Here is a 59145-nt window from a genome sequence, read left to right on the forward strand (position 1 = left end):
ATATACACATACATACACACAGGTGATACATGACATATATACACATACAGGTGATACATGACATATATACACATACATACACACACAGGTGATACATGACATATATACACATACAGGTGATACATGACATATATACACATACATACACACACAGGTGATACATGATATATATACACATACACACACAGGTGATACATGACATATATACACATACATACACACACAGGTGATACATGACATATATACACATACAGGTGATACATGACATATATACACATACATACACACACAGGTGATACATGATATATATACACATACACACACAGGTGATACATGATATATATACACATACACACACAGGTGATACATGACATATATACACATACACACACACAGGTGATACATGACATATATACAGATAATACATGACATATATACACATACATACACACACACAGGTGATACATGACATATATACACATACAGGGGATACATGACATATATACACATACATACACACACAGGTGATACATGATATATATACACATACACACAGGTGATACATGACATATATACACATACATACACACACACACAGGTGATACATGACATATATACACATACATACACACACACACACAGGTGATACATGACATATATACACATACACACACAGGTGATGCATGACATATACACACATACATACACACACACACACAGGTGATATATGACATATACACACATACACACACAGGTGATGCATGACATATACACACATACATACACACACAGGTGATATATGACATATACACACACACAGGTGATACATGACATATATACACATACACACACACACGTGATACATGACATATATACACATACACACACACACGTGATACTTGACATATATACACATACAGGTGATACATGACATATATACACATACATACACACAGGTGATACATGACATATATACACATACATACACACACACAGGTGATACATAACATATATACACATACATACACACACAGGTGATACATAACATATACACACACACAGGTGATACATGACATATATACAGATACATACACACACACACAGGTGATACATGACATATATACACAGACACAGGTGATACATGATATATACACACACACACACAGGTGATACATGACATATACACACACACACAGGTGATACATGACATATATACACATACATATGCACACACACACAGGTGATACATGACATACATATACACACACAGGTGATACAAGACATATATATATACACACACACACACACACACAGGTGATACATGACATATATACACATACATATACACACACAGGTGATACATGACATATATACACATACATACACACACACAGGTGATACATGACATATATACACATACATACACACACACAGGTGATACATGACATATATATACATACATACACACACACAGGTGATACATGACATATATACACACACACAGGTGATACATGACATATATACACATACATATACACACACAGGTGATACATGACATATATACACATACATATACACACACAGGTGATACATGACATATATACACACACACACACACACACAGGTGATACATGACATATGTAAACATACATACACACACACACAGGTGATACATGACATATATACACATACACACACACACATGTGATACATGACATATATACACATACACACACACACACATGTGATACATGACATATATACACATACATACACACACACACGTGATACATGACATATATATACATACATACACACACACACACACACAGGTGATACATGACATATATACACACACGTGATACATGACATATATATACACACACACACACACACACGTGATACATGACATATATACACACACATGTGATACATGACATATATACACATACACACACACAGGTGATACATGACATATATACACACACACACAGGTGATACATGACATATACACACACACACACAGGTGATACATGACATATATACACATACACACACACACACAGGTGATACAAGACATATATACACACACACACACACACACACACACAGGTGATACATGACATGTATACACATACATATACACACACACAGGTGATACATGACATATATACACATACACACACAGGTGATACATGACATATATATACATACACACACACACACAGGTGATACATGACATATACACATACATACAAACAAACACATACACAGTTAGGTTATACATGACATATCTACACATACCCACACAGTTAGGAGATACATGACAAATACACACACACACACACACAGTTAGGTGATTCATGATAAATACACACTCACACACAGTTAGGTGATACATGACATATATACACACACTCCCACACAGTTAGGTGATACATGACATATATACACACACACACACTTACTTACTTTTAGGCAGGATTAGACAGCTCCAGGGGGTTCCACATCTGCAGACTCCTTACTTCACCTCTGCTCCTAGCTCCACTATGCAGCCTGCAGCCCTCCCCTCCTCCTATTCCCCGACTGCCGACCTGTATACAGCAGGAGGCCGGGGATCTTACTGAGGGATGGGGGAGGGGTCCGGGAGAGAGGAGAGGGCCCAGGAGAGAGGAGAAGGGCCCAGGAGAGAGGAGAGGGGCCCAGGAGAGAGGAGAAGGGCCCAGCAGAGAGGAGAGGGCCCAGCAGAGAGGAGAAGGGCCCAGGAGAGAGGAGAAGGGCCCAGGAGAGAGGAGAAGGGCCCAGGAGAGAGGAGAAGGGCCCAGGAGAGAGGAGAAGGGCCCAGGAGAGAGGAGAAGGGCCCAGGAGAGAGGAGAAGGGCCCAGCAGAGAGGAGAGGGCCCAGGAGAGAGGAGAAGGGCCCAGGAGAGAGGAGAAGGGCCCAGGAGAGAGGACAGGGGCACAGGTCTGCCTGTACGTCTGGGGAAGTGCTTAGCCCCAGTGCAGAGACCAGGCAGGGCAGAGGGAGGTTACAGGCCTCACGATCAGTGGAGCATAAGAGGAAAGTGACAGCTGGCAGCCAGTGCCCCTGTATATAGTGCACTTGGGCCCTTGACGGCAGTACTGCCTGAACTGCCCTGATGGCGGCCCCTACGCTACCCTGACGTCACGTGGGGCACGCAGGTCACGCAACCAAGTCACCACCAGGGCCGTAGGTAAGCCTGTGGGCCGGCCTGGGACATCGCAAGGCCAGCCCACTTTCACTGTTAATATTGTTGTTGCGGGCTGCCGGGCCTATTTTAACGTAGGGGCCTGGAGCTGCCGTTCCATCCGCCCCTATGTTAATCCGGTGCATTGCCGTGGAATGAGATTTGCCATAGAATGAGATGGTCCGCCTCCATCACATCCTATTGGCTCTCTCTTGTCACGTGACATATTTAAACGTCACGCATCGATGCGCACAGTAGTGTCAGTTTGGCTATCACAGGGAGAGGATCTCCTCACCCTGTGATAGCTGAAGCTGTACGGAGCTCACATGGGCTCTGTGGCCCGACAGAAGTTCACACATGTACGCAGCTCATACGGCTGCCTCATATACATTTACTGTTGATCCACAGTGCTATCGGGATCCCTATGCCCAATGGCGCTGTCATCAGGATCCCCACGCCCGCAGCTGTACTCCCCGTCCCCCGCATCTCTACTCCCCGTCCCCCGCATCTCTACTCCCCGTCCCCCGCATCTCTACTCCCCGTCCCCGCATCTCTACTCCCCGTCCCCGCATCTCTACTCCCCGTCCCCCGCAGCTCTACTCCCCGTCCCCCGCAGCTCTACTCCCCGTCCTCCGCCCCCCGCAGCTGTACTCCCCGTCCCGTTAACGCTCAGGGAGCGGGGAACAGAAAGTAGAGCATCGGGCGCAGGTAAAGTAGTACTGCGCATGCGCAGCACTACGCGAATAACTTAACCTGCGCCCGATGCTCTACTTTCTGTTCCCCGCTCCCTGAGCGTTAACGGGACGGGGAGTAGAGCTGCGGCCGTGGGGCGCTCGCGGGGACGCACACTGATGACAGCGCCATCGGGCATAGGGATCCCGATAGCGCTGTGGATCAACAGTACATGTAATAATAGAGTAAATGTCTATGAGGCAGCCGTATGAGCTGCGTACATGTGTGAACTTCTGTCGGGTCACAGAGGCCATGAGAGCTCCGTACAGCTTCAGCTATCACAGGGTGAGAAGATCCTCTCCCTGTGATAGCCAAACTGACACTGCTGTGCGCATTGATGCGTGACGTTTAAATATGTCACGTGACAAGAGAGAGCCAATAGGATGTGATGGAGGCGGACCATCTCATTCTATGGCAAATCTCATTCCACGGCAATGCACCGACCCTGCTGGCAAGGAGCGGAACGGCAGCAAAGCCGTGAGGGCTGCAGTGAGAGGCAGGGCTGCCTCAGGGACATTCAGTGTGCCTGCGCCCTCTGCTGGCCGGATGACGAATGACAGCAGGAATATGTTGGATGACGGGGGGACCTTAGCCCTGCCCCCTCTTCTGCTTCGGAGGACTCCGGATCTGATTCCCCATCGGCACAGGTGACAGCCGGTGCCTGACAACCTGCCTGCTTCTTCTGGTGACTCCTTCATTTCAGCGCAGAGGACTGGAGCTGGCAGTTCCGGTGGGCAGACGTCAGGACTCGCGGCTGCTGGGTCGGCAGGCTCAGGTCGGCCTGGTGAGTGCACTTTATCTGGGGTTATTGGCGGTGGGGATGCTCCAGTCAGGGATTTATTAGTTCAATTGTTGGGGGTTCTGACGCAGCGGGTAGGGGGGGCAGGTCCTTCGGGGTCCCCAGTGTTGGTATGGGGGCAGTGGGGTCAGGGCCCAGTCCGGGGGGTGCTGTGGGGGTTCTGGCTCCAGTGGGTGCTGTTGCGAGTGCTTTGGGCGGGCCTGTGTCGGTGGTGAATGCAGACGGTGGGTCTGTGGTGTCGCGGGTGTTGGGTTGATGAAGGCTAAAGGGGAGGTTTATTTGTGCTTTGAGGGCCCCTTGGGTGCGCATTTGAAGCCTGAAGTTAAACAAAAATTTGGAAAGACGAGTACGTCGAAATTTTTTCTTTGCTTCCGTTGGAGAAATTCAACCTAGATAGGAAAAAGCAGGATGAGAGTAAGAAGGAGGAGGAAAAGCGCCGGTATCGGTTGATCCCGCACACTTTTTCTAATTGGATGCAGGCCTTTTCCATTTTGGCCAGTGTGATAGGTGAAAAGGCGCCTGAACATTGTTCGGCTCTTTTTTGTTATTTTGACTCTGTTGGGAAAGCTTATAGGGTGTATGGGGGAGTTGCGTGGTTGAGGTATGACGAACAGTTTCGTCAACGCAAGGCTGGTCACTGCGCTGGGGCCACAAGGATATTAGCTTGTGGATGCGTTTGATGTCGGCGCCACGTGGTGGGTCACAGCCCTTTCATGGGGCGGCTCTTCAACAGCTGGGCAGTCGGCCGGTATGTGCCGGGGCTGTTGCTGGCAGTACAATGAGGGATACTACAAGTTTCTCTCAGACTGTAAATTTTAACACGAGTGCTCCGGGTGTGGGGGCGCCCATAGTCTCTCACATTGTTTTAAGCGGGGCAAGGGTAAGTTGGCCGATTCTTCGCAAGCGCGGAGTGACGCCGCTGTAAGTGGTCGAGATGCTCCCGCTTCTAAGGCTGCATCCAGATAGGGCAGCGGCAGGTTTGTTGGAGTTGGGTTTTCGGGAAGGGTTTCGTATGCCTAGTGCGGCTGTAGCTTCGGGGGTGGGGGTTATCCTCAGATTGTGACAGAGAAGTTGTCGGGTGAGGTCGCTTCGGGTTGCATGGCGGGCCCGTTTGAGAGCCCCCCTTTTGGTGATCTGGTGATTTCGCCTCTGGGGTTGGTTCCCAAAAAGGAGTTGGGTAAATTTAGGCTTATCCATCATTTGTCATACCCGGCTGGGTTGTCTGTTAACGATGGCATTGATGCGGATGTTTGTTCGGTTTCGTACACGTCCTTTGATGCGGCAGTGCGGTGGGTGCAGAAGTTTGGTCAAGGGGCTTTGTTGGCTAAGACGGATATTGAATCGACATTTCGTTTGTTGCCGGTTCATCCGGATAGTTTTCGTTTGTTGGGGATACATTGGGGTGGGCAGTATTATGTGGATTGTTGTTTGCCCATGGGTTGATCTATTTCATGTGCTTACTTTGAGACGTTTAGTTGTTTTTTGGAGTGGGTGGTGAAGTGTGAGGCCGGCTGGTCTTCTGTGCTTCACTATCTGGATGATTTTTTGTTTTTGGGTCCTGCGGGTTTGTTCCATTTTGTTACACACTATGGAGGCAGTGGCTCGCCGTTTTGGGGTGCCATTGGCGGCAGACAAGATGGAAGGTCTGGTGTCGATGGTTAAATTTTTGGGTATCATCATTGACTCTGATCTCATGGATAGTGTTGCTCGCGAATATTCGCAATTCGAATATTATTCACGAATATCGCATATTCGCGAATTTCGCGAATATAGCGCTATATATTCGTAATTACGAATATTCGTTTTTTTTTGTTTTTTTTTCTTCACAGTACACATCACAGTGATCACCCCTCTCTGCTTCCAGCTTGTGTGGTGTAAAGAAAGCTGTAATACTACTGTGTGAGACTGGCGTGCGAAAATTCGCATATGCGAAAATTAGCATATGCTAATTTTCGCATATGCGAATTTCCACATATACTAATTTTCGCATACGCGTATTTTCGCATACGCGAAAATAAAACGAGAATATGCGAATATTCGCGAATATATGACGAATATTCGTCCATATATTCGCGAATATTCGCGAATTCGAATATGGCCTATGCCGCTCAACACTACTCATGGAGTGCCGGCTTCCAGACGATAAGTTGGCGGATCTTCGCCAGTCCGTGGCTCAGTGTTGAGAGCGTAGGAAAGTGCAGCTGCCTGAGGTGCAATCTTTGCTGGGCAAGTTGAATTTTGCTTGACGGATCTTACCCATGGGGTGGGTTTTTTTCCGGCGCTTGGCAATGGCTACGGCTGGGGTTACAGTTCCGCACCATTTTGTGCTCTTATCGATGGAAGTGAGGGAGGATCTGTTGGTGTGGGAGTCCTTTTTGTGAGTTTATAATGGTAGGTTGATTTGGATGGCTGAGGTGGTGGCAACAGATGAGTTGGAGTTGTTCACTGATGCCTCGGGGTCGGTGGGCTTTGGGGCATTTTTTCAGGGGCAGTGGAGTGCGGGCGTCTGGCCTGCTTCCTGGAGGTCGGCGGGATTGTTGGCGAACTTGGTTTTGCTTGAATTATTTCCGATAGTTTTGGCGGCTGAGATTTGGGGTAACCATTTGAAGGATCGGCGGGTGCACTCCAGTGGATAACATGGGGGTCGTGCATGCTATTAATAATCAAACATCCAGCTCGCCTCCTGTGTTGCGCTTGCTACGGCATTTGGTGCTGCGTGGTCTGCTTTTGAATTCTCAGTTTGTGGTGGTGCATGTTCCCTGAGTGGTCAACTCGGTTGCTGATTCTCTTTCTCGTTCACAGTGGGACAGGTTTCGTGGACTGGCGCCGGATGCGGAGTGGTGCGGAATTCCTTGTCCCGAGTGGCTGTGGAGCGTGGTCTGGGATCAGTGGCGGAGTTGATGCGTATGGCTGGAGTGGGCGCAGGTGTGTCTGAAGATGATTGGGTTTCGATGGTGTATTTTGTTGGCAGGTCGTATGAGTTGGGGGTCTCTGTGTCTGGAATTACGGTGCGCATCTCTGCTTTGGCCTTCTGGTAGGCCTCTAGGGGGTTGGTGGATGTGACCAAGCATTTTTTAGTTAAGCGGGATCGGGCAGGGGGGTGAGGCCGGATACTCGGCATCCGGTGTCATTTGACCTCTTGGTTTTTTTTGTTAGCAGGGTGGATTTGGAATGTAGGGATGCTTACGAGGCTTCTTTATTCCGCTTGGCTTTTTCTTTGGCATTTTTTGGTGCATTTCGGGTGTCTGAATTGGTGGCACGCAGTCGGTCATCTGTGGGTGGTTTTTTGTTTGGGGATGTGGAGCTGGGGGTGGATGAAGTGCGGTGTCGGATCCGTCGGTCTAAAACGGATCAGTCTGGATGGGGTCATTGGGTGGTGTTGGGGGAGATATCGAAGGTTTGAGGGTTTGTCTTGTGGGGTGTTTGAGGGACTTTTTGGAGGTGCGTCTGGTGGGTCCAGTTGTGTTGTTGGTGCATAGGGATGGGTCCTTCCTGTCCCGGTATCAGTTTGTGGCTGTTTTTCGGCAGTGTCTGGGTGGAGCTTCCTCTTTCTCTTTGAGTCTTTGCTGAGTTGCAGTGAGGTCAGTCCTGAGAGTGTCTGGTGTCCTAAAGAGGCCTAAAGTCTACCACGCAGCCACAGATCCACAAGTCTACTGCCCCACGGGTGAAAGTCAAAACCTGGTAAGCTACAAATGGGGTAAAGTCTGTCATAGTCAGTCTCAGTCAAGTCAGTCCAAGTCAAGTCTGTCTCAAGTCAGCATGGCCCTACATCAAATTGTCCAAATCCACTATAAGTCCCAGCGAGCCCTGTGGTCTTTGAAGTCACTGGTCACCTCCGTGGGCCTAGCTAAGCTGTATAGACTGTTACATCTGTCTGACTCAATAAAGCTGCTGTTGTTCTGTAACTTGCCGTCGGAGTCATTATTTACCCCCGCGCCTAGCCCAGGATTCAGCGGTATACCTTCGAGTGGTGGAGAGGATAAACAACGCCCTGGCATCACAAACACAAGGGGTTAATGCCATCTGCCCCTAGGGTAATTCCATCTGCCCTCATCCCACTCTCACCACAACTTCTCAAATCTCAAGTCTACATAATTCAAGTGTGTGAAAAGCATCATAAGTCCCAGCAAGGCAACAGGGCTATACTGCAAAGGGTTATACTGCATCTATTCTACTCTGCTCCGTACTATGTGTTGTACCATCTGCACCTGCTCGGTAAAATACAGTTATCTGTAACCCAGGTGTCCCCGTGTCTGGCCCAGGAGGAGCTGTCTCCATCTCAGACTGTGTATAGGCTAACGGTGCCCTGGTGTCACAAATTGAGAAGAATTTCTTGCACCACCATGTCACCACATATCTTTCTCATATCTATTTATCTCATATCTATCTATCATATCTATCTATCTTTCTCATATCTATTTATTTCATATCTATCTATCTATCTCTCATATTTATCTATCTTTCTCATATCTATTTATCTATTTCGTATCTATCTATCTCTCACATCTATCAATCTATATCTCACTCATATCTATCTATCTCATATCTATCTCATGTCTATCTATCTATCTCTCTCATATTTATCTATCTATCTTTCTCATATCTATTTATCTATTTCATATCTTTCTCTCACATCTATCTATCTATCTCTCACTCATATCTATCTATCTCATATCTATCTCATATCTATCTATCTTATCTGTTTATATATATTTATCTATCGATCTATCTTTTCATTATCTATCTCATATCTATCTATCATCTGATTCTGGGCCTGCTTTCATATATGACATGACACTGTGGCCTCCTATAATCTTGCTTTAAGGAGATCAGGTGATGCTGTGTAATTCTTCATCCTTTGTAGCTTCTAGGGAAGGGCTGGTATACATACATTCAATTCTTGGTATTTTGGCTCAGTGCCTGAGATTGTTTAGAAGGAAATCACCTGATCTAAGTAACAGTCTTGGTCTAAGGAAAGTGTTACACATTAACCTTAGTGTAACATAGACTGTACAGAATGTTCACAGCATATATGCGCCTCAACTTCCTTATTACTTCAACAAATTCTTATTTCAGTTCTTATTTTTGTTTATTTTAGGTGTTTTCCAGGGAAGAAAACAGTTTACATGGTGCTTAGGAGTGTCCCTGTCATTAAAACAAGTCAAAATGTTCTCACTGGTTGTGGTGTCATTGCTGAGGTCCCCACTGATCATTAAATTGAGCAGGAAGAAGCATGCTGCTGTACGCTTCACCCCCCTGCTCCCAGCCATCTTATGTCATATAATAGAGCCCATCTAGGGAAACTACATTTAGATCGCAGTAAGCAGGGGAGTGAGGCCCATAATTGCAGTATACAGATTCTCAAGGAAAGTCAATTGACTTTGACTGTATAATCCATTCACCTCACCTGTAAGTGCAGAGACCAGTGGCAGCACACATAAGAACCTGCACAGTGCTTGGCTGAGTGCTGTTGCTGATTTGTAATAGGGATCATTGGGGTCTCAGCATTGTGGCCCCACTGATCAAAACTACTGACATATCACTAGAACATCTCAGAAGTATCTTACAGCGACAGAACCCCTATTTTTAAGCATCCTGGAATACCCCTTTAGACCATCTCCCTAAATGTTTTTTTTCTCATTCCTGACCCCTTTAAGGACCATTTTTGCAGTTTTGCTTTTTTTCTCCTATTCCTTTTAAAAGCCATAACACTTTTATTTTTTCACCCACAGACCCATTTCAGGGCTTGTTTTCTGCGGGACCAATTGTACAATATAATGACAACTTAAAAAGAAAACTGTCACTTTTGTTTTTTTTTGTTTTTTTTACGCAGTGCCCTTTATGGTAAAAATGATACATTATCTTTATTCTGTAGGTCAATGCAATTAAAATGATACCCAATTTATATATTTTTTTGTATTGTACTATTTTAAAAACATGTTAAATTTTTTTTAACAAAATTCATATGTATAAAATTGGCCTTTTCAGACCCCTATAACTTTTTTATTTTTCCATATACAGGGATGTATGAGGGCTCATTTTTTTGTACTGTGATCTGTCGTTTTTATCTATACAATTTTTGCTTTGATGGGACTTTTTCGTTGCTTTTTATAAAAAAAAAAATTCTGTTACATGATGTAATTAAAAATCAGTATTTTTTGTGTTTGATTTAAATTTTTTTTACATTTACGCCGTTTACCGTGCGAAATTATAAACATATTTTAATAGTTTGAACATTTACGCATGCGGCCATATCAAATATGTTCATTATCTTTCCTTTTTAATCTTTTTTTATTTTTTGTTAAATTGGAAAAGGGTAATAGTTTTTAATAGTTATATAGTTTTAGAAATTATTTTTATTTACACTTTTTAAGTCCCCCCCTATGGCATAGCATTATACAGTGTGATCGGCGATCCACTGATATAACCTGGCTAAGCCAAGATTCGGTGGCAGGAGACAGGTAAGGGGACCCTCCTCCGCCATTTTAGCTCACGGAACCCCCGCGCTCACATTGCGGGAGTTCCGTGAGCCCCTCTGAATTACCACCAAGGTTTCACTTTTACTTTAGACGCCATGATCGGCATTAATCACAGCATCTAAAGGGTTAATGACCATCAGTAGCGGAAATGCTGCTGCCTGCTAAGGAGCAGTGAGCGTCTGGCTACTGATAGTAGCCGACACTCACTGTTCTGAAGCGAGGGCAACTTCAAAGCCGCTACAGGTATTCTCTTGGTTCTTAAGAAGTTAAAGTGTTACTATCTTTAAAAACGTTTGATAGGTCGATCACTGATTAGACATGTCAAAAGTTGTTGATCGCATCGGGAGTCACTCTTGAGACAATCACTCCTGAGACCTGCTGTGCTGCGAGGCAAGAGATCCGTCCATTTCTCTGCATAGACTTCTATGAGAGATCCGACTTCTATGCAGAGAAATGTACAGATCTCTCTGCCGGCCAAGGAGTGGAGTACAATGCTGCCCGCTTTACCAGCTAATAACCCACCATCACAGTGGGTCTCAGGAGACCTGGTGCAATCAACAACTTCTGACACGTCCTTATCCGAGAGAAGGGAAGTAAACGCATTTACCCAAGAAAGATCTCTTGTAATTTCTTTATTCGTCTGACGTCTTGTATCTACATAGACAGCGTATATTCAAAAAGTAGCCGGAGTGCGGCATGCAGAGCAGGGTTAGAGAAGGGTTACTGTCATTTAAGTCGCACCGCCAAGTTTCTCAACTCCCTGACCTAGTGCATTATAAGTGAAGGTGAACGCCTAGGAGACGTGCGTAGTGCCGAGTGTACTATTGTTTTGATTCTGTAAACTTTTGACATGTCTATCAAAACATTTTTTAATGACAGTAACACTTTAACCCCTATAGGACACAGGGCGTACAGGTACCGCCTGGACACCTGGTACCTTGTACACTGGGACATACCTGTACATCCCGAGTCCCCCACGGCTATGAATTGAGCAGAGGTGCTGCGCTTGCATCATGGACCGCAGGTCCCGGCGGCTACTTTGACACTGCCATTGCACCCCTTCCAAAAAACGGCCATTATGGGGATGGGGCAAAGCGGGCAACAATGGATCAGGATGGATCCCATTAACTATAATGGGGATCCATCAGGCGCCAATGTATTTGTAGCGGGAGTGCAAGAACTCATTTTTCTCCCGCTATTCTCCCCTCCTTTTCTGACGTCCACAGCCTGCTGGGTCGCAACCGCAATGTGAAAGGGGCTTTACTTGGGGAACACACCTTATGAACAGTAACTTAAAAGTGATCTTCTGGGAAAAGGTGAAGAAACTGATCCTGGGACGATGCAGCTACTTGCTTTCCTATATGGTTACCAAGCATTACAAAAATTCTGGGTTATAGCTGTAATGTAAAGTCTATGACATATTACTGATAATTTTATGATGAGGTACAGACAGTAAAGGAGAACCCAAAATATCCATGTTAAGTCCTTCATGAGTCACTGACCACACCATGCTCCACCGTCATCTCAGCCATAAGGTCAGGCCGATTTATCCCATGAATTCCACCATGCTTGACAATGATAACCCTCAGTTCTAAATATGGGGCCCTACAGGCATTAATACCGCTAATATCTGACCATGTGCCCTTTCGAGACCTTCTCAGTCAATGTTTCCAGCTTCTTACATGAGATGCTCCTACTTTTCAGTACTAATCTATTCACACCAGAGAAAATTGAGCCAGAAAACACATGTTCAGAGGGCGTGGGCACAACCCTTATCTCAGAGCCCATTTGTGTAGCTTCAGCTGCTATCGAGTATTCGGGTGACAGCAGGACCTCTCTGCTATATACTGAGCTGATATTACTAGTACGTGGTCTGTGTTCGGGAATATCCAGCTATCCAGAAGTAGACATTACTGCTTCTCAGTACATTATAATGACTGCGGATTGGCACTAGAAGGATGTACGTACAGAATCCAGGTCTAACATGGGCTTTGGTCACTTTACCACAGGAGGTTTTTAGTCCATGGAACCCTTGGAAAAACCCTATAAAAGAATTCTAATTTATGTATATATGTGTGTCTATAAATCCGCTGTCAGACACACATCTTCCCATGCTATAGAGCAATGTTTTCCAAACAATGTGTCTCCAGCTGTTGCAAAACTAAAACTCCCAGCATGCTCGGACAACCAAAGGCTTGGAGTGTCTGACCAATATATGCTGTCAATAAGTAGATTACTATGTGGTGGCGGGGTGTGAGATGGAGGGCAGATGGAATTACCGTAGGGGCAGATGGCATTAACCCCTTGTATTCTTGACGGCAAGGCATGGTTTATCCTCAATACCACCCGAAGGTATACCGATGGATCCTGGGCTAGGCACGGGGGCAATAATGACTCTGACGCCAAGTTACGGACAACAGTAGCTTTACTGAGTGACAGATGGTAAAGTCTATACAGTTCAGGCAGGCCCACGGAGGTGACCAGTGACTTCAGAGACCTTAAGGGCTTGCTGGGACTTGCAGTGGTTTTGGACAATTTAGTGCAGGCCACGTTGACTTGACAATAGATGACTGTGACTTGACTGGAGACAGACTAAGCTGTGACTGTGGTTACTTGCAGGTTTGTATCTTGTGGCTGCAGACTGGACTTGAGGCCTCCTATGACTCTGGACACACACTTAGGCACGACTGCACTGGACCTCAGCAGGAAGCAAGAGAGAGCAGAGGCTCCACCCAGGACTTTTATGGGGGAGGCTCTGGGCGGTCCCATTGGTCACCCTTGAGTCACCTGGTCACTGATACCTCCTGGGTAACAATCACATGACAAATCACATGGTAAACAGTTTTAAAGTGACAACGCTTTCTTCACACCTTACACAGTATAATACATGGTAAACATATTTACATGGGGGACAGATGCAAGGGGGGCTCAGGGGGACACTGAAGGGAGGTTGTCTAACAGGGCAGCAAGGGTATGGGGTAACACCTCCTGTACTGTGCCACCACAACTAGTAATGTGATTACAATGCATTCAGAAAGTCTTCAGACCCCATACATTTTTTTTCACATTTTGTTATGCCGAGGCCTCGTGCAAAAATAAAAAAGATTACATTTTCCTCCAGCATTCTGCACTCCATACCCCATAATGACAAAGTGAACACAGAATGTTAGAAATCTTCACTAATTGACTGAAAAGGAAAAACTAAAATATTACATTGATGTAAGTATTCAGACCCTTTACTCAGGACTTAGTTGAAGCCTCCAGTCTTCTTGGTGATGAAGCCACCAGGTTTACACACATGGAGTTAGGGATTTTCTACCATTCTTCTTTGCAGATCCTCTTAAGCTCTGTCAGGTTGGATAGGGACCATTGGTGGAAGCCATTTTGAGGTTTTTCCAGAGATGTTCGACTGGGTTGAAGTCAGGGCTGTTGTAACACCAAGTGCTCAGGGCCCGCTTCATCTCCGGAGCGCTCGCGGCGTTACTCTCTTGCCTGCAGCGCACCGGTCAGACTCGCTGACCGGGAGAGCTGCTCTGTGTCCCTCGCTACTCATGACTGTTGGAGTTCACCATCATGAACATATTGAATTTTTTGTGCTACCCAACTGCACTTCTGAAATTCTTCTGGGCTTGCCCTGGCTCCAATGTCATTCGCCTAGCCTCGACTGGGTCACCGGGGACATTAAGAGCTGGGGATCTTCTTGCCACAAATGATGTCTTCACCAAGTTTCTTCCTGCCAAGTCTCCATGGCTACTCCTTTGCCAGGTCTTCCTAAGGCCTATCAGGACTTTTCGGACGTCTTTTGTAAAAAGCAGGCAGAGGTTCTACCACCACATAGACCCTATGACTGTCCTATCGACCTGCTCCCTGGTACCACACCGCCCCGTGGTAGGATCTACCCACTTTCTGCCCCGGAAACCCAAACTATGTCTGAGTACATACAAGAAAACCTCAAAAGAGGTTTTATCCGGAAATCCTCTTCCCCAGCTGGAGCTGGATTTTTCTTTGTCGCTAAAAAAGATGGGTCTCTCCACCCTTGTATTGATTACCGCGGCCTCAATAAAATTACCGTAAACAATCGTTATCCTCTGCCTCTCATCTCCGAACTCTTCGACCGACTGCGAGGTGCCAAGATTTTCCCCAAACTAGATCTAAGGGGCGCTTATAACCTCATCCGTATTCGAGCAGGTGATGAATGGAAGACCGCCTTCAATACCAGAGATGGTCACTTTGAATACATAGTTATGCCATTTGGTCTATGCAATGCCCCAGCAGTCTTTCAGGACTTTGTTAATGAAATTTTTCAGGATATGCTGTACTCTTGTGTAGTAGTCTATCTTGACGACATCCTCATTTTTTCCTCCAACCTAGAGGTACATCGCCTTCATGTTCCTCAAGTGCTCCAGCGACTACGTCAAAATCAACTTTACGCCAAAATCGAGAAGTGTCTATTCGAACGCAGCAGTCTTCCCTTCTTGGGTTACACTGTGTCCGGACAAGGTCTTCAAATGGACCCTGATAAACTTTCTGCGGTAATGGATTGGCCTCGTCCCACTGGCCTGCGAGCAATCTAAAGATTTCTCGGATTTGCAAATTACTACCGTCAATTCATTCCCCACTTCTCCACCATCGTTGCTCCTATTGTAGCACTGACTAAGAGATATGCTAATCCGAAATCCTGGCCGCCACAGGCGGAGGAAGCCTTTAACCACCTCAAAGCCGCCTTCTCCTCTGCTCCAGTCTTGTCCAGACCTGATCCTCAGAAGCCCTTCTTCCTCGAGGTTGACGCCTCCTCTGTTGGAGCCGGAGCTGTTCTCCTACAAAAATCCGCCAAAGGAAAAATGTCACTTGAGGATTTTTCTCCAAAACTTTTTCACCTCCAGAAAAAAATTATTCCATCGGAGACCGTGAACTGTTGGCGATTAAGTTGGCCCTTGAGGAATGGAGACATCTTTTGGAAGGATCCCTTCACCCCATCACCATTTATACAGATCACAAAAATTTGTCTTATCTACAATCCGCCCAGCGGCTAAATCCTCGCCAGTCTAGGTGGTCGTTGTTTTTTGCCCGTTTCAACTTTCAGATCCATTTTCGTCCCGCAGACAAGAATGTCAGAGCTGATGCTCTATCTCGTACCACCGATGCCTCTGAAGCCGAGACCCTTCCTCAGCACATCATTTCCCCTGAGTGCCTGATCTCTTCTGCTCCTGCTTCTCTGGTACCCGTCCCTCCAGGAAAGACTTATGTTCCTCCCCGTCTTCGCCTCCGGATCCTCAAATGGGGCCATTCCTTCCTTCTGGCTGGTCACGCTGGAATAAAAAAGACTTTACAGTTGATTGCCAGACACTATTGGTGGTCCTCCTTGGAAAAGGATGTGACCGATTTCGTACGAGCCTGTACAGTATGTGCACGTGACAAGACCCCTCATCAGAAACCTTCAGGTCTTCTCCATCCTCTGCCGGTGCCTGAACAGCCTTGGTCCCACATAGCCATGGATTTCATCACTGATCTTCCTGTATCCCATGGCAACACGGTCATCTGGGTGGTCGTTGATCGTTTTTCCAAAATGGCTCACTTTACTCCGCTTTCAGGCCTTCCTTCTGTGCCACAGTTGGCGACGCAATTTTTTCTGCAGATCTTTCGTCTTCACGGGCTTCCCATGCATATCGTCTCGGATAGAGGCGTTCAATTTGTGTCTACATTTTGGAGAGCTCTCTGCAATCAATTAAAGATCAAATTAAATTTCTCGTTCTCCTACCACCCGCAGTCCAATGGACAAGTGGAGAGAGTGAACCAGATCCTTGGTGACATCCTGCGACATTTTGTTTCCTCCAGTCAAGATGATTGGGTCGACCTGTTACACTGGGCTGAATTCTCGTACAATTTAAAAAACTCTGAGTCATCCGCCAAGTCTCCATTCTTTGTGGTGTACAGCCGTCACCCTCTTCCCCCCCTCCCCATCCCCACTTCATCTGGAGTTCCTGCCGTAAATGATTTGACCCTGGACTTCTCTTCTATCTGGAAGGAAACTCAAAAGTCGCTCTCACTGGCCTCTTCTCGCATGAAGAAACATGCGGATAAGAAGAGAAGAGCTCCTCCTGTCTTTGCCCCTGGTGACAAAGTGTGGCTCTCTGCCAAATATATTCGGTTTCGTGTCCCTAGCTACAAGTTGGGTCCTTGTTACCTCGGACCATAGATTCAAAAGTCAAATCAACTCTGTCTCCTACAAGCTCCATCTTCCTCCTTCTCTTCATATTCCTAACTCCTTTCACACTGCCAGACGAAGGGTCCAGTTCGGACCAGAAACACGTTGCTTTCTGTGCTAATAAATACCACGTTTAGACACTGAGAAGGGTCTACAGAGCTTTCTTTACATCAGCGCCATCAACGGCCCAACTTTGCTTTTTTCTTGTTACTCACACTGCTGGGGCATCACCTTTGCTCCAGAGGACCGTGGCTGCAGACCTGAGACATCACCTAAGGCTATCACAGATGTTGTGCTCTCAGCACAACGAAAATAGGTGAGTGTTACAACTTAACCTGTTTTCATCTCACCTATAAACATCCTTCACTAGGGGCGCATATCCCTGTTTTTTTTCTTCTATCTTTTCTATAACTCCTTTCATGTATCCCTTCTCAAACCTCTCATTCTTAACCGCTTTTCCCCCAAGGTCACCATTCCTGCTCCTGTCACTGGGTCCTCTGACGTCTTCTCGGTAAAAGAAATCCTCGCCTCCAAGGTCGTCAGAGGTAAAAAAAAAAAATTCTCGTTGATTGGGAGAATTGTGGCCCCGAAGAGAGGTCTTGGGAGCCCGAGGACAATATCCTCGACAAGGAGCTCATCCATAGGTTCCTGGGCTCCAAAAAGAGGGGGAGACCAAAGGGGGGGGGGTACTGTAATGCCGCGAGCGCTCCGGGCCCCGCTTCCCCTCCGGAGCGCTCGCGGCATTACTCTCTTGCCTGCAGCGCCCCGGTCAGACTCGCTGACCGGGAGCGCTGCTCTGTGTCCCTCGGCGGGGATGCGATCCACGTGGCGGGACGTGCCCGCCCGCGGATCGCATCCCGTATCACTCACTGGTCCCGTCCTTCTGCTCAGTCCCGGCACGCGCGGCCCCGATCTCTAGGGCGCGCGCGCGCTGGGTCTCTCAGATTTAAAGGGCCAGTGCACCATTAATTGATGCCTGGCCCAATTAGTTCCAAGCACTCCCTACACTATTTAAACCCACTTCCCCTTCCTGTCCTTGCCGGATCTTGTTACCTTGTGCCCTGAGAAAGCGTTTCTGTGTGTTCCATTGCCTGTGTACCCAGACCCTTGCCATTGCCCCTGACTACGAACCGTTGCTACCTGCCCAGACCTTCTGCTACGACCTTGCTCTTGCCTTATCCTTGTGTACCGCGCCAGTCTCAGCCGTCAGTGAGGTTGAGTCGCTATCGGGTGGAACGACCTGGGGGTTACCTGCCGCTGCAAGTCCATCCCGCTTTGCGGCAGGCTCTGGTGAAAACCAGTAACCCCTTAGATTCCGTTCCCCTGTTACGGCCCACGCCATCACCTCACTGACACAGAGGATCCACCCGTGTCCTCCCCGCATACCAATCTGGATCCTGATAGCTGTGGCTGAGCCACTAAAGGAAATTCACACTGTTGTCCTTAAAGAAGATATCCCATGCAGCAAAGAAAAAAAAAAAACCTAGCCATTCCATAGTATATTCACCTACCACCTCTCTGACATGTTTGTGATTTTTTTCCGGACCCCATTCACCGGCTATTCAGCTCATAAATTCCAGTTACTTCCTGGTTATGGTGGCTATGCCTGTGATCTCAAAGACTACATTTCCCTGCATGCACTGCTTACATTTCCTACTCTCAGCTGCCTGAGCAGAGAGCTTGTTACCACCCCTAACTTATGTTAGCCACTCCCACAGCTCTGCTAGTCCACTCCCACATAACACTGAGCTCCAATCATAGCCCTATACAGCAGGGTGGCCACATAACACTGAGCTCCAATCATAGCCCTATACAGCAGGGTGGCCACGAGGAAACAAAATGTAATCTCAGTGCTCAGAGAGAGGGACCCTGGAGATGAAGCTGCAGTTTTACACTGTAAAATCACTCCCTCCCCCTCCTCCTCTCAGTGAAACAGCTTTACAGTGGCCCAATCACCTCCCCTCTTCTCTGCCCTGCACTCCTCTATCCCCAGTGCTCAGTGTGACAGCTCTATGCTGGCAGCTCCCTCCCCTCCATTCTCAGTGTGACAGCTCTACTCTCCTGCTCTCCCTCCCCTCCATTCTCAGTGTGACAGCTCTACGCTGGCAACTCCCTCCCCTCCCCCCTCTCCTCCGTTATCAGTGTAAAAATATTAGCAAGGAGAGGGGAGAGAATCAGCCTGTTTTCTGGGGCTGCTATGATCTGAATCAGCCGGCATATAGGCAGTGCTGCTCAGCCAATCACTGCAGAACAGAGGGAGGAGCTAAGGCCGAGCACAGGGAGCTCTCTGCAGCACAGGGGTTTTCTGGGTAATTGTCATGTCACGGCCCCGGGATGCTGCTGATAACAGCTTGAATAGGGGGTCGCAAGTCATGAAAACCTGGAACAGCTGAATTTCCTGTCAGACAGAAGAATGCAGAAAAAGCTTGTTTCTAAGCAGCATTGGTAATGGAAGTGATTTACAAACCTATATAACTTTACCTTCTGCACTAACAGCTTGTCCTTTAACCTACTTCTGGGTCATCTTGACTGTATGCTTAGGCTCATTGCCTTGTTTGATGGTGAGCCTTTAGCCCAGCCTAAGGTCAAAAGCAATATAAAATATCCCTGCACTTTGTTTCCTTCACCTTTCTTTTAACCCTGACCAGTCTCCCTGGTCACCCCCACAACATAACAAAATGTGAAAGGGTCTGAAGACTTTGCATTGTATGTATATAATCTCCCATCATACACCAAAGATTCAATGCAGATACAGTACTTAAAGTATTAGAGGGGGGCAGTCTCATTCCCTGTCACTTGTGTTGACGATATATAGATGACGAAATCTTTATCTGGAAGACTCAAGATTAAATTGTTGTCATACGCGAAACATCTAAATAACAACAGCCCAAACATTAAACTTAGTGAATATCCCCTTTTTGGACATTAAATTTGGGATAAATACTAACATGTAAATTGTGGCAGTGTAATGTATTTATCTTTCCATGTTCCAGCAGTGATCTGCTTGTGGCATTTACTGTGGCACTAATGGCGCTGCTCTATAGTCATGGAAACCAGCACTGCCTCCCTTTGCTGGCGCTTTGCTGAGTACAGATGCCTGTGATTGGATTTTCCATTGGGTTTGGATTCCTAGATCTCTGACTTCCTGTCTCTTATTGATCTTTTTTCTGGCTGCTGATTTTGCCTTTGATGTTACTTCACAATTTCCTTTCTGCCCTGATGTTACCCTCTGGTTCTGACCCCAGAATGTATTCTAACTAGTTGTGTCCTGCCAAGTTTGTGTGGTTCTTACCCAGTCTGTCTGACTACCCCTTGTATCCTTAGGCCAGGCCCTGAACACTTATCTAGAGTAGAGACCATCACCTAGTTGGGGCCACTATCTAGGGTCGTCCAAGTAGGCAGGAACCGTAGCACTGTCCCCCCCAACTACATTACAGACAGACATTGATCATTAGGAAACCACTACTACCTGGCAAACATTGTGTTATTCTAAAGGCTGAATTGCTAAGAGGAGAAACGGCTCCACTTTTGAAAAGTTTAAATTGGGGTCAGAGGAACCTAAAAAGTAATTATTCTTGACAGCAAATACTAAATTGCTACAACTAGGGGAGAAACTATATATAACTGCCAGCAGTGGGAGCTCTTACGTTTTCTATGGTGTTCTTGTGGGCGTGGCTATGTCTATAAATAGGCCATACCCGGATACTTCAGAGGAGTATTTGTTCTGCTGGACTACGGAGCACTTGTCTATTGAACTACAGAGCACTATTCTGCTGAACTACTGAACACTTGTCTATTGATTTACAGAACATTGGTCTACTGGACTTCTACTAAGGGAATTGCTGGATAAAATCTTAAGATTAGTTGCCCATGGCCCCATATGGGGCGAAGACGGATACACTGTTACCGGTTATGACCCTGGCATTCCTCTTCTCCCTGCTGGTAAGTAAATACTAGCAGTTCACACCAATAGATTTTTTTGTGTATGTGAATGTAAATTTGACATTCATATATGTATATATATGTATATATGTATATATATATGTATGTATACTTTATTACTTTATGCTTTCTTTGTTTTTTTAAACCATTTTTTTTATCTCACACACAACATATATATATATATGTATGTATACACAAATAAGAGGCTGTATGGGGGAAAAATATACTGATGATGATACGTATAACAAAACAGATTAAAAACACACAGAGAGAATGTAAAATGAAATAAAACAGATAGAAACAATCAGTTTAGTGCAGATACAAACAATTGATACAGCAATTCAGTATATACGGTAGCTCACTGCAACCAGTGGCTACACAGTGGCTTCTACTTGGATCTCTAATAATAATAATGATAATAATATTGTTATAATATATAATATTGATCATTATTATTATTATTATTATTAATAATAACAACAGTTTTATTATGATTATATTATCATTATATTATACCATAATATATGATATGTATTATTTTATTATTAATATTATTATTAATAATAATAAGATTTTTTTTACTATTACTATTAAGATTTTTTAATAGTATTAATAATCATTGTGATGATTTTTTTGTTATAATTATTAGTATTATTATCTGAATAATTGTAATAAATGTATTTGTAGCAGAATTTTAGGCCTACTGCACTCCTCTGCATCAGCAAACCAAGGAATACACTCGGTTTATCTGATGCAGAATTTAACCCTGTATGCCTATGGCAGTCCGGGCATGCTGAAAGTTGTAGTTGTAGTTTTGCAACAGCTGGAGGCACACTGGTTGACCTAGCTCCTATCAAAAAACCTTTCCATCTCCCCCTTTCCGAAAGAAAAAGGCATCACACCAAAATACCAAAATGTGTAGGGGTCAGCCTTAGCATTTATTTAAAAACAACATAAACAAACAAGGTACATATTTACCAAATACTTCTTCATGTTAGGTTCTAGCTTTATGCTACCACTGACTTCCAGTGGGCAAGTACGACATCAAACCTCACAACATTCTTATCATTTTTAATTGACCGCCCACTGTGACTTTAGATGTAGATGGGGCTAAATTGAAAAAAAAATGGCATTTTGTAACTTTTGGGGGCTTCCGTTGCTACTTTTCGGTAAAAATGACACTTTATCTTTATTCTGTAGGTTCATACGATTAACCTCTTAAGGACCCATGACGTATGCATACGTCATGGGTCCCGGTCCTGCGATATAACGCGGGGTCACACGGTGACCCCGCATCATATCGCGGCGGGCCCGGCGTCATAGTGAAGCCGGGACCCGCCTCTAATAGCGCGCGGCACTGATCGCTGTGCCGCGCGCTATTAACCCTTTAGCCGCGCGCTCAAAGCTGAGCCGCGCGGCTAAAAACGAAAGTAAAAGTGCCCGGCTAGCTCAGGGAGCTGTTCGGGATCGCCGCGGTATAATCGCGGCATCCCGAACAGCTGTAGCACAGGAGGAGGTCTTCTTACCTTCTCCTGCGCTGTCCGATCGCCGAATGAATGCTTCAAGCCTGAGATCCAGGCTTGAGCATTCAATCGCCTAAAACACTGATTGATCCATTCCTATGGAGATGGATCAATCAGTGTAAAAGATCAGTAAATGCAATGTTATAGCCCCTTATGGGAGCTATAATGTTGCATAAGAAAAGTGTAAAAAAATCATTAACCCTTTCAATTATCCCTTCCCCTAATAAAAGTTTAAATCACCCGGCATTTCCAAAAATAAAAAAAACATTATGTAAATAATAATAAAAATAAACATATGTGGTATCGTCGCGTGCGGAAATGTCCGATTTATAAAAATATACCGCTTTTTAAACCGCTCGTTCAATGGCGTACGCGCAAAAAAATTCCAAAGTCCAAAATAGCGCATTTTTGATCACTTTTTATACCACAAAAAAGTGAATAAAAAGTGATCAAAAAGTCTGATCAGAACAAAAATGGTACCGCTAAAAACTTCAGATGACGGCGCAAAAAATGAGTCCTCAAAGCGCCCTGAACACAGAAAAATAAAAAAGTTATAGGGGTCAAAAGATGACCATTTTAAACGTATAAATTTTCCTGCATGTATTCATGATTTTTTTCGGAAGTGATACAAATTCAAACCTATACAAGTAGGGTATCATTTTAACCGTATGGACCTACAGAATAAAGATAAGGTATCATTTTTGACAAAAAATGTACAGCGTAAAAATAGAAGCCCCCAAAACTTACAAAATAGTGTTTTTTCATCAATTTTGTCGCACATTGATTTTTTTTCCCGTTTCACCGTAGATTTTTGGGTAAAATGACTAATGTCATTACAAAGTAGAATTAGTGACGCAAAAATTAAGCCATTATATATAATTTTAGGTGAAAATTTTTAAGAGTTATGATTTTTTAAAGTTAAGGAGGAAAAATTGAAAATGAAAAAACGGAAAAAGCCCGGGTCCTTAAGGGGTTAAAATGATACCCTACTTATATAGGTTTGATTTTGGGTTACTACTGTTATAAAATTATTCCTTTATGCACGGAAATTAGTAGGTTTAAAATTTACTCTTCTGACCCCTATACCTTTTTTTTTCCCCAATGAGGACTAATGCACCATGATCTGAAATTTTCATCGGTACCATTTTTGTTTTGATGGGACTTTTTGATCGTTTTTTATACATTTTTTTTTAAAGTATACAAAGTGACCAAAAATACGCAATTTCGGATTTTGGTATTTTTTTTACGTATACGCCATTGACTGTGCGATTTAAATAACATTGTATTTTTATAGTTCTGACATTTACAAATGCAGCAACACCACATATGGTTATTTTTATAATGTTTTTATTTTTTTATATGGAATTTGGGAAAAGGGGGGTTATTTAAACTTTTAATAAGGAAGGCGTTAATGTGTGTGTTTTTTTTTCTTTTATTAAACTTTTTTTTACACTTTATTAGTAGTGATGAGCAGCAGGGGCCATATTCGAATTCACAATATTTTGCGAATATATTGACGATTATTCGTCCTATGTTCGCGAAATTCGCATATTCCCTATGTTCATTCACTTTTTTTCCCATGCGAAAATGCACGTAATAATTTGCATAAAAATTTGCATGTGAAACGAAAAAAAAAAAAATGTGCATGGAAAATACGCATAAAATTCGCATGTGAAAAAAAGAAAAAAACTATATTCGTCATTACGAATATAGCGCACTATAGTCTAAATATTCCCGAAATCGCAAAATGCCGATATTTGCAAAAAAAATTTGCGCACGTGGAAGCCACACATACTACTGAGCCTCATTTTTAAGTGTTTTAAGGACATTACATAAAGTAGGATCAGCCTGTAGTGGGGTTTTCCACTGTGATTTTGAGTGTGACTCCATATCCAGACCTCCATGGGTTGATAAATTTGATTTCCATTGATCATTTTTGTGATTTTGTTGTCCGCACATTCAACTATGTAAAGATGAAAGTATTTCATACAATTAGTTCATTCATTGAGATCTAGGATGTGTTATCTTAGCGTTCCCTTTATTTTTCTGAGCAGTGTATATATCACCTGATTTAAAGGTGTACTCTGGGGAACTAAAGCCATAACCCATCCTTTTCCTCTCATCAACCTATTTAACTGTCTAAATATTATTTATTAGCTATATAGAGCAGTTCCCCCTCTTTCAGTTGTCACTTCCATGCAGGGAGTGAGAAAAATACGTCATCCTGCCATCCTTTGTGTCTCTGTCCAAGCCCCTCTCTGAAAGCAGCCCCATCCCCCTAAGAGACACAGACCATGTGGTTTCTGCCATGCACTGATGAGTCATTCTCCCTTTAGTGCTGAAGGTGAGGTGTGTGCAGTTTCAGCCAATAAGACACTGAACCTCTCTCTGCTGCTCAGAGCAGAAGGGTGGGGGCTGCTCTCAGAGAGTGAGCTGAACTGCAGAGCAGAGCTGCAATGGTTCCTGGGAAATGTAGTATCTATGAGGCAAGGGGAGGGAAGGAGGGTAAAGAACATCAAGCAACCAAAGACAACAGGGGCCACATGAGCCGCCATGCATCTCAGGCAGGATGGTTTACAGGGAACATATCCAGGTAGTGTGGTGGCTTTAGAGCTTTTTTTTATATGCATACCTTCCTGGAGTACCTCTTTAATGGTTTTAAGTAAGTGCTGGCTGTTGGAATCTATGAGCAGTGCTGGGTATATGTGTATAAATAAAGATATATATATATATACATACGTAGAGAGAGCTGTATGAAGTTACCGGGTTGGCTTGGAGTTACCTCCAGTTGGGGTTGGCTCTTACCAATTTTTTGTTTTCTGAATAACTTGCCCCGTCTGCTTGCAAATACTAGTACAAAATGTTCACCAATGACCTTTAACCTCTAGCAATGATAAAAGTACAATAGAACTTGTTAGTCACACTGTATGCCCATAAACTGGGGCACATTTTAAGGTTTTTACAAATTGCGACATACGGGAAATTTCGGCCAGTTCTACAAATGAAAAAAAAAAAATTAGCCGAGTCATTCTGTATTGCGCAGTTCACAATGGAGATTATGAATTCTAAAAACCTAGCTGCTGAGCAACGTGCCCGGAACGTTGTATCAGTATAGGTAGGCATAGGTGTGGCAAGGATTTTACATACCTAACACAGTGATAATTGTATAAGGTTTAGCCCATGGAAAACTGGTGGAAACCATGTACTGGAGTAGTGTTATCCCAACCAGGGTGCCTCCAGCTGTTGCAAAACTACAACTCCCAGCATGCCCAGACAGCCTTTGGCTGTCTGGGCATGCTGGGAGTTGTAGTTTTGCAACAGCTGGAGGCACCCTGGTTTGGAAACACTCTACTAGAGCTACATAAACATTACTCGTGGACATGAATGTGACAGTCTTTTAACTCTTTGTGACTTTAGGCTAAATATTCACCCAACTTATTTTTGGTGTTTTTTTTTTTTCTTCTTTTTTTTCGTACTGCTCTTCGCTTTCTCGACTTCATGGCATAATGGGGGGGGGGGGGGATTTATCAAAATCTGCGCTGAGGAAGAGTGGTGCAGTTGTCCATAGCAACCAATCAGATTGCTTCTTTCATTTTTCACAGGCCTCTTTATAAATGAAAGAAGCAATCTGATTGGTTGCTATGGGCAACTGCACCACTCTTCTTCAATACAGGATTTCATTAATCTCCCCCAATGTCTTGTTGTCTTGTAAACTAGACATTTACTTTATTGTATATCTTTTTGAATGATAATTTTAAAATGTTATTTTTACTTTGTATACCGATGGTGCTGTTGTACTGATTATTTGTATGATGTCGGTACAAAAGGATTACATATAAATCATCTCCCATTTATTTCAATAGGAGAAGACTTATAAAATGCATGTTTTCCAAAACAAGCTGTATTTTAGAGCAGTGTTTTCCAACAAGGGGTGCCTCCAGCTGTTTCAAATCTACAACCCCCAGCATTCTCGGACATGTTAGGAGTTGTCGTTTTGAAACAGCTGGAGGCACCCTGGTTGAGAAAAACTGTTTTAGGGTACGTTCAATTGAGCGGATCCACAGCGTATTTTATGCTGCAGATCCGCCACTGAAGGATCCCTACAGGGTGCCTTTAGATGTGCCTGCTCGGAGCGGCAATCAGCCACTAAGAGCAGACACTGCTGCAATGTGTGAGTTGCCGCGTATGTGCGGTGTACTCGCGCACATCATGACCGCTCCCCCTTCTCTATGTACTAGGCCGAGAGCAGCCGCGATGTGCGAGTCTACTGTGCATGCGCGCGGCGACTCGCACATCGCAGTGTGTCTCCGAGCAGGCACCTGTAAAGGCAGCATACAGTCCTTCAGCGGCGGATCCGCAGCGCAATCTGTGTTGGGGATCCGCCCATGTGAACGTACCCTTAGAGTAATGTCCCTTTTTTGGGCATTTCTGTGTTTTTTTGTTTTATTTTTTGCTTTTTTTTTATTCCTTTCACTGAAATCAATAGGAGTCTTCTTTTATGTAGGTGACTTCTTTAGGCAAGTTTTTTGTAGCTGAGACGCTATTTTTCTGTATTAACATTAAAAAAAAGCACCAAAAAAGCATCAAAACGTGCTAGAAAATGGCACAAATTTAAATGAAGTGTATAAAAGAAGCACTGACAGGAAAAGGCAGGGGAAGCTAACACATTTGCTAACAAGGTTAACTTTCCCTGCCTTTTCCTGTAAACAGATTGCTAGACAACCTCTCTATATGATGGAAGCCTAAAGCACTTCCTAATGTAAAGACGTACACGGGTCCCGACACCCTTCAGATTTAGCAAAAACCCCTTAGGCTGTGTTCACATGTTCAGATTTTTTATTGCAACAATTGTACACCAAGCAAGGAACGGATTCCAAGAGAGAAGTATTTTTTTTATATATTTGTCTTCCATTTATGATCTGTTCCTGGCTTTGCATCTAATAACTGCAATAAAAAACCTCAAAGTGTGAACACAGCCTTACGCAGTCATGTGCCATAAAGCGGTAAAACGAGCACATGGGTTAATAGATAATCTGACTTTGTGTAGATAACTTATACAACTGAAGTCTTGTCAGAGAGGCCGCCATGGCCTCAGCTTCAGAAACCTGTTTATCAGCTGCTATCACTGGGATAGGCAAATGGCGGGATATCAGCAGCAGCACAGGAGACTCCCCTGATTTGACCCCTGCCTGTTTCGCGTTCTGTCTCTGGTTTTCACTTTGTACTGCATTTTCTGTTTGGTTTGTCCTGGCTTGTCTGATTTCCTTTATGCTCCTATGTGCACTTGGCCCAGCGTAGGGACCGTCGCCCAGTTGGGGGCCGCCATTAGGGGTGGATTTTCCCAGCAGGTAGGGACAGTAGCAGAGTTTAGTTTAGGGTGACTCCCTACCTGACATGACAGCTAAACATTTCCCAAATATGTCCCTAACTGACTTCAGGTCACGCCCTCAGCCACTCCAAGTGTGTTGCCAGACAAATTTGTACCCCCTTCCCCAGAGATGCACCCAGGCTGAACAGCATTACAATCAATGAAGGGGCTCCCTGAGGAAGAGGGGAATCCCCACTCCATAGGTGGCAAAATTCTTTTTGACCTTGTCACAACCCCCCTAAGAGAGACCCACACAAAAAACCTCAACATGCCCCAAATCTCATGTGAATACCTCCTATGGTTTTGAGATATCCTAGCATTCCTCTATATACCGGACATGCATCATAGTTATTAAACGCTATTAGATCACAACTAGCAGTGATCAGGGAAGGAAAATATGACAAAGATGGTGTCTTCCCCACCCATGTGACAGACAGAAACCTGTGACTAATAGTTCCATCTCCCTGGATCTTTCATACAACCAGGCTGATATCTTAAAGTGTCTAAGACCTCCATGTTTCATGGGTTTTCACATTGTCTCCTCACATGATGCTCAGATGGAATCTAAACCTGATCAAGTCAGAGGTGAATGCAAACACCTGAGGATCTCTATATACACTGGCACTAAACCTGTTCTGCACCACTTGTCTTGTCCTGCACTCACAGAATAATAGAACACTCACTGCCAGGCTCCCCACAGATGTGCTCATCGTTATATTACTATGCTTATGCTTTTTTATCTATTGCTAAGTTCATCTGTAATAGGATATTCATTCTGAAGTTCATGGTTGTAAAATTACCAGGCGTGACCTCTGTCTTCACTTCTCATGTCTGAGGAATGCAGTTTAACTAGAAATGATTATGTAATATATTCTACTCTGATGTATACAAGACTGTTCTTCAGAGTGTAAGTAATACAGTATCTATCTATCTCATATCTATCTATCTATCTATCTCATATCTATCTATCTATCTATCTATCTATCTCATATCTATCTATCTATCTATCTATCTATCTATCTATCTATCTATCTATCTCATATCTATCTATCTATCTATCTATCTCATATCTATCTATCTATCTATCTATCTATCTCATATCTATCTATCTCATATCTATCTATCTATCTCATATCTATCTATCTCATATCTATCTATCTCATATCTATCTATCTCCCATCTATCTATCACATATCTATCTATCACATATCTATCTATCTCCTATCTATCACATATCTATCTATCTCCTATCTATCTATCTATCTCATATCTATCTATCTCATATCTATCTATCTATCTCATATCTATCTATCTATCTATCTATCTCATATCTATCTATCTCATATCTATCTATCTATCTCATATCTATCTATCTCATATCTATCTATCTCATATCTATCTATCTATCTATCTATCTGTTATATATTTCATATCTATCTATCTATCTATCTATCTATCTATCTATCTCATATCTATCTATCTATCTATCTCATATCTATCTTTCTATCTATCTATCTATCTATCTATCTCATAGCTATCTATCTCATATGTGCTGCTCTCCTGGGATATTTTTATCTATCTATCTATCTCATATCTATCTATGTCATATCTATCTTATATCTATCTATATATCTATCTCATATCTATCTATTTATCTGTTATCTATCTCATATCTATCTATCTATCTATCTATCTCATATCTATCTATCTCATATCTACCTATCTATCTCATATCTATCTATATATCTCATATCTATCTATCTCATATATATCTATCTATAATTTATCTATCTCATATCTATCTATGTAAACAAAAAAGGCTACGCAGCACTCTAAAATTGGTAAAAGGGTGAAAAAACTGGTATTTATTTAATCCATGTTTTAGCAGCTGCTGGAACATGTATTGAATAAATCATAGTTTTTTCACCCTTTTCCCAATTTTAGAGTGCTGCGTAGCTGTTTTTTTGTTTGTTTATCTATGGAAATCAAATTTGAGATGCTGGCACCCACCAAATATTTACAAGTAGTGCTGCTTCATACTCTCTTTTTATCTATCTATCTATCCCATCTCTATCTATCTATCTATCTATCTCATATCTATCTATCTACCTCATATCTATCTATCTATCTATCTCATATCTTTCTATCTCATATCTATCTATCTAATATCTATCTCATATCTATCTATCTCATATCTATATCTATCTATCTCATATCTATCTATCTATCTATCTATCTATCTATCTATCTATCTAATATCCATCTCATATCTATCTATCTCATATCTATCTATCTATCTATCTATCTCATATCTATCTCATATCTATCCATCTATATCTATCTATCTCATATCTATCTATCTATCTCTCATATCTATCCATCTATATCTATCTATCTCATATCTATCTATCTCATATCTATCTATCTCACATCTATCTCTCAAGCATGCTTGAAAAAGCCAGTGTGAGACCGGTGAAACATTGTATCACCTTTTTCTGCATGGGATAAATAAATCGCCTTTTTTTAATTCACCTGGAGTGCTGCGGAACCTCTTTGTATGCATCGATAGACGGACCGTGACCGGGTCTGATCTGACTGCACCCACCTTATCCCTTCATTTTTTGGGTTGTGCTGCTTTTTGCTGTTTTGGATATCTCTCTATCTATCTATCACCTATCTTTCTAGCAACATAATTTATATAATAGAACTGCTCTTCAAATTGTATTTCATAAGGGGCAGTATGATTTAAAGTGTAATTTATAAAAAAAAAAAAACCTTTTACATGTCACGCAGACATGTTAACAGTTTCGGTCGGACAGGGTATCAGTGCAAAACCAGAGAGTGAAGCGGGCTACCACATCCTTCACCCAACTCATCTATACCTTCCACATGCTTGTGCTTCACATCAAAAGTTTTCTATAAACAGCTTAATCTTGAGCTGGGTGTCCATAAGGTTTTTTTTCTTTTTATTTTTGCTACCTAGACCACATAGTGCTGCCCCGAATGTAGGAAACAACCGACATCAGGGTTACCAGATGTACAGTAAAAAGGCTTACATACATTATCAGATGTACTATAATGACATTTTGTGTAACTTTCCATTTCTTTTCTGTTTTCTATTTACTGTACTGTGTTATTTTTTGGAAACTGATCAGATTTTGAAACATTACCAGAAACCCTACACACAGGGAAAGGGGAACTACAGTCTATAAGATGGTGATAAAGATGGGACTATCTGGTAATAAAATATATTTCAAAGTGGAACATACTCCTGTGTATTACTAGTTTATTGTACACTTTAGAGAAAAATTCTAACTCGGTTATGTCTTTTCACAGACAATCACTCTCGCGGTACCTGTGAAGAGGGAGAAGAGGAACTACGATCCGGAAGAGATATATTACATGAATGGAGACATCAGGTGTTTGCGATGCCCCCCAGGTAATCTCTTTAGTAATTATATATATATACTAGCTGAGTACCCGGCGTTGCCCGGTTTTTCCTTCCTAATCCTTGTTGGAGAGGAAAATAAACAAAGGAGGAAGCTTTTGACTTCATATCCCGTCCTCATATATTGTTGTCATATCCCAACCCCACATCCCGACCTCCTATCCTGACCTCCCATCCCGACCTCCTATCCCGTCCTCCTATCCCGTCCTCCTATCCCGACCTCCTATCTCAACCTCCTATCTTGACCTCCTATCTCGACCTCCTATCTCGAACCCCTATCACATCCTCCTATCCCGTCCTCCTATCCCGTCCTCCTATCCCGTCCTCCTATCCCGTCCTCCTATCCCGTCCTCCTATCCCGTCCTCCTATCTCAACCTCCTATCTCGACCTCCTATCTCGTCCTCCTTTCCCGTCCTCCTATCTTGACCTCCTATCTCAACCTCCTATCCCATACTCCTATCTCGACCTCCTATCCCGACCTCCTATCCAGACCTCCTATCCCGTCCTCCTATCCTGTCCTCCTATCCCGACCTCCTATCTCGTCCTCATATCCTGTCCTCCTATCCCGACCTCCTATCTCGACCTCCTATCCCGACCTCCCATCCCGTCCTCCTATCCCGACCCGTAATATGTGCACCAGGTATTGAAATATCTCCAGCCATACGGAAATTATATGGGAACATATATTTCCCATTGATTTGCATGGGACTTTAAACAAAAACCCCAACCCTCACAAATGGGAGGTTTAAATGAACTATCCTATATTTTAAGTGGACATATAAGTAACATGTGACCAAGTATTATCGAAATATCTCCAGCCATTTGGAAGTTATGCAGTAACATATGTTTCCCATTGACTTGTATGGGACTTTAAATATAAGCCCCGCCCCTGGCAAATGGGGGTGAGTAAGGGTTAAATCACCTATCCTATGTTTGTTGTTGACATATAAGTAACATGTGTGCCAAGTTTCATGTTAATATCTTTAGCCGTTTGGAAGTTTTTTGTGGAACATACATACATACACACACATGTTGAGTTTTATATATACTGTATAGATGTATATATATATATATATATATATATATATATATATATTTATATATATATATATATATATATATATATATATATATATATATAGACAACAGCATTAACACAAAGCTTCCTAGCAACAAACCATAGTGCAGCCAGACATACAGAGCCATCTATGGTCCAGGTAAATTACACTATACAGCATCAAGTTCTAGCGCAGTGAAGGGGTTAATATCAACACTTCTGGTGGTCTGGGGCAGTGAAGAGTTTAATTTAAGAATCCATGGTGACTTTGTTTCTTTGAGAGGGGGGAGCAGGGGAGAGGGGGAGAGGGGTTTGGTTTAAGATCCCTGGTGGTCTAGGGTAGGGTAGTGATGTGTTTAAACCTTTATTGTACAGGTGTCAGTTTTATTGATCTGATCCACGGTGGGATCTACCAAATAATGTCAGTATTATCGGATCTTGGTAGGACCTACCAAAATCTGTCAGTATTATTGATCACAAACGATGGTGACCCATGTGCGGACCTCCTTAAATTTGGGAGAGGAGATAATGCATGATGAGACCACTATTCATATTTAAATCATCCCTGTGGGCAACTCCCTGAATATAGGATTAGTTCCCCCCACAGGATGACCCCCATATGAATGTTGTGTCTATCCCGCTATGGCAGGTGGTCATTACGTCATTGTGACATCATGACCTGCAGTCACCAGTAATTTAATATGTGTGATCTTATGAACTGCTTGAATATCTATAATGCAATTCATATCTCTGGGCCTGACTATTTACCCAGAATATTTAAGATCTCATTGAATTACGGTATGGCGGTATGTCTTGCAATATCATGAAATAACACACAGGTATTATTAACTATGCAGATTTATTGGTTACGAGTAATAAACAACATGAGTATATAAAGACAAAGGTTATACATATATGTATCTTAAATCAATATGACACATATAGAGCATTATTTAAACGTTATTTAATACTCAAAATCACAGTGGAAAACCACACTACAGGCTGATGTGTGTGGCCACCTGGTCTCATTTACCATGAGATTTGGCCGTAACTTTTAGGCTAAGTTTCTACTTCTTTTTTTTTTTTTTGTGTGTGTGTGTGTGTTTTTTTCCCAGAAAAGCCAAAACGGCCCACACAGCATTTTTTCATTGAAAAAAACACTGCGGCCAGATGTTAGCTGTAAATCAATGAGAAATCACGAAATTCTTTTTCCTCTTTTTTAATCCTTTTGGCGTTTTTTCACTCTTTTTTTTAGCTCCTTGGCGGTTTTTCAAAGTTGCAGTATGTTGAGCCTATGGCGTTTTTTTTCCCCTGAAATCGTGGCGTTTTTCTTCCAAAGAAGAGTATGGGAGTAAAAAAAACGCCAAGAAAAACAACATGTGGGTTTTAACTTTGGCGTTTTTGCAGCCAGTTTTTATTCTTTTTTGGACTTTAGCAATTCAAAAAAGTGAAGGAGATACCATCAAGTATTGATGGAAAAAATTGTATCTAATGAAATGTATCTTTTTTATAACAACATTTTTATTAATTTTTAAAACTGATCAATTTATGTGGATGGGCAGGGACCTTAAAATGTAGCCGACAATAATAAAAATGTAGTGTGTGTGTTTTAAAAAAATTTTTTGTTATTTTTTTTACATTTTTTTTAGGTAGTACTACTACTCCCAGGATGGAACACACTTTTCCATGATGGGAGTAGTAGTACTTGTACTAATTGACAGATCACCCGTGTCACTTCTGACACCCGTTGCGATCCTTCTGTATTATAGATGCGTCCGGCCGCTCTTCTATGGTCCCCTGAACTGTCGTATTTATACACATATTCCTATTTCACACAGAGAGCCATGATTGGACAGATGGTTCTAGCCAATCACAACTCTCTGTGGGAAATATTAATAGGTGTATATATATATATATATATATATATAAGTCAGTGCAGGGGACCATAGAAGAGCGGCCACATCTATACATTATACAGGAGGATCACAGCGGGTGTCAGAAGTGACACTCGCTGCGATCTGTCTATTAATGCAGGTACTACAGCTCCCAGCATGGAACAGAGTGTGCTCCATATTGGGAGCAGTTGTACCTGCAGTTAAGGACAGATCACAGCAAGTGTCACTTCTGACACCCGCTGCGATCTTCCTTCATCCCTGAGATGCGGAGAGGCTTTTATTATGCGGAGAGGCCATTGATATGAATAGAATTCACCTCACTCATTCATATTTCCCGCTGAGAGCAGCGATTGGCTGCCACCATCCGGCCAATCCTCACGTCAAACGTCAAACACAGGAAAATGCTGTGGCGTTTTTTCTGGCGTTTTTTCTTGCAGTTTTTAGGCCACAAAAAAAACAAGTAGAAACTTAGCCTAAGGGTACGTTCACATGGGTGGATTTATTTGCGGGTTTCCCGCTGCGTATTTGAAAGGGGGCGGGTGGTTGTCCGCAGCAGATTTTCCGCTGCGTAATTTCTGCTGTGGAAAATCCGCCGCAAGCCCCATTGAAGTCAGTAGGGTCTGCAGAGGATTTTTCGCAGCAGAAATCTGCTGCGGACAACTGAGAAGAGCCCGCCCCCTTTCAAATACGCAGCAAATCCGACCGTGTGAACGTACCCTTAGATTGTTTTGAAACTTTCTCATTATCGGCCTTTTGTTATTGTAGAATTGGAAACATGCGGGATTTGGCGTCAGCATATTTCAAGCAACTCCATTTAATGTATTTTAAAGCTGATCTTTGAATGAAGCAGTTTACACATCACACACACAAAGATGGCAAAATAGAGTCTTACATGTTGGACTTAGCCCAATATGTCTGACACAGGTGACCCATATTGTTTCTTCTTCCCAAGCCTCACATAATTTTTCATGCTTCTCTGTTCCCTGTCAACGTCAGTCACTCCAGGCCTTTGATACCTCGTTGCCGGTTGTCGGGTGTTGGACGGGCTATGGCCCACTAACTATGCACAGGCCAAACTCAGGCTCTCTTTGACCCAACAAGTGGATCAACTATATAAGAGGAAGCACCACAAAACAAGACTTACTAACAGATTCTTTCTTCTCTACCCATTAGTGTTGTGACTCAACGCCTTGGTGTTGCAATACATACCTATCCACCAGGCCTACCCAATCCCCAAAACCTCCTGTTAGTTAACAGCTGGGCACCAATTTGTCCCCCTGTCAAACAAAAGCAATATAGTCCAGAACAGATAAGCAGCACCAACATAACAAACCACATGTGCAACACAACATAACATAGCATGTACAGACAACATCTTGAAAAAAAATGACTCTTTATAGTAATAGTCTCCAGTCTCAGTTACTACACAGTTAATTTAAAGGAACATACAGTCTATTTTACAAATGCAGTCACTTGACCTTGTCTCACTATGAACATGGATGGCTGAGCAGATACTTGGGACAAGTGGAGATGAGTAGCAAGCGGTGGAGAGGAAAGGACCAGAATATGAATGATAAGTGTAGTACAAAGGGTTGTTTTGTCCAGTGTCTGAGAAATTCTGGAAACAAAGCCTGGAAAACCCCTTTCATGATTATATTAGCTATTAGCTTATATATGTTCATGAGCTGAATTCCTGGGTGCATAGAGGTAAAGGTAAGGTAAAAAAAAAAAAGCAATAAGGGACATAATAAAGATAAAGAACAAAGATGCCGTCTATGTTTGCTGACAATGGACTAATGGTATTCAAAGGCAAATTGTTTAAAGACATTTTGTTACTGACTAAAGAATGGTTGTAAATTGACGTCAAATGGACTTAAAAGAGACAGTACAGGATCCTTACACCTCCAACGCTGTAGACATTTAGACATATAACTACTCTAGGGTAGAACATCTCCATACTACGGCCTCAGGTGGGAGAGGCCACCATTTTTCTGTAAAATTCAAAGGCATTTGGGCCCTGTAATAGGTCCCCCCATCTTGTGTGGTAGAGGGCACTTTAGGTTCCCTCAGGCACCAGTGCCTAGGTGAAACTGCAACCCTTGCACCCCCTATAGCAGTGGTCTCCAACCTATGGACCACCAGATGTTGCACCGCTGTTCGGGCATGCTGGGAGTTGTCGTTTTGTCACATCTAGAGGTTCACAGTTTGGAGACCGCTGCCCAATAGCAATGGCCCTGGTTGGATTTATATAAAATCCAACAGAATTAGGGTCTATTCACACAGCAGAATTTTCGTCGGCAGAATCCCGCCTGAAATAAAATCCCAATACACTTCTATGGGATTCCGCACACCCGTTGACACTTCGGAAATCCCGCTATTTCGCAAGCGGGATTTCCGAAGTGTCAACGGGTGTGCGGAATCCCATAGAAGTGTATCGGGCTTTCATTTCAGGCGGAACTCCACCGGGTAAATAGACTCTTATAGAGTTGTATAGAGGAACAGCAATAGGGGAGTCATAGTACAGTCTATAGGTGCTTGTTTGGACTTGGTAGGGTATGTTCACATGCGGCAGATTTTATATGCAGACATTTCCACACCTTTTCCATTCATCTGCATGGGTCTTGCATAAATTCAAAACAACCCCATTCAGATGACTGGATTCGACTTTCAGCTGCAGACATTCTTGCAACAAAACCGCCATGAATGAATATACCCCCCATGAAGACATGGGCATGAGGCCTTATGGTACAATCACATGGGGGTGCTATGAGCGTGTTCCAAGGCCGTGGTGGAATTTCCTCAGCAGACCCCATTGAAGTCAATGTAATCTGCTGAGGATTGTGAGAAAACCTGCAACAGGATACACCCTCGAAACCCACCTGTGTGAACATATCCTTAAAGGGGTACTCCGCCCCTAGGGGATAAGATGTCTGATGGCGGGTGTCCTGCCGCTGGGGAACCTCGCGATCTCGACTGTGGCACCCCAGACATCCGATGCACAGAGCGAACTTCGCTCCATGCCGGAATGACTGGCGATGTGGGGTGGAGGCTCGTGAAGTCCCAGTCACGTCACACTTGTGAGGTCTCAGCCATGCCCCCTCAATGCAAGTCTAAGAGAGGGGGTGTGACGGCCTTGAAGAGGTATTGACGGCATTGAGGGTGTGTGGCCGTGACGTCATGAGTGGGGCGCGGCCATGACATCACGAGCCTACAGCGCTGAACCTGTCGGGTGCAACACGGAGATCGCGGGACCCCCATCTTATAAGGTGTCTAGGGGCGGAGTACCACTTTAAGGTGATATGTGGGTTTTTGTTTTTTAATGCCGCTATAGCTTTTTTTATTTAGATTATGTAGACCAAAGGTAATCCAGCAGGAAGAAGAAGTATATATCGTTCCTTTATATTAGGTTAATAAATTTGAATTAAAAAACCCCCAAAATTGCAATTTTTCTAGTAACAGTGTATAAAACCCCAACTGTATGAGACTACAGCATTATGTTCAGTGTTCCTTAGAGTTACGAGTTCATTCAGAACCCCATAAGCCAGTTTTTCCCAACCAGGGTGCCTCCAGCTGTTGCAAAACTACAACTCCCAGCATGCCCGGACAGCCAACGGCTGTCCGGGCATGCTAGGCGTTGTAGTTTTGCAACAGCTGGAGGAGCCCTGGTTGGGAAACACTGAAATAAGTAGTAAATCCATAATCTTATCCTTATGTTGCACGTGCACAGGGTCAACTGGAAGACCCCAATGTCAAATACATCTAGTGAGACTGCACGTCGCTCCAGTACCCCCCCCCCCCCACCCGTGTGCCCCTCCCTTGTACCTTTTAAGTGAGGAAACTGCTGCTTATCAGGGGAATTTGGACTTTTGACTGGAAATACGGGAATTTCCTCCTCTATTACGTCATCCTTCCTGCGAAGGATCTCGTGCTCGGGGCTTTATCTGCAAAACCTGTTTCTTAGTTACATAGAGAATATGGAAAATATAAGTATAAGCCAAATACGCACAATACTAGGCCCAGACGTGTCTGACGTATCAGTAATACGATATTTTATTATTTTATTTTTCAAGACAAATATTTTGTCATTCTGACATCTATATTCTGGGCGTATGTAACACAGATTTTGAATGCAGCATCGATATAATTCCGGGGCCTCATACTGAAACATTGGCCCAAATGCCAAAAATTTTGATACAATGGGGAAGATTTATCAAAACCTGTCCAGAGGAAAAGTTGCTGAGTTGCCCATAGCAACCAATCAGATCGCTTCTTTCATTTTCCAAAGGCCTTTTCAAAAATGAAAGTAAAATCTGATTGGTTGCTATGGGCAACTCAGCAACTTTTCCTCTGGACAGGTTTTGATTAATCTCCCACAATGGGGGAGATTTATCAAAACCTGTGCAGAGGAAGAGTGGTGTGGTTGTCCATAGCAACCAATCAGATTGCTTCTTTCATTTTCCACAGGCCTCTTTAGAGGCCTGTGGAAAATGAAAGAAGCAATCTGATTGGTTGCTATGGGCAACTGCACCACTGTTCCTCTGCACAGGTTTTGATAAATCTCCCCCATTATGCTTAAAAATTTGGCACACATAGCTTTCACCACATTAACGGGTGGATTACCTGCAGAATTTCCGCAGCGTATTTGCTGTGGAAAAGCCGCTGCAGATTTTGCTACCATTGACTTCAACGGATCAGCAGAAAATCCGCAATAGAGGCAGATTTGCAGATTTTCCTTTGGACCCAATGAAGTTAATGGTGCAAAAATCTGCTGTGGATTTTCCGCAGGTAATCCCCCCGTGTGAACGTACCCTTATTATGAGTTTTACAAATTTTTATTTACACTTTTCGCCATGTGCCAGTCGCCGCGCACATGCGCAGTATACTTGCACACCGCGGCTGCTCTCGGCCCAGCTCAGGGAGCAGGGGGAGCGGCCGCGATGTGTGCGAGTACACCGCGCATGCGTGGCAACTCGCACATCGCGGTAGTGTGTCTGCTTGTAGCGGCGTATTGCTGCTCCGAGCAGGCACGTCAAAAGGCACCCTGTAGGGGTCCTTCAGCAGCAGATCTGCAGCGTAAAACACGCTGTGGACCCGCTCGTCTGACTGTACCCTTATAGAGGATTTATCAATCAGCCTGAGGCACTTTTATATACAGTATCTAGCACATTTGGAGACTGTCAAGTTTGAGTTTGTACAGTCAAAGAATAGGGCCAGGAATGGTACATGCACCAAATGTATTAGATGGTTGTAGGGCATTTGGTAAGTGAAAATCTGTGCACTATTTTTTTGGGGGGAACACTTTTAAGCTAGTTCCTTCCTCTAGGAGAAACTTTACCCCTATAGTCCCAAGCTTAACCCCCTAGAAAGAAGTGGAAACAAAAGTCATGTAGCAAAATGATGCCCTCCCCTCAAGGAGTAATCTGGAAGGATATTGTCGTGAGGGTGTTGGAAGGGCAGATGTTGTTAACACTTAGGGCAGATGGTATTAACTCTATGTGTTCGTGACGCCAGGGCGTGGTTATCCTCTACATCACCCGAGGTATGGCCGCTGGTTCCTGGGCTAGGCGCAGGGTAAATAATCACCTCGATGCAAGGTTACGGAACAACGGCACTTTACTGAGGCAGACAGGATGTTAAAGTCTTTACAGCTCAGTTTAGGCCAAAGGAGATGCTCAGTGAACTTTAGGGAGCTTGCTGGTTCGCTGGGACTTGTAGTGGACTTGGACTGAATTGTGCTGCCCACGCTGATTGTAGTGACTTGACAGATTTGACTAACTTGCCTAGACTGGTCCCCTGTATTTGTGCTTACCACCAGGCTTTGACTTTCACCTTCAGGGGTTACTGGTAGTAGCTGCGTGGCTGCGTGGTTAGGCCTTGGTCTCCCTCAGGAACACCAGACACTCTCAGGTCTTCACTTGACTGTACCTCAGCACAGAACTCAACTGAACTGACGCTCCTCCCAGATATATATGGCTAGCTCCTCCCAGATATATATGGCTAGCTCCTCCCAGATATATATGGGAGCAATTTGGAGGAATCCCATAGGTCACTGTGACGATCCGTCTTGGGGATTAGCTCTGGGATTGTCCTGGACCACGCCACAGGATGCGTTTCTTCTCAATAAACCAGCAAACAAATGCTTATAATGCAAATCTGGCACCTTGCCAGTTTTATTAGACAGGTTGCAGGGAAAGAAATAAACAAAAAGCAGGAACAAAACAAAATCCTAGACCGTCTGGTCACTGACTAAACAGATCAGCTTGTCCTGACTAACAACCGCTGAGCTTCCCTCAGCCGGTTAAACTTATGTCCCCTGCAACCTTCTACTCACAATTCATGGCAGTCTCTTTGAGCCCCTCATAGCTCGGGCTGTGTACTCCTCAGCAGCCTCTGTCTCTTCCCTACAGCCCACATGCTGTCTCCTAGGAAGAGCCCAGATTAGACTGAGTCTCCATCTCATATACACTTCCCTTCCTTCCTGCCTCATTACTTAAGAAGCAGGTGAGAGCTTCTGCAGGGTGAGCCAAGGAAATACACCCTTTCCTTGCCACACTGCCACATATCCCCCCCCTTTGCTCAGACCACCGGGAAGGAGCACATGTATTTGAAAGGCAGAAACCATCTGCCTTTCCTTTCTCTTGGACAACTTTTGTCCCACAGTCTCTGAAGTCCTTGACTTTTTTCTTCCGGACTTTTACCAGCCACCAATTGCAAGTCACTCGGTCACACCTCTCCAGTACCAGGTTCTTCAACCTGGTGTGGGCAGGGTTCTGGAAATTAAGGAGTGAGAGGACCGATGCTTCTAACCTTTGTTTTCTTCTGGCTTGCTGGACCTCTGCCTCTGCTTTAGAGAATCTTTCGGCCTCAGTGGCTTCACCAACCACTGTCTTGTTCTCTGTACCGTCAGAGGACCTCTGACACGGGTCCATCTCAGTTTCAACTTTAGAGGACTTCCCACCTGGTTTCAACTTAGTCTTGACTTCAGTGGATTTCTCACGTGGTTTCACCTCATCCCTTCCAGCTTTCTCTTCAGGGGCACCAGCTTCCTCAGGTTTGGCTTCAGAGTCTTTGGCTCCTTCAGATTCTTGTGTAGAATCAGCTTCTACTACTGCAGCTTCTTCAGGCTTACTCTTCTCTTCACCTGTAGCTTCAGTTGTGCCATTCTCTTTACTCACAGCTTTTGAGGTTGACTCTGGTTTAGCTTCTGCTTCAGAGGATTTCTCTGCCTCAGCATTACCTTCAGAATTTTTGGTCTGCTCAGGTTCAGAGGATTTCCCACCTCTCTTCTCCTTAGTCTTCACTTCAGAGGATTTCCCACCAGGTTTCAGCTCAGTCCTAGCTTCAGGAGACTTCTTACAGGACTTCACCTCAATCTTAGCTTTAGAGGACTTTTTCGCAATCAGAGAAAGCATAACTGTATCCTGTAACTTCGGCCCCAGAAGCCTTTCTTGAGCCAATTCCGCCATGTCTTGGTCTCTGCTCTCTTTTAGGACTTCCTGGTCCTCTTCCTTTTTCTCACATTTTCGCAGCTTACACTGGAGCTTAGCGGACTTCATCCTCTCACTGTCAAGTAACTCTGTCAAGTCCCTGACAGTATCTTCCGATGACAGCAATTGTTTCCTCAATTGTTCATTGTCCGCCAGCACAGCCACCTGCTCGTAGAGTTGCGCTCCCAGCAAAACCAAGGCAGCTACGTGAGACCTTCTGCGCGTTTCGTTCTGCGCTTCCAGGCTCTCTTTTAAGATCTTCATGTCATCTTCCAGCTTTATATATCTCAGCTGCTCACTCTTGAGTTGTGCGGAGATCATGTTCTCACTGTCCAGCAACTGTTTCTTGGACTTCAATAACTCATTGATAGATTTTCCACTCTCACCGACCGGTTGAGATAGATCTGAGATCTCCTGTTGCAAGTTCTTGTTTTCATGTTGTCTCAACTTGTTCCAGGGCCTACTCATACTGCTCACGGAGCAAGACATTGTCATGACGAGCAGATTGAAGAGCATGTGCAAGGGCATTCTTCACCTTGACTTCCTCCTCAAGTTGTCTCTTAGCTTTAGAGACACTCTCCAGATTGCTGGCAAGAGCTTCAGCTTCCATCTTCATTTCATTCTTCTCTTTTTCTATTTTTTTCATGGCTACCAGGCTAGCCTTGTGATCACTCTGCAGAGCCTGATATGCACCATGTAGAAGACTCACTTCTTCTTCCTGGAATGACATCCGCTTGGCCAGACTCTGCACTTCACTCTCCTTGCTGGTCACAAGACCCTGGGAGCGGGACAGTTCATCCTGCAGATGTACCTCTTTTTCTTTCTCCAACAACTTCACAGAAACCATCTGCAGGGTTTCTTCCAGATTCTGGATCTGCTCCAGTTTTTTCCCAAGGCCAGCTCGTCTTTTCCGAGACCTTTTACTGACAGCAGTCTCCTCACTCTCGCTGTTAGACCTTGAGACATCCTCTGGTCCTCTGTCAGACACTCGACCCAGCTCTTCTCCATCTCTAGATGAAGTCTCCCCCTTTTCCGGGGTTGCGGCCACTTGTGCCTCATTATTATCATCCACAACAGGTGCCACTGACACCTGGCACTCTTCCTCTCCCACCACGTTGGCAACTCTGGAGACTCTCGCTAAACACTCCCGTTGGACCGGCAATGCCTTGGCGGTAAGTTTGTTGCCCCTAGAAACAACTTCAATGGCTCTTGGCACCAGCGAGTCAGGGAGATTCCTGATCAGTTCCTCTAAACTGTCTCTCGGCTTCTTGGTAGACTTTTCTTTTGTCTTGTCACAGTCTCCTTCACTTAGGACTCTGTCTGTGACCGTAAGTGCAGCCCCCAGCTCCACTGGTACTCTTTTCTGGAGTTTTGGTTTTTCCACAGCCATCTCTGGAGCTTCTATTCCAGTCACCACTTTAACTTGACTCGCGGACTGTTCTTCAGCTCCCCTAGTGGTCTGGCACACTCCCACCTGACATATATCTAGGGTCTGCTGACACTCCCTGTCCTCAGCTGAGTTACTGTCCCCTGCTATGTGGTGAAAACCAAGTGTTGTGAGCCTATCAGGTGTTCCTGCTCTAGTCACCTGACTATCTTCCCACAACTGCTGAAAAAACGGAAAATCCTTCCCCAGCACTTCTTCATACTCTAAGGTAGGCTCTATTGCAACCTTGTGACTTATGGTACCATAGGGAGTAGAAATACACACATTAACTGTTTTATAACCCCAAACACCGGCTTGCATAGACACTATAGCGGGGTCTGGCTTTTTGCAGCTGGTCTTTACCAGACTTATTATACATTTTGGATCTAACAAAACAGTCATCTTTTTACCTTCTATTTCCAGCTCACACAGGTTTTCTTTTGTCCTGCGAGAGGTGGGAATAGAACTCTTTACATCAGAACACATTAACATAAGTGTTTCAAGAAAAACATTATCAGCCTGCATGGGTTCACAATATACAGCACCATTCACACAGTCCAGTAGAGACCCCCCAGTCCTCACTCCTTCCGGAACCTTTGTGTGCGAACTCTCAGGTGCACTCTCAGCATCCCACAGCTGCCAGAAATACGGAAAGTCTCTGCCCAGTACAATTTCCACTGTAAGTTCCGCACATACCTCCATCATATGGTTTACTGTCCCAAAACATGTATCAAAGGTAATTTGAACAGTCTTACCGGGCTCCGGGCGCGACTTCACAAATGGAATTATTTCTGGCATAATCCGAGATACCGTCTGGCAACAATCCAAGTCCACCCACAGTGGGATTCCGCCCACCGACAACTCACGGGACCTCGGCTTCTTCTTGGCGTCCATCAGTTGTGGCCCACATTGGTTGCTCCCAGCAACAGCCTTTCGAGGTTGTCCCATTTTCTTGAAAAAAAATTCTCGATCCGTTGCCCCTAGCAACGCTCCTCCACAGACACCAAACTGTGCTTGAACTCCTCTGCTGGGCTCCTCCGACTTGCAATCTTGTAGGGGGTTGCTCCTAGCAACAGCTCCTCTCCAACTCGCTTGTTGGTTGCCCTTGGCAACAGGTTGCCCGCATCCTCCACCAAAATGTGACGATCCGTCTTGGGGATTAGCTCTGGGATCGTCCTGGACCACGCCACAGGATGCGTTTCTTCTCAATAAACCAGCAAACAAATGCTTATAATGCAAATCTGGCACCTTGCCAGTTTTATTAGACAGGTTGCAGGGAAAGAAATAAACAAAAAGCAGGAACAAAACAAAATCCTAGACCGTCTGGTCACTGACTAAACAGATCAGCTTGTCCTGACTAACAACCGCTGAGCTTCCCTCAGCCGGTTAAACTTATGTCCCCTGCAACCTTCTACTCACAATTCATGGCAGTCTCTTTGAGCCCCTCATAGCTCGGGCTGTGTACTCCTCAGCAGCCTCTGTCTCTTCCCTACAGCCCACATGCTGTCTCCTAGGAAGAGCCCAGATTAGGCTGGGTTCACACTACGTTTTGTCCCATACGGGAGCGCATACGGCAGGGGGGAGCTAAAGCTCGCGCTCCCGTATGTCACCGTATGCGCTCCCGTATGTCATTCATTTCAATGAGCCGACCGGAGTGAAACGTTTGGTCCGGTCGGCTCATTTTTGCGCCGTATGCGCTTTTACAACCGGACCTAAAACTGTGGTCAACCACGGTTTTAGGTCCGGTTGTAAAAGCGCATACGGCGCAAAAATGAGCCGACCGGACCGAACGTTTCACTCCGGTCGGCTCATTGAAATGAATGACATACGTGAGCGCATACGGTCACATACGGGAGCGCGAGCTTTTAGCTCCCCCCTGCCGTATGCGCTCCCGTATGGGACAAAACGTAGTGTGAACCCAGCCTTAGACTGAGTCTCCATCTCATATACACTTCCCTTCCTTCCTGCCTCATTACTTAAGAAGCAGGTGAGAGCATCTGCAGGGTGAGCCAAGGAAATACACCCTTTCCTTGCCACACTGCCACAGTCACCAACAAGTCACCTGTTCACTTGCACCTTCCTTAGTTACATAGGCCTTGACAACATAGATTTAAAGAGACAAACACCTCAAAAGATTAACCAGCATATAACATGAGAACTTTTAACACTTTAGAGTCCTGAGGAAGGATGTGGACCCAGGGGAACACTGAAAGGGAAGCCGCCATACAGGATGGGCAGGTGTACAGTATGACAACTCCTTTACTGGGCCACCACAATATAATAATGGATCACTGTTATATCTAATATAGTTTGGATGTCTGATGTTCTTCTTGGCCAAACTGGATGGACATGTGTCTTTTTCCAACTGTAATGTACTAACTATGTAACTATAACCTGGTGCTAGAATTAAAGGGGTACTCCACTGGAAAACTTTTAAATCAATTGGTGTCAGAAAGTTAAACAGATTTGTAAATCACTTATACTTAAAAATCTTAATCCTTCCAGTACTTATCAGCTGCTGTATGCTCCACAGGAAGTTCTTTTCTTTCATAATTTCCTTTCTGTCTGACCACAGTGCTCTCTGCTGACCCCTCTGTCCATGTCAGGAACTATCTGGAGCAGGATAGGTTTGCTATGGGGATTTGCTTCTACTCTGGACAGTTCCTAAAATGGACAGAGGTGTCAGCAGAGAGCACTGTGGTCAGACAGAAAGGAAATTCAAAAAGAAAAGTACTTCCTGTGGAGCATACAGCAGCTGATAAGTACTGGAAGGATTAAGATTTTAAATAGAAGTAATTTACAAATCTGTTTAACTTTCTGACACCATTTGATTTAAAAAATAAAATAAAAAAATGATTTCCAGTGGAGTAACCCTTTAAGTTGCCGTACAAGTCATTTAGGCAGAGTAGCAAAATTTGTAGTCACAACTATTGTAACAAACGTTATACAATCCATCACTCCACTCAGGGCGTTGTTCCATTCATTACGAACATACCTGCAAGGTTACCTTATTTGTTCTGCCCGGATGTGGCCTGATGCCATATTACACATACTAGGTAGCAGGTTTACGGGACATTCTTGAAATTATTTCCTATTGACATATATAGTAGATTCAAATTGCAGTGAAAAGCTACGTTAGAGTTGCTACTTGTGCCTATATATGTTTCCATGCAGACTTTGCAGAAGTTTAGATGGTGTGTCTATAAATATGCTATAGGTCCACTAGGGGTGTAAGAAAAAATCGATTCACTCGATTATCGCGATTTTTCATTTGGCGATACTGTATCGATTCAAAATATTTTTGAATCGATCCTTTTAGGGATGTGGAATTCGTATTTCCCGACACCCGGGACATGCAGTTCCGGGCGCTGGGCAGGGGAATTTTTCCGGCTCGTGCAAACATGGCCGGACCTGACAAGTGCGACGGCGCTCTGGGTGTATGGAGAAGGCTCCCCAACTCATGCCCGCCCCATACTCTGCAGCCCCCGGCTGTTTTCAGTAGCTGGGGGCCGCCGCTAATAGCCAGCATGCGGCGATCGCCACGGCTGGCTATTAACCCTTTAGATCGCCGCTGTCAAAGCTGACAGCAGCGTCTAAAGGGACCTGTGAATGCTCCCTGGTAGGCTAGTGGGGTGGATCGCCCGCCCGCAGCATGATCGCGGGCAGGCGATCCACTGTGGAGGTAGCCAGAGGGCTTACCTCTGCTTCCTGCTGTCCCGTGGCTCTGTCATTGATAGATCCTGGCTGGACTAGGCTCTATCAATGGATCACAGAGCAATGGAGTTCAATAGAACTCTATTCATCTGTCTGAAGAATCTAATGATTCCTCCTAAAAGTCTAATAAAGTGTATTAAAAAAAAGTTTTAATAAAAGTGTAAAAGACGCATTAATCCCTTCCATATTAAAAGTTCAAATCACCCCCTATTCCTATATAAAAACATATAAACATAATAAAAATAAACATACAGTGGTCCCTCAACATACGATGGTAATTCGTTCCAAACGAGCCATGCTTTGTCGAATCCATCGTATGTTGAGGGATTCGTGCAATGTAAAGTATAGGAAGCTGTACTCACCTGTCCCTGCCTCTCCGGACCGCGTCCCGCCACTCCCGATGGTGACCCCGGGCCTCCGCCGGGCTCTCCTGGTCTTCTCCGGTCCTCTGCTGGGCTCTCCTGGTCTTCTCCGGTCCTCCGCTGTCTTCCGCAAGGCCTTACTGGGCCTGCGTAGCGACGTCATTACGCCGCTATGACCGCCATTCCTATTGGATGACGGGACGGCGTGCGCAACAGCGTATTGACATCACCGGAGAGGGCCGAGAAGACACCGGAGGACCAGCACTGGACCCGAAGGGCACCCCGGAGCATCGTGGAGGGGTAAGTAATACTCACCGCACCACACGGGGAACATTAAGCTGCTATCCGGCAGCAGCTTAAGCATTTTGCGCTGCCGGATAGCACTTAATGCGATGGCCCCCGAAAAAGCATTGTATGTCGATGCTGACATCGACATGCGATGGCCTCTGAGAGGCCATCGTATGTCGATTTGATCATATGTCAGGGCCATCGTAGGTCGGGGGGTCACTGTATTTGGTATCACAGCGTGCGTAAAAATCACAATATATAGTTTTCGAGACAGAATCGGGATATATCGCGATATATTGTTTCGTAAACAGAATCGGGATATATCGCGATATATCGTATCGTCATATGTGTATCGCGTTACGTATCGTATCGCCAAATTCTTGCCGATTCACACCCCTAAGGTCCACCGACATGAAATCTATTCATAGTTCCTGCACACCATATATGACAGGTAGCATGTTATCATAACTACTTGCACATATAGTTACCCTAGTGCCGGTGTGACCTTGTCTGTATACATAGGTAATTGGATAACATCAGTCTTATCTTTCTCTTGTAGGTAATATGGTACTGAGGCCATGCACCATTGAGGACACAGAGAGTACTTGTGCGCCATGTCTCCCTGGACATACATTTAGCGAACATCTAACAGGAATGAGCTCCTGCCTTCCATGCACAGTATGTCGCGCAGGTGAGTAACGGCTCTCCAATTGTAAAGCAGTTCCTTTCCCGATCTGGCATATGTCTATACTGTGCATGTCTATCTGTGAAATGGATGTCCAAAGCCGATGTCTTGTCATGTCTGTCGGTGAATACGTTTCCTGCCCACATGCATAGCTTTCCTTCCCGGGTTTATATCAAGTGGATGCTTTGCCTTTACTCCTGTTTACATAAGATGAAAGTGCTGCTTGCCATTATTTTCTATAAAGGCAACGTACCATTATCCTGCTGTCAAGTACATACTATTGCTGCCAATCCTACCAATCTGACCAATCTGTCTATGAGGGGAAAAAAATGAATGCACCCAGATAAAAATGTCAGATTTCTGCAAAACTCAACATGCGGTTATGTCTCAGGCAGATATGTAAATGATTACAGGTGTGGTCTGATTACATACTGGGTCTTGCCACAAGAGAGTTAAAAAGTGCTTTCCCTGCTGTATAAAGGCTCTCCGAGGCTACTTTTGGGAAGTGAACCTCATGGTGTGAGAACTGTCGCCAAAATTTTTTTTTTATATGTTCTAGTACTCATGTACTACAACATATCTCTAATATAGATCTATTATATTTTTTTTTCATTAAACTAGTTTATTTTAAATTTGAAAACCGTCCACTAGGGGTCTCCCTCCTAGTGGCTTACTGCAGGCTGGCGTGACGTCACGTCTGAATTCAGACCGATGCCGGCCAGGCATTGGTCCTAATTCATTCAGCCTGCGCTCGCTCCCTGCCTGTAAATCATCATTGGACTGAGAGGCACGATAGTCATTTCAACGAATTACCCCCCATCTAGGTGGATTGGAGGTGTTGGAAGGAGTGGTTATGTGAGGGCATGCTCACATGGCAAACAGTCTCCAGATAGCTTACCAATAGAGAGGAGTGTTTAATCCACCAGCAAGCACAAGCAATTTCCACAGTTTTCTTATTCACCATCCAGACACAGGTGACATTTTCATTACACACCCCTGTCTCTGCCCAAACCATATCCAGGTGTTTAGCTGAAGTAAACCTGAAGTAAATATGGCTCCCATTATGTGTCCTACCATTGGCAGCCAGACGCCATTGCTTTCGTTTGCAGTGGTGTCATGAACGAGAAACATGGACTGCTACAGACTGGAAATGCATAGGCCCTGATTTACTAAGAGTGTTGTGTAGGTTTCTTTGTGGGTTTTAATTCCCTACAATTTTTTTCCACTGTATTTGCTAAGGTTTCCCTACATTTTGCACTTTTCCCTACACTTTGCTTTTTTTTTTTACACATGTTCTGATCTGTCTGGTTTTCCTCAGCTCAAATCCACCACATTTTCTGTGGAAACCTTAGTAAATATGTTGTTTTTTTGTGAAAATGTCGGGAACATGCCCCTTTTCAGCAACCACACCCCTTTTCCCCCGATGACCACGCCCCCTTTTCGGGTTTTCTGCGTAAAATGGAGAGTTTGTCAGGTTTTTTCGATTCTGGCACAGACAGAATTTCTGGCGCACAACCCGACAAAACATGTTGGGTTTACAATAGTAAATCAGGGCCATAGTGTTTAGATATTAATCCTGGCTGTTTGGGTTCTGATCTGATGACGGTCAGGTTCGAGTATGACGGCCTCATGGTTTGGGCTTCAATCTTGCCTTTGCTGTGAAGCGATACACTGCCCCAACTACTGGTGTAATGATCTGCAGAGCCATCCCATATGACAGTCGGTCCCCTCTAGTAGTGATACGAGGGACATTTACAACTCTGCGATATGTACAGGATGTCCTGCGGCCACATATGTTGCCTCTCGTGGCTTTCAGTTGCTATTTTTAGCAGGACAATGCTCATCCAAACACACAAGGGTTTCCCAGGAATGTATTTGCTAGATATCATCAACTGAGTTTTTAAGGGACTCCAGCTTCAGCAACCTACAAGCCTGTAAGATCTACAGGCCCAGGTGTAACATTTGTAGGCTAATGTGCCAGGATGCCATACAAAATGTGTATGTGTGGTGTCGGGTGAGGGTAATGTGTGAATTAACCTTTTTCGTGATGCCAGGGCGTGGTTGACCTATACACCACCAGAGGAAGACCAGCTTCTCCTGTGCCAGGCACGGGGCAAATAATCACTCCCACGCAAGGTTACAGATAACTGGTTTGGTTTACTGAGGTTGTCACAGCTCAGATTAGCATAAAGGAGATGCAGGGTGCACTTTAGGAAGCTTATCGCCTTGGTGGGACTTATAGTTGATTGTGCTGTATTTGACTGACTTGACTTGTATGCAGTCCACGCTAGACTGTAGTTACTTGGACTTGACTAACAGATCCCCGGACTGTAGTGCTTACCGCAAGGGTTTGACTTTCACCTGGGTACTGGGGTTAACTGGTAGTAGAAGATGCGTGGTTGCTGGACTAGGCCTCAGGCCTCCTTCAGAATCCCCTCACAGACAGATTCCACACTTCTCTCACCTGTACCTCAGCTTGCACTGAATTCTGAACTGGCTGTGCTATATACAGGAGCAATTTAGAGAGATCCCATTGGCCGGATAAGTCACCTGGTTCACCTTTGCATACTCCCTAACAACAAGGTCCATGACAACAGGCTTAAGGTTTAAAGTGACAAGTACATAGAAAATACCAATACATCAACCATTGTATAACATTGCATGACAAAGTGAATCATAGAGAGTTTTGAGGAGATTGGGCACAAGACGTACGTTGAAGCAGCATCTGCAACACAGGATGGGCAGAAGAACACTTTATTCTGTACTGGGTCACCACATGTGCATAATGCCCAACTGTATCTTATCTTGTATCCAGGCTAGAGACACCCAAAAGGGTACTAGAGCCTCCTTTTACTTGTACAGTTTTCCTCAATAAACGTATCCTTTCCATATACTGGAATCCCCTACATATACCATCATTACATTCACACATATAAAGTTTAATCTGATTCCAACAACTCTTTCTTAGTGCATTATTTTTGGTTCAATGAGTATATATATGTGTAATGGGTCACCTCATATATACAGTATATACCCTTATGTAATCGGTATATGTCGTGCTGACAGGTTCCATGTCCCTGCACAGATTTTTGGAAGAGCCCCATACTGAAGTCCTATACGGGCTTTCAGAAAAACCTATTCTTATCAAAACCTATAACATGATAAATTCTTTGGAAGGAGAACAGGAAAAGAAGATATTAGTGAATTATACTATTTTACTTAAAGGGGATAACATGTCTGATCGCGGGGGGTCCGGTGCTGCAGCGTTACGGTCACGGAAGCCTGGGGCTTCCATGATCGTGACATCACGCCACGCCCCTTCCATTCATGTCTATGGGAGGGGGCGTAGCGGCTGCGCTCCATGCATCGGATGACTGGGGTGCCGTGGCAGAGATCGCAGGGGTCCCCAGCGGTCAGACCCCCATGATCAGACATGTTATCCCCATCCTTTGGATAGGGGATAACATGTCTAGCAGTGGAGTACCCCTTTAAGGGAAAATGTTTTCCTTAAAGGCTTCCTTGTTAGCAGTCTAAAATTTAAAGTAAAATTTTACCTTGTATGACTGTGCCCTACGGGGTCTGGATTCATGCAGTTGAGCAGATATTTCACATATTGGACTTGTCAAATTGACATTTGTCTTTTACAGATGAAGAAGAGGTGTCTCCATGCACCATCACTAAGAACGCCAAATGTCAATGCAAGAAAGGAACCTACTGCCCTCCAGGTGCTCCTTGTGAGGTCTGCCAAAAATGTACCACAAGGTGAGGACTTCACACGCATCTGATCTATATACACCAAACCAGTGGTCTCAAACTGTGGCCCTCCAGATGTTTCAAAACTTCTATTCCCAGCATGCCCGGACAGCCAACGGCTGTCCGGGCATGCTGGGAGTTGAAGTTTTGCAACATCTGGAGGATCACAGTTTGAGACCACTGCCCTAAACCACTGAAATCATAGTTCAGTAATAGACATTATTTGGTCAGCATAGATCTCTAGACACTTTCTTATACAGTTTTTGGGCATATGCAGGTCAGGAACCCTATGATATAAAGTGCAGCATAGATCATTGCACCATAAAGAGAAGACAAGTGGATTGTGGGATGTATTTAGCTTAATAGTAGCTTTAATCTGACATTATTATCCCCATATTAAAGGAGAACTCCAGCAAATATTAACTTATCCCCTATACACAGGATAGTTGAAGTAGCTGATTGCAGTGGGTCCAACCCCTGGGACCCCTGCGATCCCCGGGACGTGACCCCGGCGCTCCCATAGAAATGAATGGAGTACGTCCTCCATTCATTTCTATGGGAGCGCTGATAATGCCCGAGAGCTGTACTCTTTTCGCTGCTCTCATAGAAATGAATGGCGCACCGGGGCCCCTTCAGGAGATCACCAGGGTCCCAGCTCCCCCGTGATCAGTTACTTATCCCCTATCCTGTGGATAGGTCTCCTTTAATATGTGTCTGCTATATAAATGAGATGTTCAAATCGAACATGCCCAGTTCATATTCCCCCTAACACATACTATTGGGGGAGCATAGGGAAAGTTCCATTTACATAAGCTCATTGAGATTGGCCAGTGTTGATGACTTTTATTTTAAGTGTAAAAAAAAATTTAAATTGCTTTTAAAATGGGTTGTATCCATAAGATACACATGATGTACACATAATAACCAACACTTTTCTCTATTCTTCAGGTGTCCCCCAGATCTGGTTATACAGACCCCCTGCAATTCAACGTCAGATGCACAATGTGGACCACCAGAGACTGCCATCGATACAAGTAGGACACTGCTTTATTACTGTTATCTAGTTATATTTGTCTTCTTTTTCTTGAACATTCTAAAAAAAAATTGTCTGTAAAAACGAAAACGTTCTCTTCAACAAAAGGCAAGAACAAATACCCAGACATATCATGTAGTTGGAATCTACTGTCAACTTTGTGTCCAGTATATAAGACATTATATAAGTTGGTTGGCACTTCCGTTGGGGGTGGTGCACATAGTGGATCAGGTCCAGAAACAGTGTAAATAAAGTCCCAGCAGTCACCAAATATATTCAGGAATGAGGAGCTTTATTGCATATTCTTTAAAACAAACAGGACATATTTCAGTGGTAGCCTTCCTCCACTGTCAGACAGCAGGGGAAGACTACGGCCGAAAGGCGTCCTGTTGGATTTGAAGGAAATTCAATAAAGCTCCTTATTCCTGAATATGCTTGGTGAGTGCTGCAACTTTATTTACACAGACTATGAGTCAGGCAGCTTGCTCTCCCCCTCTCATTGCAGGAAGTCACATGGATATATATCACCAAGTGACTTCCTGCAATGAAGTAAATCCAGGAAATCTGCTGCATGTAACCAAACCCTTGTATCCTTGTCACCTTTACTGCGAGTCAGTGTGAATAGCTCTGTATCCAGACAATGAATGAGGCAGCTCCCTCTCCCCCTCCTATAGCAGGAAGTCCCACAGTCTCTAAAGCATCAAACACCAGCTAACTTTAATCCAGCAAATAAGATGCATCCCTTATAACTCCATGTCACCTTTAGTACTTACCGCCTCATCCCTTACTAAACATTTTGGAGGTTGTGCTTTTGACATATGTCTTTATTCCTCAAACATAACGGGGGGGGGGGGGGGGGGGGAGATTTATCAAAACCTGTCCAGAGGAAAAGTTGCTGAGTTGCCCAAAGCAACCAACCAGATCGCTTCTTTCATTTTTGAAAAGGCCCCTGAAAAATGAAAGAAGCGATCTGATTGGTTACTAAGGGCAACTCAGCAACTTTACCTCTGGACAGGTTTTGATAATTCTCCCCAAAAAACCCTTCTGACACACCTAATATCTATTTGTCTTGTTCTCTTTTAGCCGCCATAATTGTGCCTGTTGTCCTTGTTATCCTAACCATCTTGGTAGCTGTCGTCATTTGGTTCTGCAGGAAGAAATGTTCTGGTAATGCCGGTAAGTGTCTGATGGAACGTCTGTGCTCTAACATAGCCTAAGGCTATAGACTGCAGCCTGTAGTTTCCCGGCAGTTATAACACTACAACTCTCAGCATTCAAATTCACAAAGAAAGAGAGTTCAATCAGCACCATCGTGTTGTATTATTACTGTGCATACAAGGTTTGGATATCGGACTCAGGTGTATGTATGGTAGCTTGGGGGTGTAGGGTGTAGGTGGTGCAGCTGTGCAGTGATGAAAGGGTGTTGGATTAACCCTTAACTGTCGTGACGCCAGGGTGCGGGTTCTTCCTCTATAGATATATATATCCTACCGCCACCCGTCCCAGGAACAATAGGGGGGAATAAAGGATTGTCCACAACCAGAGGTTTAGTAAACTGTAGACAACTTTACTGCAGCTTATGCAGGTTGATAACGGTAAACAGTCTATACAGAAGAGTAGTCTGTAAGTTCCTCACAGTTGGTTGGGACCTTGTAGTATATAAGCTCTGAGTCTGGAATTACGCTGGATTTAGGGGAATTGTTTGAGTCCAGCAGTCACGCAGGATTAACAGAGTTTAGATTTGGTAAACTCATGGTTAGTAAGTTGCAGCAGTGATAGGCTTCAGGCCTAGTCATGTCTTTAGATTTGTGCTGAGCTCCGCTCACTGTCATATGCCGGGGAAAGAGAGCGAGAGATTTATTACAGCGCCCCTATATGGAGAGAGGGCAGGCTTAGAGCTTATTGGTTCCCACCAGCTGTCAGTCCTTTCACAAAGAATTATGGTACATCATGTGACCACATCATGTGCCCTGGAAGGTCCTTAAGCTTAACTTAACATTAGGCTTAGTGATCATGTGACCTACGGTCCTGGAAGTACTATACATGTAATAAAATATATACAATTACATTCATCAAACATAATAAAATTAAAGAAGGAAGAGGTGACTAGGGGTTATCCCACCAGGAGGATCCTACCAGTATATAGGAACTCTGACTTTGGGGATTTAGCACACAAGGGACGGTACCGGACACCACATATGTATCGACGGGATAGTGAGCGCTGCACGCTAAGAAATAAACAGCAGCATATATGACTCCACAAAAGAGAAAAAGAAAACGGAGCGCTCACCAGTCCATAGCAAGCAGCCCAGGCAGATGCCATAATCCAAGGACTGAGCACCGGTCCAAGCAGGGAGGTGGCAGATGGAACCAGGGGGAACTCAGACGTCGGGCCACGGACCGTTACACGCCTCTAGGCGCTTCGTCAGGCCCTGGCTAGGGGCGTGTAACGGTCCGAGGCCCGACATCTGAGCTCCACCCTGGTTCCATCTGCCGCCTCCCTGCTTGGACCGGTGCTCAGTCCTTGGATTATCGTATCCACCTGTCCTGCCTGCCATGGACTGGTGAGTGCTCCGTTTTCTTTTTCTCTTTTGTGGAGTCAACTCTCAGCATTCGCTAGCAGTCACAAAATTGTAGTGTTAAACACAGGAGAGGTCAACTAATTCAGTTTCTTTTTTTTTTATTTTCTTTTTTTCAGGATCAAGGTTGATACCAAAAGTAAGTGCATTAACTTTCCACTCTTCTGCGTGTGAACTAATGTGATATCTTTTTAATGTGTTTTTTTATATATATAATTTTTACATTTATTCCAGTCATATTTTATGTATGAGCGTTCTATGACTGAGAACAGTAAGTGGTTAAATATTATGGAGCACTGTGCATTTACCCAGCACATGCCATGCAGGTACTGTACTGTGCCTTTGTTATTGGAGGTGCTTTTCCAGCGATCCACCTCTGTGTTCTTTTCCCTTGGCTTTACCCAGTGCCGCTTCCTATATGTGGCCTTAAAGGGTAGAGTCATAAGGGTCACCACTTTTCCCTCTATATATAAAGACGGTAAGATCTGTGGGGTGTGTCTTCAAACAAATTCCTGGTGTCAAGTCGATGACTCATTTCCTAATTCCTCGGCCCTCTGTTTATCAATCTCAGCTTCCTGTTGGGCGTAACAAACCTTAGCGGCTAGAATTGAACAGCTGTAAGTGTTTCTGTGTTTAGGAAGATCACAATGCGGTCACACCCTGCACAGGAACTGACAATTTTTTACTGGGAAATTTTAACTTGTCATATACCAACCCGCTCAAACCAATTGAGGGCTGTGAGCTACTCTACTAGGCATACCTTCCCATTTAAAGGGGTACTCCACACCTAGACATCTTATCCCCTATCCAAAGGATAGGGCATAAGATGTCAGATCGCGGGGGTCCCGCCGCTGGGGACCCCCAGGATCTTGGCTGCAGCACCCACCTGTTGCGGCTTCCAGAAACGATGGAGGCTTTGGCTCCCGACCACGGTGACGTGAGATGGTGACCTCACGAATCTGCCCCCGTGTGACGCCACGCCCCGCCCCTCAATGCAAGTCTATGGGAGGGGGGCGTGACAGACTTGCATTGAGGGGGCGGGGCATGATGTCACCCGGGGGCGGAGTCGTGACGTCACAATCTCCCGTAACCGTGGTCGTGAGGCGTTGGGATGAGAGCCTCCAGCGCTGCCGGAAGCCGCAACAGGTGGGTGCTGCAGCCGAGATCCCGGGGGTCCCCAGCGGCGGGACCCCTGTGATCTGACATCTTATCCCCTATCCTTTCGATAGGGGACAAGATGTCTAGGACCGGAGTACCCCTTTAAAGGGGTGTTACAGTTTATTTTTTAAACATTTCAGTACTTTGCCCGTGATGCAAAGCTATGTCTTTAGTACTTGCGTTACCTGTGTTAGGTGGATCCACAATTTTTTTGTCTTTTTATGATCTCCCCAGGTTAAGCATTCTTCAGGTTTCTGCATGACTGTTGTCTCGAGCCTTTCCCAGGATCCTCTGTGGCTCGAGACAACATCTGATCACAGGGGGCTTGTCTTCTTCTCTTTTTGCCTGACAAGCATGCCCCCTGAGGACTTGTGCGGTCCAGCTTTACCTACTGACGTTCAGTGCGTCCCCTGATCTGTCACGTGATCTCTGCAGACAGCGGGATGGATACCAAATATTGGTTTGTTTAAAATGGTAGTTTTTTCAACACTTTCCAAAAAAGTGTAAAAAATACACAAAATAAATTTTGGCACTCACTATGCTCTCCATATTTTGGGAACTTCATAAATCACCCGCAGTTTGTTTATTCATTTTTTAATGTAACATGTTTGTACACACTGACTAAGGATATGACCTGTATTTTACGGACAGATACTAACTGTGTCTTTCAAACGTGATGAGACTCCAACAGGAGACACCGAAACACCTTTTCTGCAAGTACCAAAACTTCACTTTAAGGAAAACATCACAGAGAATGAGAAAAATGAAGGTAAGTTAAAAATTTAAATCTCACATACAGTTATATTTTGCCTTGTAGTTTTATTCTTAGCCGTTTAACTCCTTAGATGCAGACATTTAACGCGTACCTATCATTTTTAGGTGACTTTTCAGGATAAGCTCCCCTGTGTGTGTACATGAGGAGCAGCGCTATTCCTGGCCAATATATAACTCATATTTGGTATTTTTCACCAGATTTGTGCTCTGCAGGCTTTATCTATAATTTGCAGCTCTCTCAGAGCTGGTGGACAAAGCTCCTTCCTCCAACTCGATAGACTTGAATTGCTTTGCTTGCAGACCCAGGACAAAGCTGAGCAAATTTTCAGAGAATATTTGAGTGGCATGAGGGGGGGCTTTTGCAAAACTAAAATGCCCGAACATGTTGGGAGTTGTAGTTTTGCAACAGCTGGAGGCACACTGGTTAGGAAACTCTGTACTAGACCCTTTAGATTATAGCAGCTATATAACATCATGTCACTTTTTTTTTATCTTTATAGTGATTGCCAAGACTTTCAACATCTTTGTGGACCAGGTCCCCAACGGAGAATTTCAGAAATTTGTACGAGAACTGGGACTGAACGATAATGAGATTGAGCGTGCAAAAGATGACAACAAAGGCACCTACGACAAGAATTACGCTATGTTGCAACTACTGCACCAGGATAAAAAATTTGACGTGAACATCTGGTTGAAGAACCTGTGCGACATTAAAAAGAAGAAAGTGGCGCAAGACATAGCTGATAAATTGATTACAGATGGATTGTTTGAACGGACTACATAGGAATGGATATTTATTTTTTTTAACTTATTTTCATAAAAATGAAAAGAAAAAAAAAGATAAAATATAAACACCAAAAAAAGAAAAAAATGAAAATAGACCCAAAAAATTTAATAAAAACACTCATCATCATCATTGACGTCATTTGTTATCAAAACTAAAACTGATGTAGTGAGACCATGTAGTGAGTGATGTTGACATTTTCCAACATGTTGCAATGTGCAAGTTTTTTTTTTCTTAGGGTGCGTTTTTTTTCTTAGGGTGCGTTGAAAGGGACGGGCTCTTCTCGGCTTTCCATAGCAGATTTTCCATGGCGGAATTTACGCTGCAGAAAATCCGCCGCAGTCCCTACTGACTTCAATAGGGCTTGCGGCGGATTTTCCGCAGCGTAAATTCCTCCGTGGAAAATCTGCTGCGGATAGCCGAGAAGAGCCTGCCCACTTTCAAA

General features: G+C 44.2%; 1 protein-coding gene across 4 annotated transcripts; it reads left to right on the plus strand.

Annotated features, from left to right (window-relative positions):
* Nucleotides 1-4476: 4476 nt before the first annotated feature.
* On the plus strand, nt 4477-58829 carry LOC130367949 (tumor necrosis factor receptor superfamily member 22-like). 4 transcript variants are annotated; one of them, XM_056571004.1, is made up of 10 exons: nt 4477-4724; nt 21231-21365; nt 31593-31695; nt 48494-48625; nt 52267-52381; nt 53321-53406; nt 54489-54581; nt 56104-56123; nt 57794-57911; nt 58417-58829. In XM_056571004.1, the coding sequence occupies exons 2-10, from the start codon at nt 21294-21296 to the stop codon at nt 58698-58700; spliced, it is 1023 nt and encodes a 340-aa protein (XP_056426979.1). In that variant the 5' UTR covers nt 4477-4724; nt 21231-21293; the 3' UTR covers nt 58701-58829. The 4 variants fall into 4 exon arrangements, with proteins under 4 accessions (XP_056426979.1, XP_056426980.1, XP_056426981.1 ...); XM_056571005.1 differs by lacking the exon at nt 4477-4724 and having other exon boundaries at nt 21156-21365; nt 57824-57911; XM_056571006.1 differs by lacking the exons at nt 4477-4724; nt 21231-21365; nt 31593-31695 and adding an exon at nt 39614-39916.
* The last annotated feature ends 316 nt before the right edge of the window (nt 58830-59145 follow it).

Source organism: Hyla sarda, chromosome 4 (genome assembly GCF_029499605.1).
Source record: "Hyla sarda isolate aHylSar1 chromosome 4, aHylSar1.hap1, whole genome shotgun sequence".
Lineage (NCBI taxonomy): Eukaryota > Metazoa > Chordata > Amphibia > Anura > Hylidae > Hyla > Hyla sarda.

What these genes read in the sequence shown, in the direction of transcription:
- LOC130367949 (XM_056571004.1), top strand. Translation starts at nt 21,294, where the DNA reads ATGGCCCCATATGGGGCGAAGACGGATACACTGTTACCGGTTATGACC. An exon ending in GATCAAGGTTGATACCAAAA is followed by an intron (nt 56,124 to 57,793) that starts GTAAGTGCATTA and finishes TTTTACGGACAG; the next exon opens with ATACTAACTGTGTCTTTCAA. An exon ending in AGAGAATGAGAAAAATGAAG is followed by an intron (nt 57,912 to 58,416) that starts GTAAGTTAAAAA and finishes TTATCTTTATAG; the next exon opens with TGATTGCCAAGACTTTCAAC.